Here is a 72089-nt window from a genome sequence, read left to right as displayed (position 1 = left end):
ATAGGTTTACTAAAAGTCAAAGGGGTTTATTTACTGTGATGGGAGTTCTATTGAAGATGGGATGTTGCTATGGGCAACCAGTCAGAATATACTACTTATTTATTTAGAACCTTATATAAGATAATAGAAAGAATCATAGTATATAAACCCCAAAGTCTTTTGCTCCCATGTCCAGTTAAAAGTTCAGCTGGGCTACAGTATATACCCATTCATCTGACTACTTGGCTTTGAGTCGCAGTTGGAAAACTGTATGTTCCTGGGATGTTGATTTTGCTCTGCTAAGGTCTGAGGTGGGTCTGACGCATAACTGCAGTAGTCTCAGGAACCCCTTCTGCAGTCATATCCCTCAAGGTAGGTAATGGACCAAACTTAAGGTACCCATAGACGGTCCGTTCCCGGACCGTCCGTTTTGTACTATGCGATGCGCGCTCCCGCGTATCACATAGTACGGTACAAAAAGTATGTGCTGCACATACTTTTGTACTAGCTAAACATCGTATCGGATCACATTGCATGCACTAGGCATGCACTAGGCATGCGATCCGATACGATGCATGCTATTTAAGACCCAAACGGATCCGTTTAACGGACCGTGTATGGGCACCATTATATTCGTTAATGATTCCTAACCTGGAGAACAGTGGCATCCTGCTTGCCTGTGTGTGTACAGAGTGTTTCAGTCTAATACTGTCAGATTCCTTATAGTCTCAGTGCAGCTTTAGGGCCAGATTCTCTAAGCTTCAAAAGTGATAAAATGAAGAGTGATAAACAGCCAGCCAATCAGCTCCTACCTGCCATGTCACAAACTGTGTTTGAAAAATGTCAGACGGGAGCTGATTGGCTGGCTGTTTATCATTCTCTATTTTATCACTTTTGAAGCTTAGAGAATCTGGCCCTTAATGAGAAGAGAGAAAGAAAAGTATGTCCTTAACAGGTGCACCTGAATGGTTCTTAAATAAATACAATTTAAACTTTATTGTTCAATTTCTAAAACTCAGCGAAATATGACAAACACACATGTAACATTTAGACGTGAGTACAGGGAAGGATAGGTGTGTTTATTTAAAATCGGTGGCCTACTTGTATCGCACTGGTATAATATAGTAATGATAGGTTTATCTCAGAGTCGACATGGGTGTACACAGAATGAATAAATGTGTTGAATTATTACTGTGTCTCTGTATCTTTATTTCTCAAGTGAGATATAATGCCCACAGTGGTACAGCGGGTTAGTTTGTATGTAGATACACTGATCTCCTTCAGGTAATGTAGTCCCAGGGGGATGATGTATAATTCTCCTAGGTGATCTAAACACCTAGAGTTAACTCAAATAGCATCGATCGACATGATGTCGTCTTTTTAATAATTACATAACACTTTGGATTTCTGCGGGTGCAATAATTCTGATACAGTCTATGGAGCAATAGTGTTTCACATGTACTGGTTGTACCAGTTCTTTTTATCTGTGTATAAGCTGAGTGGCTTCTGCAGATAGATTTACTGTCTGAGTAAACCTGTAGGTTATTCGTATTACATGTACAAGAAACAGTTGCTACAAAATCAGACACCTTATTGCAACATAATGTCACCCCTTAGCATTAAATACTGACAGGTTCTTTTGTTTTAACAGAATGTAGAGGCCGTGGGTGATGTGTTGACCGCCGCAGTCGACACAATGTCAACTCATGGAGAAACCCTTATTTCTGCAGCATACAAGGGTGACAAACTCCAAGTATATGTAGTTTAGTGTTTACTGTTTAGGGTGCGGTTAACCCTGGTGTTACCGCTACATGTAAGCTTAATCAGCTGGCCTTTTTGATGACATCACACTTTTGATTTCTGCGCATGCAGTAATTGTGATATAATATTTGGAGCAATAGTGTTTCAAATGTACTGGTAGTAACAGTTCTTTTTATCTGTATGTTAGCCCAATGGCTTTCGCAGATAGACTTGCTGTCTGAGTAAACCTGCAAGTTTATGGTGTTGCGATTACAAGAAACAGTTGTTGCCTATTCCAAGAGATACCTTATTACAACATTGTATCACCCCCTAGCATTTATACTGACAATTTCCTTTATTTTATCAGGGTATGGAAGCCGTGGGTGATGTGTTAATTGCCGTAGTCGATGCAATGTCAACTCACAGAGAAGCCTTTGTTTCTATAACACACAATGGTGACAGGCTCCAAATATATGTAGTGGGTGTTCACTGTTAGGGGTGCGGTTAACGCTGGTGTTGCCGCTGCATGTAGGCTGAGTCAGTAGACATTACAAATGTCTGCTGTTAGTCGACACTGGTTTAGAATTATTCATATGAAACACATAGTGCACTAGTCTCTATAATCCCTAAAGCATATAATACACTGAGTATAGTGACCAGAGTGGTTCCTTTTACAAATATGTCGGCTCTGTGGCCATATGAGGTAACCAACTGCGTCTCAGTGTAATGCAGGGATTAATTGTTAGCTTATGCGTGGCATGCTCTTGTTCGCATGTCATCAGCAAAGCTTTGTGTCTAGTTGCCGCTGCTGCCCTTCTAGGGAGTGCAGGGTCAGCAGTCGGCACAGGACACCTCTGAGTTAATATAACCTGTGGGTAAAAAATACGGTATTTGGGTACTTTCACGGCTCCCATCGCATACCATCGCATGCCATATGTAGTGGCATTCGATGGGATGCGATTTTTGCAGTTTTTAAGCAATTTTTAACAGAAATGCATCCAAATGCATTGAAATTAGTATCAAACATGTTCAATGGCCCCCAAATGTAATTTTTGAGGCTGTACCACCCCCACTATCAACGCGAACCAGAAGCGTGGCGAGCGCAGCGAGCCTGCGAGGGGCGGCAGTACGCGTCCTATGACCTTTTCATACCCCCACTATCCACGTCGGCGTGGAGTTGAGAATAGTGTGGCGAGCGCAGCGAGCCACCGAGCCCGCCAGGGGATGCGTATACCTGTGAAAGTATCCGTGTCCCCTCGAGGGGTTCGATGCGCTCGCCACGCTTCGGGCGCGGTAGCTCGCTGCGCTCGCCACACTTTCTATTCTCAACTCCACGCCGACGTGGATAGTGGGGGTATGAAAAGGTCGTAGGACACGTACCGCCGCCCCTCACAGGCTTGCTGCGCTCGCCACGCTTCGGCTTCGCATTGATAGTGGGGGTGGTACAGCCTCAAAAATGACATTTGGGGGTCATTGAACATGTTTGATACTAATTTCAATGCATTTGGATGCATTTCTGTTAAAAATCGCATGCGATGCGATTTTTTACTATGCGATGGATATCGTGGGAGCCGTGATTGTACACAAGTACCAAAAATACAGAAATCAAAATACAGTGCTAGTATTGGCGAACGAGTAGGCACCACCGCTAGCCAGCGCACGCTTCGCCTCCAGCTTTTTCAAGGCCTTGAAAAAGCGGACCCTAAATAGTAAACACTAAACTACATATACTTGGAGTTTGTCACCATTGTATGCTACAGAAATAAGGGTTTCTCTGTGAGTTGACATCGTGTTGACTGCGGCGGTCAATACATCACCCACGGCCTCTACATTCTGTTAAAACAAAATAACCTGTCAGTATTTAATGCTAAGGGGTGACATTATGTTGCAATAAGGTGTCTGATTTTGTAACAACTGTTTCTTGTACATGTAATACGAATAACCTACAGGTTTACGCAGACAGTAAATCTATCTGCAGAAGCCACTGGGTTTATACACAGATAAAAAGAACTGGTACAACCAGTACATGTGAAACACTATTGCTCCATAGACTATATCAGAATTATTGCACCCGCAGAAATCCAAAGTGTTATGTAATTATTAAAAAGACGACATCATGTCGACCAATGCTACTTGAGTTAACTCTAGGCGTTTAGATCACCTAAGAGAATTATACATCATCCCCCTGGGACTACATTACCTGAAGGAGATCAGTGTATCTACATACAAACTAACCCGCTGTACCACTGTGGGCATTATATCTCACTTGAGAAATAAAGATACAGAGACACGGTAATAATTCAACACAAAAAAAAAAAAATTGTGAAAAAATCATGTCAACTATTTTTCAATGTCGACCATTTGTGCTTGTCAACCTTTACTATTAACTATTGATCTAGACTTTGTTGTATTATAGGCCATTATTCTAATCTATTCGCATCCCCTGCGCATTGGCATGAGGGACCCATGTTGTTTGTATGCACATGCGCAGCCGCATTTCTGCGCATATGCAAACGCCGGTTGCATTGGGCAAATGCGAATAAACTGTTCGCCAGGCGCATGCACCCAAAACAGCAGGCGTGGGAGTGCGGCAGAAATTGGAAACCGGCCAGTGACTTGGGTGCCGGGCAGCTGACATCACTGGATGTCAGCTGCCCGCCCACTTCCTGCCGAATGTCCATGCATATTTATGGTTACGTGAGAGGAACCTTAGATGTGCATGGGCCTTACACATCATTCGATGGTCATCGACCATTGAATGATGTGAGTGCTCCCCACAGCCTGCAAATGGATGTTTATGTTAAACATCCATTCGCAGCCCGTGCGAGTGTATGCTGCGTGCGGGGGGGGGGGGGGGGGGGGCATGCGTACCAGCATTCAGTGGACTCAAAGTTTGCTCATTTGCAGCCTTGCGAATCAACCACAATAACCCCAGTTGTTAGAGCTGGCTGAGTAGTGGAATCATTATTGGGCCCAGTATTCTCTGCACCTAGTAGAATACCTCACACAGCATGTGAGAATTGCAGCAGATCCCTAACCTGCTGTTTAGTGAAATCATCTTGTGCCGGCATCTACAAAAGCTGTTTTATTTCCCTGAAACAATTGATTGTTCTTCCTTTTAATCATTGTGTGTTGGGTGGAAGGTGACATTTCTGTAATGACAGAACTTTCCTGCTGCACACGTTTTTGTTTTGTTTTTTAAATCTTTGCACCTACAGATATTTGATGGGCCGTAAGAATTGAGTACCTGTGCAGAATGAATCTCAGTGGGGTGGTCTGTTTTATATTCTCCTTTGCTCTTCTCAAGCATTGCTTTATAGACATAAAGCATTTCCTACACCTCATTCCTGTAGAGAACATACTAAATCCATTCCCTGTTATTTACTTCTTCCCGGTTTCTATATATCACATCTCTGTATTAATATCTATAGATTATATAACTGCATATTTAGAGATTCTCCCAGTCATGTTTCTTTGCAAATACTGTAGTCAGTACTGAGAGTTGTGCCCACTTTTTGTAATTCTACATTGCAAATTATCAAGGTTCTACTATTATGTGTAGTATAAAGAGTTTTATTTGGAAATTAATTTTAATACAATCTGTCTAAAACACAGAGTCGGCCCTAGGCATAGGCATACTACGGTAGGCAATTGCCTAGGGTGTTGGCCTATCCCTGTCATTACTCTCCCTGTCCCTATGTCTCTGCTTTCAGTCACTCTCCATGTCATCACTCTCCCTTTCCCTGCTGTCACTCTCCCTGTCCCTATGTCCTTGCAGACACTCTCTTGCTCCCTGCTGTCACTCCCTCTCTGTCCCGACCACAGCCTCCTCTGCACAGACAATAAAAGAAAACAAAAATTTGCAGCGCTGGAAAAATTCAAAATTAATAAAAACCAATTGGCAGTTGGATTGACTTCACAAATTTATGTAAAAAAGATCATCACAATTTAATAGGCCACATGGCCACACATATACATAAAATATTAAAATAAAAAAGCATGGATATGGTAGCAGAATTGGGATAAACTGGGGTAACTGTCCGTTCCTATATTGCCTAGAATGGTATTTTTGGGGACCGCCTTTGGTAACCAGAGCAATAATTGCATAGATATATTTACCGTCCACTTTGCTCACTTGAGGGGGGAATGGATCCTGATGGAATGGAATTTCCCTTGATATGTCCAAAGTCCCTTATGAGTTGAGCGTGGAGTGGGGCTTGCCACTTGATGTTTGAATGGTGCTGGTCTTCTGGTCCTTTTTAGGCTGGTTCGGGCAGTTGAATTGGCAAAAAGATGGATAGAGCCAGTGCTCCTGCTTCTGCTTCCAAAGATAGATGTCAACTGACGCGTTTCGCTTGAAACAAGCTTTATCAAAGGTATAATGGATGTGGAGAGGTAGGCAACTGGCCTGGTATTTATACCCCCATGCAAACTAGTTCATACATTGCACCTGGCAACTAATTAGTCAATCCAACATAAAAGATCATCAAAATGACTGTATATGAAGGTGAGGAGGAGACATACACAATAACTTATCAATAAAATAATTAAATATCTAAAACGATTTTCTATTCACAAGAAATAAAGCATTGAAAAACGGAATTTATTTGTTATTATTTCCGGGTATGTTGTGATTGGATAGGACCCGATCATGTGACTATGAAAACGAGTCTTGGCTTTAATTAGACCATTCATATGGTCAAATGCCTTGGAGGCTTGGCTGACAGACGTGACATGTGATATGGTCAAATGCCTTGGAGGCGTGACTGACGCTCCGGCGTCTATTGCGTGGTGGTAACTTCCGTGACAGACGTCACGTGATCGGGGTATAGTAATTTACTATTGGTTACTCGGAAGCAAACCTGCGGTGCATGTGGCAGGTGCTTCCGGGTTTTGACACGCACGCAGCGTTCCAGGCGTACAGGACGGAGCCTCCGCCGTCTTCTGTATGCGTGTGGGGAAGTTCAAATATCAGGTTTTAACCTCCGGCGTCTATTGCGTGGTGGCAACTTCCGGGTATGTTGCTAGGAGACGTATAATGCATTTATGTATCCCGTAGTTTGTATATATGGTTGCTAAGCAACGCTAACCCGGAGATCTGTTATTATGGGTTTAGAACAGCGCTTGGACTGGGATGTTATTTGTAACCTTTCTTACATAGTTCTTTGTTTAGCATAAATACCAATATTCAAGCGCATAAATGTACATATGATCCTTCTGGTTTTTTACCCTCAAAACAGAGTGATTACATGATTTTTTGAAAAATCCCGCAAACAGAATATACATTAACCCCTTGTGGTTTGTACTACTAATCCCGCAGACAGAATTTACATTAACCCCTTAAGGTTTGTATTCAGAAGATAAACTTAATATACCAAGAAGAGAATGGAAACCTTTTTTATATATATACATCCTATAGAAGAAGAGAATCCCTATCCCTTCTCTTCTTCTATAGGATGTATATATATAAAAAAGGTTTCCATTCTCTTCTTGGTATATTAAGTTTATCTTCTGAATACAAACCTTAAGGGGTTAATGTAAATTCTGTCTGCGGGATTAGTAGTACAAGTAGTGCGGGATTTTTTAAAAAATCATGTAATCGCTCTGTTTTGAGGGTAAAAAACCAGAAGGATCATATGTACATTTATGCGCTTGAATATTGGTATTTATGCTAAACAAAGAACTATGTAAGAAAGGTTACAAATAACATCCCAGTCCAAGCGCTGTTCTAAACCCATAATAACAGATCTCCGGGTTAGCGTTGCTTAGCAACCATATATACAAACTACGGGATACATAAATGCATTATACGTCTCCTAGCAACATACCCGGAAGTTGCCACCACGCAATAGACGCCGGAGGTTAAAACCTGATATTTGAACTTCCCCACACGCATACAGAAGACGGCGGAGGCTCCGTCCTGTACGCCTGGAACGCTGCGTGCGTGTCAAAACCCGGAAGCACCTGCCACATGCACCGCAGGTTTGCTTCCGAGTAACCAATAGTAAATTACTATACCCCGATCACGTGACGTCTGTCACGGAAGTTACCACCACGCAAAAGACGCCGGAGCGTCAGTCACGCCTCCAAGGCATTTGACCATATCACATGTCACGTCTGTCAGCCAAGCCTCCAAGGCATTTGACCATATGAATGGTCTAATTAAAGCCAAGACTCGTTTTCATAGTCACATGATCGGGTCCTATCCAATCACAACATACCCGGAAATATTAACAAATAAATTCCGTTTTTCAATGCTTTATTTCTTGTGAATAGAAAATCGTTTTAGATATTTAATTATTTTATTGATAAGTTATTGTGTATGTCTCCTCCTCACCTTCATATACAGTCATTTTGATGATCTTTTATGTTGGATTGACTAATTAGTTGCCAGGTGCAATGTATGAACTAGTTTGCATGGGGGTATAAATACCAGGCCAGTTGCCTACCTCTCCACATCCATTATACCTTTGATAAAGCTTGTTTCAAGCGAAACGCGTCAGTGGACATCTATCTTTGGAAGCAGAAGCAGGAGCACTGGCTCTATCCATCTTTTTGCCAATTCAACTGCCCGAACCAGCCTAAAAAGGACCAGAAGACCAGCACCATTCAAACATCAAGTGGCAAGCCCCACTCCACGCTCAACTCATAAGGGACTTTGGACATATCAAGGGAAATTCCATTCCATCAGGATCCATTCCCCCCTCAAGTGAGCAAAGTGGACGGTAAATATATCTATGCAATTATTGCTCTGGTTACCAAAGGCGGTCCCCAAAAATACCATTCTAGGCAATATAGGAACGGACAGTTACCCCAGTTTATCCCAATTCTGCTACCATATCCATGCTTTTTTATTTTAATATTTTATGTATATGTGTGGCCATGTGGCCTATTAAATTGTGATGATCTTTTTTACATAAATTTGTGAAGTCAATCCAACTGCCAATTGGTTTTTATTAATTTTGAATTTTTCCAGCGCTGCAAATTTTTGTTTTCTTTTATTGTTTGTATCTTCAGGTCTGACACACCTGATCTTATTGCAGCTGCTCTTGAGTGAAGCAGGTCACACCTAGCGCCCCTAGGGTATCCCTCCCTTGCCATCACAGCAGGAAGAGGGACCCAATTCTTTTTCCATACTCCTCTGCACAGACAATGATGACCACAGCCTCCTCTGCACCACCGAAGGTCACAGCCTCTGCTGCCGCCAAAGCCCACAGCCTCCTGTGCCCAACTGCTGCCACTGACCACAGCCTCCTGTGATCAACTGCCACCACTGACCACAACTGCTTCATCTGCACCTCTGCCGAACCCAGCCTCCTATGCACCGCTGTTTCCAAACCCAGCCTCCTCCTCTACACTGTCGATCACAGCGTAAGGTAAGTTAATGCACAACAAACCTACAGTAGTAGATCATTTCATCCTTCATTAAAACTGTACCAGTGTGTACACAGAATCTGGTGTTGGAACGAATGTCCATCGCTCCATTGGGCACCCAGAATGCGATGCACATTAATTCCGCAGCCTCATCTGGGACCAGAAATATTGGGGCAGATGTATTAAGCCTTCACAAGAGATAAATGCAATGGTGATAAGGAGAGATAAATGTCCAGCCAATCAGCTCCTTACTGACTTTTTTCAAACACAGCCTGTAACATGACAGTTAGCAGGTGATTGGCTGGATGTTTATCTCTCCTTACCACCCTTGCATTTATCTCTTGTTAAGGCTTAATACATCTGCCCCATTGAACCTGTTTCATAAGAAGACATACATGTTGTTGCGACTTTTGCCTCGGTGTCTTTATGCTAATTTTGACTCTGCTTTGAAAATACATTAAATGCTAATTTGCAGCTTCTTAAGACAGTGCATTTCCATCAATTGCACCATCAAAACTTGAGCCAGGTGGAGTTTCGTTTTTCAGTATGGCCTTCTGTGTGAGGAGCTGTGCACCTTTGCAAACAGCTAATTTCAGCTCCACCTCGCCCACACCTCCCTGCTGCTTCACCACCCCTCCAGTTACCATCCAGGAATGCCTGGAGTCTCACACCATGTATCCGCTTCTGAGAGGCATGCACTGTGTGATTGTGTATATACTGTATAGTCATCCAGCAATGAGCAGAAGTGCACAATGATGGACCCATAGACAGAGAATAGACACAAGACTTATTATTGCTGCCAGTGTCACTATTCTGTGCTACTATGTATTCTGCTTATTCAGTACTAGTAGTTTAGAACTTGTTTTATGGTGGGTCTGAATCCATCAGCTCCTCTTGATCTGCTTTCCACCAATGTCCTTACCCACAGTCCTCACTCTTATCTTTGCATCTCCCATTCCCTTATCATTATACTTACCCTGTTCCAGGTTCTCCTCTAGTGCTCTGTCATTGAAAAAGTGAGGCACTCATTAAATATAATTTCTCTATGTACAGTATAAGGAAAATATGCCCAATCAATCCCTAAAAAGCAATTACTGTGGTTGCAAAATACTTGCATGGAAAGACTTTCCGGGTGAGTATCCTTAAAGGATATATTTGGGGCAATTGATCTTGTCAACCCGACGATCACTTACAATTACCCTCACTTTGATTTGGGATATAGCTTTGAATGTTAAGCATAGCGCCTGAGGAGTCCCTTATCTTGATATGGAACTCTACTGGCTATAACACCGAATAATACCTAATAATTGCAATTTCTACTCAAATTCTGGGTACACATTCACCAGATCTGCTGTTTTGACCAGAATGCATATTAAAATATTTGTATTTTAATAGATTTGTTTATAAATATATGCTTATATTGTTTGTTTGTTTTTAGGCAGTGTCTCTTTGCGGCTACAGCCTAAGTAAATCTGGCCATACACTTGTGCGATGTCAGAGCTTGCAAAGCAACACATTTCACCTGCAGCCCATGCATCACATCAGCCCATCTGATGTGATGCGCACAGGACCATGCATTGCCTTGGACCTGGAGGGTAATTCAGACCTGATCGCTGGGCTGCCTCTTTTCGAAAACCAATGATCGGTTAGCAGCCAGAATCATTATTCGCCCCTGTACACAGCTGCGAATGGCATTGCAGCTGTCCGAAAATTGGCAAATCCATTCGCATCCAGCCACCATCTAAGTCTCCTCTTACTCAGTCTTTGCAGTCACAGGCCAGCTTGTGAGGAATAAAGGAAACTTTACCTTGCAGCGTAAATATACATTTATAAAAAAGATAACATCAGTTCTAGCCTCCAACCTCCCTAACTAGCCAGCCAATCACTCACGTATGCTGTTATATTTTATATAAATTCAGCTTGGATCACATATGATAAGCTGCTTGCAGCAGCTTATCAATTGGGATCTTCAAGCAGTGCAAATGCATACCAACCCCTGGCTTAATTTGTGATCCTATCAAACTTTAATGTGATCGCAGATTATAGGAACATCGCGACCATTGGTTGCAGTGTCCCTCAGTGACTACAGCCTGAGTAAGTCTCATCTTTCTCAGGCTTGAGTTTGCTGGCCGGCTTACCAGGTAAAGGAAACTTCACCTTGCAGCGCAATCCTTGGCGTAAGTGGAAAACAAAGACAACAAGCCCCCATTTTTAGATATGCTGGCTGCTCTACCATTTAAACTGCATTGCTGTTTGGCGATGTGATGGCAAGCGCAGAAACCAAATGTCGGGCATAATGTGTGTTGGAATGCTTATGCAATCCACCCTTAATTAGCCCCATACTTACCCAATCAGTAAGAGAGTTGATGAAGTCAGCGAGTTGATGTTCCGGTCTCTCGGTCTCCAGTACTTGATGGGCGTTGGAAAACATACTGTAGTTCCTAAATAAGAGGCGATGTTCTGCCACTTTGAGCAATTCGGGCTGAAGGAGAAGCTACAGGTGGGGCTGGCTTCATCTTTGCAGGGCTGGCGTTTAAAACGCCAGCCCCGCCATCACACCAGCCCCGCCAGGGAGCTCGCGCACCCCCCCGGGAATCGGAGCCTTCCTTCGGTCCCCGCCGCCTCCCCACCATCGCCGATCGTTGCCCTCGCCGCCCCGAGGGCCCCCTTAACCTGGCCATCTCCATGGAGCGGAGACGGGCAGGGACCCGCAGCATCCCCGCTGAGAGACTGGGACGCCCGTGCGTGTGAGGCGCACGTGCGTCCCAGTTCAGTGAAGCCCCTGCCGCCGGCGCTCGCCAGCGGGGAGGATCTGGCGAGCCCCGGTAAAGGATGGCAGGGGCTCCATCTGTAGGTGTTCTTCTGGAAGCTGGATGTTGTTCTGTGGCTACTGATGGAGGTATCAGCGGATTCTATGTTATATGTTATTCCTCCAGCACCTGGGGAAGTGATGGTATCTTCACTGTGATGGCTGCAGCAGGAAGCTGGGTGTGAATGGGTCTTGCAAATGTTCTAACGTCTCCCAATCGATACCCGCAAAGAAAGGATGTTCTCTGATCTTGCTTTTCTCATCCAGACGCATCTCGGGGTCGAAACACAGGAGCTGGAAAGAGGAATGTGAGTATAACTAAGCTTCAGTTCAGCTGCAGTCTGATTCCTTATAGCACATACTGTATTTGGAGAAATATTATATATATGATTTTGGCATCAAAGTGACAGGATGCCTCCTCAGATGGTACAGCTTTTGGCTTCGGGTTTGTCTTCCTCCTGCTCCTTTTCCTGGACATCTCCTCCGTCTCCTGATCCAGCTCCTGCATCTTCCGACGGATACACCTGAACCAATAAATCGATTTTCATCTCCTGATCCGGCTCCTGCATCTTCTGATGGGTACACCTGATCCAATAATAAGCTTTCTGTCTCCTGATCTGGCTCCTGCGTCTTCTGACAAATACATCTGATCCAATAATTTGAGTTACGTCTCCTGCTCCGAATCCTGCATCTTATGACGCGTGCACAAGATCAAATAATTTGCTTTCTGGCTCCTGATCCAGCATCTATGTCTTCTGATGGATATACCTGATCCAGTAATTAGGTTTCTGTCTTCTCAAATCGCTTTGTGCTCCTCTTCTTAAACTCAGGTGCCTGCTTTGCTCCTCTGATGCCAACTTCTGCAGAGATGACAGATGGAAAATAACTGCTTTGAAAGTGAATTGCTTGGGATCATGTGACCAGCTTGCTGCTCTCCCATATACACTATATAGTGTCTATGCTGATGGGTATAATTTTATTTTTTGGATTTATAAGTTTATATAACTTATACTGTTTATGTTATTTATGCCTTATTTCAGTGAGATCCTATGTATACATTCCTAATGTATAATCTATCTCTAACTGGAGAAAAGGAAGATTAAACATTAAAGTACATAAATGGGGTGGGGATCATTTGGTCGACCATAAGATGGGCAACAGTCATTAGGTCGACACCGTTGGGTCGACATACTGGAAGGTCGACAGGGGTCTAGGTTGACATGGGTCAAGGTCAACAGGTGTCTAGGTCAACATGGGACAAGGTCGACAGGTGTCTAGGTCCAGGGCCGGTGCTAGGGTGTTCGGCGCCCTTCTACAAACTATAAATTTACGCCCTCCCATATTTTACAAAGTTACAGCACACACTGAAAGAAGGAAGGGGCATGGCCACACAATAGTACTTCCATTTCAAATTACACCACATAGTAGTACAATCTTATTCACATTACACAGCATCAGTGCCTTAACTAGACATTTTGCTGACCTGTGCCAGAAAGGGAATTGGTGACTGCCCTACCACCACAGGCAAAATAGGGAGAGTGCGCGCCAAATAAAAAAAATATAGGAGCATGGCTTCAAGGGGAAGGGTCGTGGCCATTATGCTACACACTGTAATGATCATTACACATACCACACACAGTAATGCCAATTATACATTATTCCACACATCATGATGCCCCTTACACAATATGCAGCACACTGTAATGCACATTACACATTATGCCAGACACCATAATTATGCCACACACCATAATGTCCATATGATATAATGACACAGATTATGCTACACGTAATGCCCCAAGTACATATGCCCATTACAGTTGCCAGCGGTAGTAGTGCTGCCTGTACATATACCCATACCAGTTGCTAACAGTATTTATTTATTTAGTTTATTTTATAGCGCAGCATATTCTATTTGCACTTGACAGTAGTAGCACTGCCTGTACATATGCCCACACCAGTTGCCAATGGCAGTAGCACTGCCTGTACATATGCCCACACCAGTTGCCGACACTAGAAGTGCTGCCCATACATATGCCCACACCAGTTGCCGACAGTAGTAGTGCTGCCCATACATATACCGACACCAGTTCCAAAGGTAGTAGCGCTGCCTATACATATGCCCACACCAGTTGCCGATGCAAGTAGCGCTGCCTGTACATATGCCCACACTAGTTGCTGGCGCAAGTAGTGCTGCCTATACATAATGCCTACACCAGTTGGCAACAGTAGTAGCGCTGCCTATACATATGCCAACACCAGTTGCCGAAGCAAGCAGCGCTGCCTATACATATGCCTACACCAGTTGCCAACACTAGTAGTTCTGCCCATACATATGCCCACACCAGTTGCTGACGGTAGTAGCGCTGCCTATACATATGCCCACACCAGTTGCCGACGCAAGTAGTGCTGCCTATACATAATGCCCACACCAGTTGGCAACAGTAGTAGCGCTGCCTATACATATGCCAACACCAGTTGCCGAAGCAAGCAGCGCTGCCTATACATATACCTTCACCAGTTGCCAACACTAGTAGTTCTGCCCATACATATGCCAGCACCAGTTGCTGACAGTAGTAGCGCTGCCTATACATATGCCCACACCAGTTGCCGATGCAAATAGTGCTGCCTGTACATATTCCCACACCAGTTGCCGACACAAGTAGCGCTGCCTATACATAATGGCCACACCAGTTGCTGAGAGTAGTAGCGTTGCCTGTACATATGCCGACACCAGTTGCTGACAGTAGTATCACTGCCAATACACATGCTCACACCAGTTGCGGACAGCAGTAGCACTGCCTATACATATGCCCACACTAGTTCCCAGCAGTAGTATGCCTATAAGTTACTCACCTAGTTCAGGCTGGCAGCTCATCCTCTCCAAGCTCCCCCTGTCACTCCGTCCCTGCTGGCCTATGCGGCCCTGCCCCCTTGCTGTCTCTGCCAATGACCAGGTGATTAGGAGCCTGGAGGGAGCTCTGTGTGCTGTTGGTGCCGCTGTCTGTCATGTATGTAATGTATGACAGGCACAGCAGCAGCCAGCCTGGCAGCCACAGAGGACAGCAGGGGATGCAGGGCTGGGAGAGCACCTCTCGTGTCCTGCGCCTCCTTGCCTAGGTCGACACATACGTTAGGTCAAAATGAGTTAGGTCAACAGTCAAAAGGTCGACATGGGTTTTTTGACTGTTTGTGACACTGACGGGGAAATTTACTAAAGGAAATTTGTAAAAAATAGGTGTATTTGTATCCAGAAATACACTTATTTTTGACATTTACTATCCCAAAAATATGGCAATTCGTAGTCGTATTGATGTGCTATCAATACGACTACGAATTGCCGTATTTTGGGATAGTAAATGTCAAAAATAAGTGTATTTCTGGATACAAATACACCTATTTTTTACAAATTTCCTTTAGTGAATTTCCCCCTGAATGTCGACACAGTTCACATTGACACAGTTTTAAGTGCACCGCATCCCCTCGCATGGTTCGCTGCAATCGCCATGCTTCGGACACTGTTTTATTCTCCCAGCATGTCCTAGTGGATGGTAGGGCAGGAAATACCACCTGTCGGCCCATGCCGGCTAAAAAAAACCATGTCGACCTAATTCATGAGTCAGCCTAGACACCTGTCAACCTTGTTCCATGTTGACCTAGACCCCTGTCAACCTTGACTCATGTTGACCTAGACCCTTGCCGACCTTCCAGTATGTCAACCCAACGGTGTCGACCTAATGACTGTCGACCATTTTATGGTTGACCCATCGACCGTATCCCCATAAATGTATGTTACCCGCATGGCTGTAACTATTTCACTAAAATAATACAATAGAATACAGGCCTCCAAGGTATATAGAGGTAGGGAAAAGGGGAATTGGGAGGTGTACCCGCGCACAAGTTGCACTCAATAAATGTGAAAATTTATAACAGGCAATAACTGAGTATTAATGATTCATTCCAAAGTAAACAAGAGTTTTTCGGTATCAATACAAGAACAATTCTTAGGTGTGGAGGTGCACCCCTGAGAGTATAAAACATTTAGATTTGAAAAAGAACAAGAAAAAGAAAAAGTACTCTCCTTTGTTTGGGGGCATGCTTAGGTAAAGAAAATAACAAATAAAAAATGGCTAGTAATGTTATGATAGGTAATTTTAAGACGTAACTTTTATTATATACTTTTTTTTAAATACTTTTGTTGACAGACTGACAGACAACACAGAACATGTAAAGCAGTGGTGAACTACTGTGCACTGCTCAAACAATTAAAATGATTGCAATGGCTAGATAAGGCACTGTTGACTTAATTCACAAGGCTAGTGAAATTGTATTGGTATGTACCGGTCAATTCCACATGTACTTCTTATGGTTGCCAAATTCCCTTATGATAATTCATATGTGTATGAGTACTATTATATTAGCGAGCGGTTGGTATCACCCTTGCTAAGGGAATTGTATAAATACTAATAGATTGGCAAGCGGTTGGTATCACCCTCGTTAGGGGAATTGGAGATCAGCGCTGGTCCCCCTGTACAGGTTGGATAGGCTGTAATGGATGCGAGTTATTCCAAATAGGAGGTTTTTTAGAAAGTTTGAGAAAATATGAGATTTGATCAGATTGTAATTAGCCGCACAGAAGTTAATTGGTAAATAATTCTAAAACACAGTATGTGTCTATGTGCAAAAAGTTGGTCTGTGAGGATAATAATTGAAGAGTATAGTTAGAGTATATGCTGTCTCCTCCTTTTTTGAATAAGGTGCCCTGTTGACACTGGGTCAGTGCAGGGTCTAGCCGAATTCTTAAATGGGGGGATGAGAGTACTGTTGAGAAAAATTAGAGGTGTGGGTAAAGAGACGACTCACGTTTATCGGGTTAGTAGGCTACTGCTTCCCATTGTATACACATTGATGGGTAGTGAGCGGTACTCACCGAAAACTGCGTTATGTATATAGGTGGAGTATCTGCTGTCCACTTATTCCGGTATAAGGTGCCCTGTTGACATTGATTCAGTGCAGGGTCCAGCCGAATCCCTTTTCGGGGGATGAGAGTACTCCTAAGTTACAGTGGGTGCCAGTATAGGAGTAAGAAAAAATAGATCTAACTGGGCAATATGCTGCTGTGTCCTATTGCAAGATGCATTGATAGGAGATGAGCATTATTACCAGAGAGATTGTGCATTTAGAGATATGCCACATAAAGGTACAAACAGGATAATTTATCCGATGGATCAAATATTAGGGATACATACAGTATGTCCCAGGTTGTTGTAACAGTATGACCATGCGTTTTTATACTCTGGTGTTAAAGTATACAAATAGGATAATGACACCAGGTCACACCTGTATGCGCTATGTAAACAGTCTAAGTTGCAAAGAGTAAGTACACCCCTGGTGTTAAAGTATACAAGTAGGATAGTGACACCAGGTTACACCTGTAAACGATATACAGACAGTCAGGTTGTAAAAAATCAATAAGTACACCCCTGGTTCTTTCCTGGTAAAGTTCCCAGCACAGGTAGTGTAAGAGATTATGGGTGAGATTTAATAGGATGAGAGATTCAGAAAGTGAGAGATTTGGTGAGAAATCTCCAGTTTTTTTAAAACGGCAATCATTTACACTGCAAAACCAGTTTGATTGTTGAAGTGTAAATGTTTGCTGCTTTAAAAAAACCTGGAGATTTCTTACCAAATCTCTCACTTTCTGAATCTCTCATCTTATTAAATCTCACCCGTTGTGTCTGGTACACAATGGACTCAAATCCGGCCCTGATGACAGGTACACCTGATCCAATAATTCAATGTATGTCTCCTGATCCGGCTCCTGTGTCTTCCGACCGGTACACCCGATCCAATAATTAGATATCTGTCTCCTGATCCAGATCCTGCATCTTACGATGGGTACACTTGATCCAATAATTAAATTTATGTCTCTTGATCCAGCGCTTGCGTCTTCTGACAGGTACACCTGATTCAATAAATACATTTTTGTCTACTGATCCGGCTCCTGCGTCTTCCGACCGTTACACCCAGTGGCGTAACAAAAACTTTTGCGCCCCCCAGTTAAAAGACAAGACCCCCCGTGAAGCTGGCAGGGGGGTCCGTGTGGCGCAGGGAGAGCCTGGAGGTCCCTGCGGCGCTGAGTATGATGTTGCCAGTGTCCCTGCAGTGAAGTTGAAATAACGTGATATCTCCGCCGCCGGCAATGCGGGAAGCGCTTCTAACTTTGAAAACGCTGGCCTCACACTGATTGGCTGAGATTCAGCCAATCAGCATGTGTCCAGTGTTTTCAAAGTCCGAAGCACTTCCCGCGCCTTCGCATGGCGGTAGCGCATTATTTCCACTTCAGTGCAGGGACCCGGGCAACGTCATACTGTAGGGACCTCCAGAGTCCAGCCTCTTCCTGACCGCAGGTAGTGGTACCCCTGTGCTGCACGGACCCCCCTGCCAGCTCCCAGCTGCCCCCACAAGGAGGGGGGAGCTGGGGGAGAAAAAATAGAGCCTGCATACCCCACGGCGCCTCCCCTGCACCACGGGGGCGCGGCCCTATAGTTACGCCACTGGTTACACCTGATCCAATATTTAGATTTCTGTCTCCTTAACTGGCTCCTCCTTCTTACGACGGGTACACCTGATCCAATAATTCAATCAACGTCTCCTGATCCGGCTCCTGCATCTTCTGATGGGTACACCTGATCCAATAATAAGCTTTCTGGCTCTTGCGTGTTCTGATGGATATACCTGATCCAATATTAGTTTTCTGGCTCCTACATCTTCCGAAGTGTACACCTGGTTCAATAATTCACTGCGTCTTCTATTGGGTACACCTGATCCAATCATTCGCTTTCTGGCTCCTGATCTGGCTCCTGCATCTAATACAGATACATATGATCCAGTAATTAGTTTTCTCTCTCCTCAAATCGCTTTGTGCTCCTCTTTTCAATCCTCTGCTCGGGTGCCTGCTTGCTCCTCTGATGCCATATTCTGCAGAGATGATAGATGAAAAATAACTGCCACTCACAGCTTTGAAAGAGAATTGCTTGGGGTCACGTGACCAGCTTGCTGCTCTCCCATATACACTATACACAGTAGTATCCATTCTGATGGTATCATTTTATATTTAGGATTTCTAAGTTGGTATAACTTACTCTGTTTATGTTATTTATGCTTTATTTCAGTGCTTTATCTCAGATGGTACAGCTTTCGGCTTCGGGTTTTTCTTCCTCCTGCTCCTCTTCCCGTCCATCTTCTTCATCTCCTGATCCGACTCCCGCATCTTCTGATGGGTACACCTGATCCAATTATTCGCTTTCTGTCTCCTGATCTGGCTCCTGTGTCTTCCGACGGGTACACCTGATCCATTCATTTGAATTATGTCTTCTGAGTTTGCTCCTGCATCTTCCGACTGGTACACCTGATTCAATAATTCGAATTTTGTCTCTTGATCTGGCTCCTGCATCTTACAACTGGAAAATCTGATCCAATAATTAGATTTCTGTCTCCTGATCCAGTTCCTGCATCTTACAATGGGTACACCTGATCCAATAATTCGATTTACGTCTGTTATTTTTAAAACTCTGGAGTATACTGGAATATGGAATGTGAGGCTTGGGCCTAATTCAGACCTGATTGCAGGACAAATTTGTTCTCAAAATGGGTACAATAGTGTGCACCACAGGTGGTGCAGATGTAACATGTACATGTAGCACCCCAGTGGGTTGCTAATCACTATCAACTGACATTGTGAGTATCTGCCTAAGGTATGGAGCACTGAGGGTAAATTGAGTGCAGGCCCCTTTAATGCTACCAGCAGGGGCGGGATCAACCCAGCAGGATGATTGACAGCTTTGAAGAAAAGGTAGCTGTATTGGCTAACAGAGTGTGGGGTCAAGAGGTGAAGCAGGAAGAAGCATGTGGAAGAGAGAGAGAAAGAGAAGCAGCAGCAGCAGCAGCATGGTGTCTGAGCTGAATGGAACTGAGGTGTGAAGAGAGTTCTTAATCTACCCAGCTAATCTGCCAGCCGTCCCTGCTAGCAATAAAAGTTCAGGCTACTGAGTGGGACACAGTGGAAATAACTGCTAACAGCAGCAGCAAGGAGCAAAGACACACAGAGCCCCATGTGCTCAGAGGAGACCCTGCAGAGCAGGACAGCATGCAGAGTGGAGGACACTGTAACAGCCTGTACCAGCAACATCCAATAAAGCGTGAGTCTGACTATAACACCCCTGTGTAAAAGTGTGCTCCCCACTAGATCCAAGTTTGCACCAATCACCCCAACTCCAGTATTAACAGAGGAAAGAATCCACAGAGAACTCAGGCAAAAGATAGCTCCTGGCTATAGAAGTGGGTCTCTGTCAGCAGAGTATAACAGGACTGCCCTAAAAAGACTGTAACCTTTATAAAAGGATCTCTCAGTAGACTGTGAATGCAGAGACTTTATCTAACCCCTTCATGCTGGAAGCTGCTTTGAATGTGGGATTCAGCATTAACCAAGCCCTGTCTAAGGATTTGAGAACACCTAAATGAGTTGGACTGTTTTCAGTTAGCAAACCTATTGCAAGACTCTCAGCCACTGACCCCCAAATAAAGACTGTGCTTTACTGCTGACTGAGCCAACCTGAAGAGACTGTTACACATCATTTGATCTGCAGGATCATTACAAGGAATAGTGACTATTGAGTTGTATCTGGGTACCCAGTAGTAGGATGATATAGCAGAGTCTAGTTAATGTATGCAGCTATTGCACATAATAGTAAGTGTATTGTGAAGAGAAGTTTGCACATATTGCAGGTAAACAGATTGTGTTACAAGAATTGAATTGTTCATCGGATTGGATATATTGTACTCTTCCGCTAAAGATGTGTACAGAAGTGTGCAGTGCTTTGTTTGTTTGATACCATAATTGCCGTTATTACTGAAGGTGATCATTTATACCCTCAATCAAGAGTCACAAAATAAAGGCCCTTATTCTGATCGGTGCGGATATTCCCGCATTCTTACGGAGCGGTCCGCACGCCACGGTGTTTTGCCGCATGCGGCCATCGTCCGTAGAAACGCCCACGTGTCCTCCGCATTCGGACGGACTCACTCTTCAAGAACAGGGCGTGTTTACGGACGACATACAAACCATGCGTGTGCGGGAGAAACACTCCGATTCTGCACGGTATTACAGAGTATTACAGAGTATGCTCGGAAATACCGCATCCGACCGGGAGCCAAGCGGTGCTACCGCCCGTAAGCGGAGTATTTACGCCAAACAACCCACTATTATGTATCTTCTGCAATACATCACATGACCCACTTATTCAATTACCTATCCTCATAAAAAACTGCTTATTTGGAATTGGAATCAATTAGATGCCAATATATCCTTACAAGCATGCCTAACACATGCATTGCACACATTAACCCTTACAGCAATTTAAGTGCAATGGTTTGTATTAGACCCTGTGTAAAAGATTATAAACAATCTACACATATACTGTTTAATGTGCAAAGAAAACCAACAACTGTGAACTTGCATAAAGAATTTATTAGAAAAAACAATTAACATATAAATAAAAAAATATCAAAACATAAATTAAATCAGGAGATCTCTGAGGTCCTGCAGGTCGGCTAGCAGGAGCCTCAAATGGTGCTCCGCCCGCAGGAGGGCCCCACGCACCCCCTCATCTGCCGGTGTGGTGTCATCTGTGGGCATGTCAAAGGGGCAAAAATTAGTCATGTTATTCATGCATACATTTCACATACTGCGACATAAATTGCACAAATGCTAGTTGACATGTGTGTGTGTATATATATATATATATATATATATATATCTATCTATGTAGAGAGATAGAGACACACATAGATAAATAGATATGACACATACATATATACATACATGCAAACTTATTTACTACATACTGTCTTTTTTTGCCTCTACCCTTTACTCTGCAGAAGACATAACAGTCATAGTGTTTCTTCTCAGTCACAACCCACCCATGACTAACCAATGACAAGCATGTCATGGCCTCCGTCAATAAGAACTTGTCACAATCTGCTCAGTCTAAGTTCAGTGATGGTTCGTGGCATGGGAGTTATGCAAATGTCAGGAATGCACAGTACACATCCTCAAAATCATAATTCTGTCTAAACCAACCTACAATTCTGTGACGGCAAAAAAACAATCTGAACTACAGGGGGTGTTTAGGTAGAGGAGGCTCCTGGGACACTGGCAACTTCTGACTCCATTCCAAGGTAGGCCGGCCCATACTCCATTTATAGCATACATCCTAGAGTTTATAAATAACATTCACCAACAATATAGATTCCACTATTTGATGGGTCATAATCTACGATTGCAGCAGGTGAATTTAATCCACAAATGATCCACTCATCCCTTTACTCCAGGATCCTGTTTAACTACAACGGTTATGTGGCAGTCAAAATGGAGCTCCAACCCATCCCACAAACCTGTGTAATTGAGAGGTGTCCTGGATGAAAGGGATGCCTTGGACACCCCATCTAACCCGTACCTGTATCTGTAGCTACCCACTTTGGGGTCTATATGAATAGTATTGGAACAAAATTTTTAATCACCAGTGCTACATAACAAATACCAGTACAACTACTTCATGAATGATGCATTATGTAAACATACCGATCTGCTGGGACTCCGGGGCTTGGCACGCCTCCTCCCCCTCGGAATCTGAATCCTCTGGGGCAACCGTGGCCTCCTCAGCCCCCTCCTCCGCCAGCTCCTCTGCCACCATGACCACGTCCACCTCCTCCGCCACAAGCACCTCCTCCTCCACCTCCTCCTCCTCCTCCACCTCCTCCTCCTCCACCTCCTCCTCCACCACCACCACCTCCTCCTCCACCTCCTCCTCCGCCACCAACACCTCCTCCTCTTCCACCTCCTCCACCACCACCTCCTCAGGCACCTCCTCCTCCTCCACCACCTCCTCCACCATCTCCTCCACCATCTCCTCCTCCTCCACTTCCTCCTCCTCCACCCTTGCCGCCACCTCCTCCTCTGGGTGTTGGGCCTCCTCCTGGGCCAGGGCTGCCTCGGCCTCTTCACGGGCCTGTCGGCCTCGGGCTCGTGCTGTGTGGTAGAAAAAAAAATCATGGTCAATGTCGGGTCATTGGGGCACATGTATTAATCCATAACAAGACATACATGGAAGGGTGATAATGATGGCAAACGATGCAGGCAAGTAGCTCCTTACTGTTAATGGACTCAAAAATGTGACATTTAAATTATTATGTGATTGTTAGTAATTTGTTCAAACATTACAACCCTGGCATTTATCAATGTGTAACACATATTAGATCTGGCACATTGTATGCATCAGAATCCTCAATGCTATGTCATTACATATAAAAGCCACATGACTGCATGTTAACCAGGAAGAAGCACACATAACAGTCTATGGACTTTTAAACCCATGGACACCCACTTATCATGAGACACATGTTATTGTTTATATATGCTATGTTGTAAGTGCGAAATTTCATAGCTAAAATACTCACATTCAGCAATTTCGCCCCTGATTTGCTGCAATAGCTGGGGCTGGCGCCTGCGGAGGTCCGACCACCGCCTCTCGAGCTGCCCGAGGGACCTCCGCACCCGAGTGCGGGCGTAAATACGGCGCCCTGCCGCAGCATAGGCCCTCCGCTTATGGCGGTTAGTTATAAAGGGCCCCGCACGGCCCAGCCTTGTCTCCATGACGGAGACCAGAACCCTCAGCTCCGCATGTGTAAAGGGGTCTGCCCTTCGTGTCTCCGCCATGTTAACAATGGCATCTATCAACCAATCAGGTGGTGGCATTGGTTGATCACAGTTATTTGTGTTAATAACTTTATTGTTCATCTTTACATGAACAGCGTCTCTGCGCCAACACAAATGGTGACAAATTCGCATGCCTTAAAAACAGTAGTGCTGATGTATGGCAATGAACAAATCTGATATATATAAAACACAGTGTGTATGCACTTAGCAAATCCAATGACGCCTCGCTCCGCCAAGCAACGCGTGCTATAGCTTAGCAACGCATAGCTGTAGTTAGCATTACTTACTCTATGCATCTATGTGTATGCGTACATTTATGTGTAAAAGACACATACACATACTTGCAGGTATCCTGAGACCAGCATTATACACCAGCCCTGCCTGCCTGCCTGCCTGCCTGCCTGCTCCTTGAAATGTTGAAACATGTGAATAAATTCAAATATCATATATATATATATATATATATATATATATATATATATATATATATATATATCTGCAAACAAATCATACATCAACACAGGAAAAAATGCCCAACACATTAGAGAATAAATCAATGTACTCACCAGTCATCAGGGATAGTATCAACTACAATAATGAAGATATAACAAACACATAAGATCCCTTGTACAAGGTATAATAATTAGCACCTATATTGAACTTCCCCCAAAACTAAGCACATATGATAAATATCTCCTATTTCTTTGCCATTAGGAGGGCAGGCTGGCTAATTTTAGTTTTGTAACACTGACAACTAACACACTGTACTTATTTGAAGGGCTGATTTTGACTAAAATTGGTGTGTTCTGTCAACTCGATAACATGTACCTGAAGTATCTTTGCGCCACAGAGTCCCGCAGCTGGTATCCCCTCCGGCATTCAGGGGCGCGGGATGGGCGCATGGGCGGATCTTGCGGCTCAGATGGTACCTCCCACTCATCAAAGGGTATCTCACGCCGCACAGCAATGTTGTGGAAAAATATACACAGGCCCACGATCCTCGACACCATTTGAGGCGCATATTGTAAGTCACCACCAGTGCGGTGGAGCACTCTAAATCGACCTTTTAAAAGGCCAATTGAGCGCTCCACCACTTGCCTGGTGGCAACATGCGCCCGATTGAATGCCTCCTGTGGGCCCGGTGCTGGGTAGCTGTACGGCGTAAGTAGCCAGGGCGTACATGGGTAACCGGAGTCACCCAGAACCCACGCATCACGGCCTTCCAGCTCTTGGAGTCTTTGCCATATCCCGGTTTGTCGGATGACATGAGAGTCATGGGCACTTCCGGGAAACTTCGAGTTGAAGGCGAGAATTTCCATGGATGGGCCACATACCACCATCACGTTCAGTGAGTGGAACAATTTGCGGTTCCTATATATCTTCTCACTTCGAGATGGAGGCACAAATGGTACATGGGTGCCATCCACAGCCCCTATCACATTAGGGAAGCCAGCAATTTGATGGAAGGCCTGCTGGCTTCTGCGCAGGGTCTCGGTGGCAAATGTCATGGCCATGAAGTGCCCCTTGCGCCTGAACATGGCCGACGTCACACGCCTCAGGATTCGGCAGAAGGCCGGCTGAGATATTCCAGCAAGTACTGCCACTACTTGTTGGAATGATCCTGAGGCGCAGAAATGCAACACCGCCAGCAGCTGTGTGTGAGGCGGAATTGCTGTCGTGATCCCGTGTAGAGGTTCCAGATCGCTCTGAATTAAGGTGAGCAGATCCAGAATGACATGTGGCGGTAACCGGTACCTAGTAAGTACCTCATCATCGGGCATAGCAAACAGAGTCACCCGTGTGCGATAGATTCTAGCACGTCCTGGCCTCCTTGGCCGACGAGTGGGGAGAGCCGCAAGTGCCCTTAGCCTCCTCTCCATGTAGCGCATCATTGCTTCAGCAACCTATAAAGAAATGAACATAAATACTGATGCACCTATGCACATAATGGCCATATCCCACTACAAATAGATTTGTAGCCTTCAATACGTACAATAGATGGCCGCCCCGTGAAATCCCTCAGATCCATTTGACTCTATAATGATGACACAATAATATGAACTCAATACACACCGTCCCAAACACTCAGATAAAGGTGTCAGCATTTTTTGCCGACATCATGTACTATGAGACATTTCATCTATTGCTGGGACATGTTGTCCTGCAATAGATGAACCCACACAGGTTTAAGACCTGTGAGTGAAATAGTGAACATGTGACATGTTGCAATAATGCTACACGCACTTTGCTGACCCAACAATCTGTAGTCAGTGAGGCAATGGTGCATACATTCATACACTTACATTGTTAATGGATATCATATCTACAAGGAGCATGGAAGAGCTTACCTTAGACCCTGACAAGTCCAGATCTGGAGACAAATGATTCTAGCAGCAAGTCACTATTTATAGGCCTCTCACATGTGTGGTCTATAATAGTAGAGATGAGTATTGCATGACTTGTGGCCTGGATTATCTAAGGGATTGGGCTACTTTTAGCTTGCAATCAAACGCCACAATACCACAGTAGTCATGAATCAAATGTCATGTCATGCTAGCAAATAGCATGTGTATTGTGCAATAGTCACAGGTGTATCAGAAGATTCTATGCAATGTTAGCATTGGTGCCCAGTATTTCATGTAGAACTTTCGCCAGGTTTTACACAATGGAATTTCCGCCACCGTATGCGGCGCGAAAAAACAGCGACGTACGCTCACGCACGGAACGCAGCTGCCGCTGATGTCCGCCAAACAGGATACACAAACAGTATATAAAGGTGTATTAGAAGGTGACCATGTTGTTGCTAACATGTCTGGATCACAACCAGAGGTGGACCCAGATCTGCAGCAACTATTTGACCAGATGGACTCCAGCACCACCTATGTGCCACTGCACATGCGGGCAGTGGGTAATGAGGAGGCTGCTGGCCCTTCTACAGCAGGGCAACCTGCACCTGACCATTCTACAGCAGGGCAACCTACACCTGGCCCTTCTGCAGCAGGCCAACCTGCAGCTGGCTCATATGCACCATCAGCAGAATTGATTGGAACACAACCGGGGACTTCACAAGGTAGTACCATGGCCAGCACTTCAAGTGCAGCGACACGTGACAGGGGGCGTGGCCAAGGACGTGGCAAGGGGAGAGCCAGGGCAACAGAGGAACCACCCAAAAAAAATAAGGCATATGAAGCACAGGAGCTTGCCATCCTGGTTCCCCGAGCACGTGATTGGATTGAGTGTCCATCGGAGAAGCTGACACACACACGCAGATGGAAGATTTGGGAACAGATAACGGCAGAGATTAATGAAGTAGCGCCACAAGTTCGTGAGACGGACCATGTGAAGAAGAGGCAAGTTGTTTTGTGATACATGTGCCCAGTAATAGCCAAGTAATGATTGAATTGATGCTTAGATGGATTTTGCAAATGGCCCGTGAGGTTGTTACGATACACATACATTATTGCCATGTTATTTCGGTGAGAGTTAGAGTAGGGTGATTGTGAATGTGTATTGTAACGGTGGATATCATAGTTGCATCTAATATTATCTTTCGGACATTAATCACATGTGGTAATATGTAGCACAGAGCAATGGCTGCAACAGCTAACATCTGGAGTGACATGTATTAATATGTCAACTTACATTGCAGGTGGCAGGACTTCAAAACCAACCTGAAGAGGAAGATGACCAAGCGGTGGGAACACAGCCAGACATCTGGGGCCGGGCCCATGCCATCAGGGCTAGAGCTCACCCCCCTGGAGTTGATGGCCGAGAGCTGTATATCAGTTGAGGAGATCAGGGGGGTGAGCACGATGGATAGCGAGGCCCCAGCTGAAGTGTTTGCGTCTTTTCTGGAAGGTAAATATTGGTCATGCCATAAACTTGTGCAAGTAATTATCTTAGAATGTCTCCTAATTGTGTTTATCTTTTTCCACAGACACCCCACCGCTTGGTGACGACTCTGCTCAGGAGGTGGAGGAGTCCGTGCCACCTGGCCCCAGTGGTAGGCCTGTGCAGCAGCAGCCATCGGCCCAAGCCGATTTGGCCGCCTTGGCCCAGATGCTTGGGGACATCAACCAGCAGGGAGACTTGGCATCAGAACGGATGCATAGGACCGAGGAGATCCTGGCGAGCTTGGTCAGCACCCAGCAGGCCATCGCTGCGAGCATGCAGGCCATGGCTGAGTCACATCAGGCCATGGCTGCAAGTGCTCAGGTGCTGGCCGAGCAAGCCACCCGCCAAAATGATCTCCTCCTCCACCATAATGAGCTTATGGTGGAGCTGGTTACCAGCAACAGGGTCCTAATGTCATCCGTTTCTGGTGCATTACCACCGGCAACACTCCCTGCTGGCAGGAGGGGTAGACCAGCCAACCCCTCAACATCATCTGCTCCACCTGCCCCAGCATCTGGCCGTCCCCGAAGAGCTGCTGCACAGGCCAAGGAGCCTACCAAGGCCAAACGTGGTCGCAAATGAACTTGTGGCTGCATTAATCTCCACCGTTATGTGGTCCCAAATCTTCCATTGTGCTGTGTGTGTCAGCTTCTTGTGTCCAATCACGTGCTGAGGGTAACCAGATGAGCCCTTGCTTCATATGTCCTTTTTGGTTCCCCTGTTGCCCTCTTTTGCCTGCCATTAGTGTCAGCTGTACTTGAAGTGATGGCCATGGTACTATCTTGTGAAGTCCCCGGTTGTGTTCCAATCAATTCTGCTGATGGTGCATATGAGCCAGCTGCAGGTTGGCCTGCTGCAGAAGGGCCAGGTGTAGGTTGCCCTGCTGTAGAATGGTCAGGTGCAGGTTGCCCTGCTGTAGAAGGGCCAGCAGCATCCTCATTTCCCACTGGCTGCATGTGCAGTGGCACATAGGAGGTGCTGGAGTCCATCTGTGTGCAATTATATTTGTTTTGTATTATTATTTATTTTGCTACATTCCTGCCATGTTGTTTCTTTTTTGTATTTTGTATTTTTTGGTCATTGCATCACAGTGGCATTGACTGTGACATGTATAGAAATAAATTTGTTTACTTTACCCAAAAATGTGTGGTTTCATGAGTACATGTCGAATACACATGTGTATTGATAGTATTAAGATTCAGTCATGTCCATTGTTAGCAGTTTTTAAGTGTGGGACAAGTACAGCATATGTGGGGGATTACTAAGGTTTCCTTGAAGCAGCAATGGTTTCAATTAAAGCACTGAGAAGCGGCCTATTAGTGAGTAATGAGTAAAGGAGTCGATTCTATTGGGTTCAGGTGTTAATGCTTGTAGTCATTAGGCGTACGTTCGCCTACCGCATGAACGAGTGGTGTCCGCAAAGCAATAGTACACTTGTGGACACCGCACATTTCTGCCCTTTTTGATCGCGTGCATTCGGAGTGCTATCCGAATGTACGCCCCCCAACATAAGTGTACTCCCCCGTATCCGCCCATGTTTCCGCCCCGTTTTGCCCACTTTGAAACTACGCCCATGTGTCATTCCGCATGACGCCCATAATACGCCCATATTTCCCGACTGATTGCGGGGAACAGTTTTGGACGGGATTTGGCCGAACTGGTACGGAGTCAAGGCGTGGCACATGCGCGTGGCGTTCTCCACGCATGCGCAGACGCCGAAAAGACGCGATCCGAAAGTATGCGGTAAAGTCCGCGTCAATCAGAATAAGGGCCCAACTGTTATAAATGTACCAACTTGTCCATTCATTGGCCCTTATTCAGATTCGGACGGTACGGCCCGCGTGCGGCCGTACCGCCGATGTTTTTACTCTGCACATGCGCAGAGGTCAATCTGCGCATGTGCAGCCCCCTTCGCCGCAGACGTATTTCGTCCGCCGCAAAGGGGGCGTATAGGGGCGTGAGGGGCTTCATACCCTCATTTCCCTATGTGTACGCCCCGCGTTTCATGGGCGTTCCCATGCAAACGCAGGGCGTATGCATGGTAATGAGGGCATGACGCAACTCATGGGGGCGGAAAGCTGACGTCGCCGGATGTCAGCTCTCAGCCCCCATACAAGCTACCACACGGACGATTGTCCGTGTGGTCTCAGCTTGCGGGAGCTGCTGGGGCGTGCGGACCTGCCTTCGATGGTCGACGACCATCGAATGCAGGGGGCAGCTCCCACCATGGTGGAGGCGTACGCCTCCACCATTTTTATGCGGATCGCCAGCCGTCCGTGTACGGACGGCCGTGGCGATCCGTCTCGTGGGCGGGGCTTGGTTTGTGCGGCCGGAGCACCGTGTGCGGCTCCGGCCGCACCAACCAGAATAAGGGCCATTGTGAGCAATTGGAAAAGAAGAACTGAAGTAACCTCACAGTGTGAACTCCACCCAGTTTAGGTAAACCGGGCCACCACTGGCCTTGGGGGTGTCACATATGGCGTCATACCGAACAGGATCGGACATGGAAGTGCATAAAGGCAACCCCACTGCAGATGACAAAGCCTTTAGGGAATTGTCTGTAGCATTGGATGGACTCCTTAAAATGACTGCAGAGATGAGAAAGACCCTAGCCAACCAGAGAATAGAACAGACTGTATACAGAAACGGGGAATTGCGTTCAGAACGCAGAGTGAAGCACCAATCCAGATGGGACGTTACCCAGGAGACAGGAAGATGGGTGACTAATCAGTTTCATGCTCGAGGGAGACCAATATGTTGGCGATGTAGACAAAGTGGTCATATTGAGAGGCATTGTCAACAGTCCTCAGGAAGACCATCACGAGGAGGACCACCCTGGGAAGGACGACCCAGAAATGCAGGCCCACCTGCAGTATTCCAGAGCCAAATGAGAGTGTCTGGGGTACATAATGCTATGGCTGGTGAGCAAACCAACCCAAGAAGGATCTCTGGTCGTGTCATGTGGTTCAGTGTACCACGTGGGTACGGGTTCATCAAAAGAACAGACACCAGACAAAGCTTGTATGTACATTTTACTGCCATTCAGAAAACCAACCGAAACTGGTTTCGGAGCCTGAGAAGTGGCGAAATGGTGGAATTTGAGTTGGCAAATGGAAAGAAAGGTATCAAGGCTGTACACGTGATCAGTCTAAATGGGGCTCAGGTGCAAGGCAACAGGCATGCTGCAGAGGGCAGCCAGCATTGGCGCTGTCCACCTTTCAGAGAGCGTTCACGCTACTGCCAGCAAGATTACCATTACAGTAAAAGTAGAGAGGAACCAAGTGAAGTTCTGCTGGTTGAGGAAAGACCCCGGGGAGGTAACAAGATGCAACCGAAGCTGCAGGATGTAGTCAGATGGCAATTTCCCCCAGAACCAAAAGAATGGGAGGGCAGAAAAGGGATAGAGCACACTGGTTCCAGCACAGCCAACCCCAGACCAACAGATTCCAGTGCAACTCACCGAGAAAGAGCCATTGAAGCTGTGGGGCAACTAGCTGTGGCAGAGAGATCTAGAGCCTTGGAAACCAATAGCAAAGAGTCAGATGTATCAAAGTCTGAGTGTAAGGCCCCGGAACAAACCCCTAGTGCAGCTAAGGAGAAGGTGACATGGCTCTTCCCAGAATTGCATGGGCCCGACGTTGAGTACCACACGATAAGCAAGGAGGAGGTCACCTTGTGGTTACAGCAGGCATCAAGAAAGAAAGAAAAAAGATCCAAAAGGAATTTCTACCAGCAAGAAGCACAAGGAATATCTTGCCCGCCAGTTATGGGGATTGATGGTTCCCGTTGCCATTAGCTGTTGATGCGTGAGGACACGCACATGAAAAAGCGTGGGCGAATATAGCACCCCAGTGGGTTGCTAATCACTATCAACTGACATTGTGAGTATCTGCCTAAGGTATGGAGCACTGAGGGTAAATTGAGTGCAGGCCCCTTTAATGCTACCAGCAGGGGCGGGATCAACCCAGCAGGATGATTGACAGCTTTGAAGAAAAGGTAGCTGTATTGGCTAACAGAGTGTGGGGTCAAGAGGTGAAGCAGGAAGAAGCATGTGGAAGAGAGAGAGAGAGAGAGAGAGAAGCAGCAGCAGCAGCAGCATGGTGTCTGAGCTGAATGGAACTGAAGTGTGAAGAGAGTTCTTAATCTCCCCAGCTAATCTGCCAGCCGTCCCTGCTAGCAATAAAAGTTCAGGCTACTGAGTGGGACACACAGAGCCCCATGTGCTCAGAGGAGACCCTGCAGAGCAGGACAGCATGCAGAGTGGAGGACACTGTAACAGCCTGTACCAGCAACATCCAATAAAGCGTGAGTCTGACTATAACACCCCTGTGTAAAAGTGTGCTCCCCACTAGATCCAAGTTTGCACCACTCACCCCAACTTCAGTATTAACAGAGGAAAGAATCCACAGAGAACTCAGGCAAAAGATAGCTCCTGGCTATAGAAGTGGGTCTCTGTCAGACCCCCCAGCAGAGTATAACAGGACTGCCCTAAAAAGACTGTAACCTTTATAAAAGGATCTCTCAGTAGACTGTGAATGCAGAGACTTTATCTAACCCCTTCATGCTGGAAGCTGCTTTGAATGTGGGATTCAGCATTAACCAAGCCCTGTCTAAGGATTTGAGAACACCTAAATGAGTTGGCCTTGGACTGTTTTCAGTTAGCAAGCCTATTGCAAGACTCTCAGCCACTGACCCCCAAATAAAGACTGTGCTTTACTGCTGACTGAGCCAACCTGAAGAGACTGTTACACAGCATTTGATCTGCAGGATCATTACAAGGAATAGTGACTGTTGAGTTGTATCTGGGTACCCAGTAGTAGGATGATATAGCAGAGTCTAGTTAATGTATGCAGCTATTGCACATAATAGTAAGTGTATTGTGAAGAGAAGTTTGCATATATTGCAGGTAAACAGATTGTGTTACAAGAATTGAATTGTTCATCGGATTGGATATATTGTACTCTTCCGCTAAAGATGTGTACAGAAGTGTGCAGTGCTTTGTTTGTTTGATACCATAATTGCCGTTATTACTGAAGGTGATCATTTATACCCTCACCCAAGAGTCACAAAATAAACTGTTATAAATGTACCAACTTGTCCATTCATTGTGAGCAATTGGAAAAGAAGAACTGAAGTAACCTCACAGTGTGAACTCCACCCAGTTTAGGTAAACCGGGCCACCACTGGCCTTGGGGGTGTCACATACAGAGATTTAGATTTGGGGTAGTTATTTTGTTTCTGTGCATACTGGCTGCTCTATTTTTACACTGCTATTTACATGTCAATTTAAACACACCCCACCTGAATCTAATGCTCTCTGCAAATGTTACATCTGCCCCACCTGCAGTGCACATGATTTTGCCCATTTTCAGAACAAATTTGTCCTGTGATCAGGTCCAAATTAGGCCGCATGTCACTGATTTCTACAGCATTCTGGAGGCTGTAAAACTGAGATTTCTCATCCTGTCCAATCATAATGAACAAATTATTTTTCCCATCTGTAATACTCATCTTAATTCTCAAGTGTGCAGAAGTTTTTTTGTGTTTTTGCATAAGAACTGGACTTGTCTAGCAGAGGATGTGATTTATTTTTCTTTATTTTATTTGAGAAAATGTGATCAAGGAAATAACAGTGGAAACTGTACAGTTTGACTTGATAATTTGCAATGAGGCAGATTAAAATAAAATTTAATGTCACATAAAGTGAGAACAGGAGGCATAGAAAAAAAATTTATTGACTTGTCTCTTGATGTACAATGCATTTAAATAAAACGCCATTTGCAATGAGGGTAATGAAAAATATTTACTGCCGTGGCAGGAAACAGGTTAATAGTATGTCCAAGACTAGGCCTATATATTTAGCACCTTCAGATGGCAGCTAACATAATTCCATTATCATTTCTTATGCAGCCTATTTAATCTTGTATGCTAGTATATTATAAACAATATGTGGCAAATAATGTCACTTAACTCAGTGTTAGATCCATCATCAAAGAAGAAACAATAATTCACAATGGCAGCAGAAAAATGTACACTCATAAGCATGCTTCTCCATAATATACTGCTCCACAAACAGCAAACAGTAGTGTTGAGACATCTGCACCATTACTCTGCAGAATCTGCACCAGATTCTCCAACACGATCCACTATATATATATATATATATATATATATATATATATATATATACATATACAGATAGAGATAGTATTAATAGAAAGAAGAGGTGTTTAGGAATAACAGCAAACCAGCCACGAAGTGGAAGACCACTTAAAATCACAGAGCGGGATCGTGATGCTAAGGTGCATGGTGCATAAAAGTTGCCAACACTCTGCTGATGCTAAATCTGAGGAGTTCCTAAGTTCCACTTGTGTCAGTACAAAAACAGTGCGGTGGGAGATTAATGGAATGCGTTTCCATGGCTGAGCAGCTGCATGCAAGCTTCACATCACCAAGTGTAATGCCAAGTGTCAAATGGAGTGGTGTAAAGCACACTGACACTGGACTTAGCAGTGGAAATGTATTCTGTTGAGTGATGAATCAAGCTTCTCTATTTGGCAGATGCTGGAAGAACATTATGCCAACTATGAAGTTTGGTGAAGGAGGAATAATGGTATAGGGATGTTTTTTAGGGTTTAGGCTAGGCCCCTTATCTCCAGTGAAGGGTAATCTTAATGCTTTAGTGTGCTAAGACATTTTGAAAAATGCTATGCTTCCAACTTTGTTGCAACCTTTTGGGGAAGTCACTTTTCTATTTCAGCATGACCAGTGCACAAAGACACGGTTTGAAGAGTTCAGTGTAAGAACCTGAATGGTGGTCGCTGACCTCCGAATGATTTCTCCCCCGCATCCAAACGCGGTGTCTGGAGGACTCACAAGGCCTGCGAAATTCACAGACTTGCGAGTCATCCAGATTTAAATCCAAAATTTCAGTTCATTGCTTTGTTTAAAAGGAAGAATGCAACCATCTGTTGACATAGGAATTATCTTTATTATAACACTCTTTGCTTCAATAAAAAACTTTTTGAAAAAGAATATTGTTAACTGGTACTTGCTGTTTTCCAATTGTGTAAGCTCAAGAACACAGAAACATATTTTAAGGAAACAGGATACATCAGGTACTACTAAGCCGCATTTATACGCCTATCTGGTAAAAGACCCCATCCTATTTTTATTGAAGCGGTTTTCTTATGTTTTATGGGTAATTGGATTTTTAGTATTATTTGTAACTTTTTGCATGATTTACTACTTTATTAACCGTCTGTGCACAGTCTTTATTCTCACCTTTTCCTTACACTATAGCTATTTTGGCTATTAGAAAGTGGTATAGCCCTTAATAAGGAAGCGCAGCATTTGGGGTTTCTTTAACATTGGTGCCATATAGGAGAACACTCCCTTTTATATACCTAAAGCACACAAGGACTGGTCCTCTGAGCAATGGGAGAAGGATCTTTTCAGGGTCAACTTGAACTTTGATCTGTCTGGGTCAAAGAAGTGCAAGTTCATCCGTTGTGTACCAGGCGAGCTCATGTTCTCAACATGCATTGAGCTTACAGTGAAGCATGGGGGAGGTTCTATCATGGTCTGTGGCTGTTTTAGGAATGGATGTGTTGTTAAAAAAATAGAAGGATCATGGACTCAATACTATCACAGCATCTTACAGCATCACACCATTCGCTCTGGCACACACCTAATCGGCCGTTGGTTCACCCAACAGCATGATTATGTCCCCAAACATACCTCACATCTTTTCAAAAATTATATACAGTCCAAAGAATGCCAAAATGTGATTAAAAACATGGTAACCCAACTAAACTCATGTGGGATCACTTTGACATATGCGTTCGAGAAGAGCGAATTAGAATTATGAGTTTAATTTAGAAATTGGTATCTAGAATGTCCCAAATGTTTGCCAGTGTGTGCGCTGCTAAGGGCAGATTTTTTAAAGGAAGCAAACGTTAAGTAAATCATCTTTCCAGTTGTTTACAAACCCTGTCAATGAATTCAAATGTGATGACTCAACTTCAATAAATATGGTGGTGTATTGAAATTAATGACCAGTAGTGTGTACTTTAATGTGGCCATAGGAAAGGCTTTGATATGTAGCCATAGGGATCATTGTGCTTTAAAACCATTGCAGGGAAATAAACCAATTTAAATGTTTTTATCTATGATACCTCCAAAATGTGTGTGTAACCATTTCCCTGATTGCACTGGGAAACAGCCTCTAATATATTATTATAGTATAATAGAGATGTAGACATACTGCATCTAGATAAAGACTTTAGAAAATAGTTGCTGAATTTGCTAGAATCTAATCATCTGCCATCATCAGCAATTTGCTAGTGGGGAGTCCGCTCCAGATAATCCCATTGTACAAATCTCCTGGAAATGCCTTTTTTTTCAAGCATGGCAACATGGAGCAAATTACTTTCAAGGTGCTATGCCTTTATACCAGTGTACATGCCACCCATGGTTTCCTAATGGTGTATGAAACTAGTTTGTTCTTTTGATAGTGAAGTATGAGTACCTGGCTGCTGGTGCAATGTAAAACCAAACTATTCCCATTGTAAAACTTCACACACAGGTCTTTTTTTCTTTAACCTTTTCAGCTGATACATTTTCTTTTACTGATTGCCTGCTTTGAAATGTCTTTTTCCTGCCCAGTACATTTTCCAACCCCAGGATCCCTGTTTTTTTTATTGAGCTTTTACCTGAAGCTTATTTTATGCTCCAATTCCTCTTTTTGTCTACATAAATACAATGCTCTTTTTATTTATCTTTACTGTATATATTACCATTTTTGGCCCTCAGCCTGTCTCTTTTCATTTTTTTACCCTGTATACATCTAATTCTGCTTTCTATCTTTTGTTCTTTCGTTCTCTCTCTTTAGCTGACGCATTCCCTTTCTCTTTTTCTTTACTCCCTTATTCAGCTTGTAATCTCCCCAGGGCAGACACTGGCAGTGCAAATCTGTATCTTAAACTCTCTGCAGCGGCTGTGCTCAGTGTTCTACCGTAGAACACTTATTATTTCATGTTCTATGGATGTGAAGTGAATACCAAAACAGGCGTAGCATTGGAATTGGCAAGAGGTAAAAGGCACAACCGGACGGCCCTGCTCTTCAGCATGAATCCAGAGCAGTCTTACAGCAGTTTTGCTCTAATTAAAACACGGTTTTCTATTGTAGTGAGATACAGAAGGAGTTTGATAAATTATGTACGTATGCATATGTGATGATTTGTGTGCATGCACTTGTATCATGGATTTTGCCAAAGCACATATTTTATTTAGAGTAAAAGACTGCATGTCTGGAATTGTGCAAATTTATAATCGTTTGTGTGTTGTCAGGTGTCTGAAATTTGGGGGGCCTTTGTTTCAATTCAAGTTGTACAGCAAGTTAACTACAAATTACATGTCATAAGAGGTTTGCATGGATTTTTAGAATGCTACATATTTTGATGAAGTGCTCAGTGTGTAGGTTTTGAACCTTTGTTTGTATAGGACCAAAATAGGTTTTGTTGATGTTCAGTAAAACTGACAAATAAAACAACTGCTCCATCCAAAATTTGAAACTTACATATACACAACCTAAATTGTAAAACACATTGTTCAGCTTAGCTGTGCATCATCTTTATGCCATGTCACCTTGCCATCTCATTACAGAGAGTTTAAAGCCCCATACAGACTAGGCGATACAGTAAAATATATCATTCTCAGGGGCCCTTCTGAGCAATATCTCTTACTATCTTGTCTAGTGTGTGCATGCTCCTGTGCATCATAAATGACCCTATTATCTGCATCCTGCATGTAAAGACGAGGCAGTTACTTGTTAATGATGGCAATGCTGCAGCATGTCCCCGGCTCCCCCTACACCCCCCCCCCTCCCATCGTAGTTCCCTTCCTTGCTGGCACCCCACTGGTTCCATGCGTATGGGGCTTAAGTCCCATCCCACATCTATGCAGTCTATCAATACATACAGTACTGCAAGCACTTGTCCATCACACACTTCTAGCTCCGATAATGGGAATCCAGATGATTGACAAATGTATATCAATGTATTTCGACCTTATGACTGTCGACCTATGCATTGACTATCTATTTATCCACACCCCTCTGGTAACATGGCATACTATCAGGATGGAATTTGACACTTAGTCGCTGTACCACGCACTGACCTCAGTGCCCCATGTGCAGAGTTAGGGGTGAGAGTTGGGTGGAGCCAGTGATCACTACTGCTTTGCAAAATACCCAGTGATCACAGAATAGATGTATCTGTCAGTGCAGGGAGGGGAGTGCTGGATACGCTACTGAAGTGAAAACGGTGATCGTGCCGCTAGATCATGTCCTCTCAAACTGAGGCCCTACACCTTAAACAGAGTATCCACCCATGCTTAGCGTCCCACCTGTCGATTGCAAAACTTGGGAGGTATGAAATGGCAACATAATTCAGAGGTGTGAAAGGAGAGCATTGTCAGTAGAACATCAATGACAACTATTATTTAAGTTGTATTATTCAACTCCATAAGGAAAATATATTTTTTACTGTATATTATTTGAAATAATAGCATAATGCTGTTCTATAAAACATGTCATTTTAACATTTAGTCAAAACTCTGCTTGCAGCTGAATAGGCAAAACTGGATTGTAACCAAGGGTTTCCACAAAGGCTAGGTTGACTGCATGTAAGGGTAAGTACTATTGGTGGAATGCAAGAAAAGCTGCAAGGATTCTGTGAATAGGTCAACCACTATTGGTGGACAGGCAGTGGGTCTACACATGAAAAAGGTTGACATACATTAGGTCGACATGGTCAAAAGGTCAACACAAGCAAAATGTCGACATTAAAAAGGTAGACATGAGTTTTTCAAGATTTTAGTAGGCATAGAAGGAGAATATAATAGTTTGCTGAGCACAGCAAGGCTCTTGATCGAAGCATGGTGGGTGCAGCGAGGCCTGCGAGGGGACACCGTACACTAATGCAGTGTCACTGTCGACATAGACACAATTTAAAAAAAAAACATGTTGACTTGCGTGTCTACCTATTTTAATGTGGATATTTTGCTTGTCGACCTTTGTCATGTGTCGACCAACTGCCTGTCAACCAATAGTGGTTGACCTATTGACTATTAACCTAAATCTTGATGACCCAAAAATCACACCCAAGCTGCATACTCGGTGGTCTGTTTCCAGGTGTATCTTTTACTCTTAGTAAAGGGCTGATGCAAGTGCACCCTAATGATAATGAAAGCTATTTCCAGGACTTAGGCCCTTATTCTGGTCGGTGCGGATATATCCGCGTGCGTTCGGCCCGCCAATGTTTTGTGTCTGCGCATGTGCAGAGGCGTCTCTGCGCATGTGCGAGCGGGGCGTACGGCCAAATCCTGCATGATATGTGAACACTCCGAACAGGGGGTGGAGAGGGGCGTGAAGGGCTATTTGGGCTCATTACCATATGCATACGCCCCGCGTTTCATGGACGTTCCCATGCAAACGCTGGGCGTACGTATGGTAATGCGGCCGTGACGCACGTGTTGGGGGCGGACATATGACATTGCCAGATGTCAGCTGCCCGCCCAGATCCCTGCTTTTGCACGGAAAAATGTCTGTGTGGTCTGAGGTTGCTGGTGGAGCACTCGGTCCTGCATTCGATGGTCTGCGACCATCGAATGATGGGGGAGGTTCCCTTAGATGGAGGAGGCGTATTCCGTGAAAAATACACGTGCGGTCCGTTCGGCCAGCTTCTTACCGCATACGGACGGAGGTTCGCACGCACGGTCCTGGCCGGATAATCGGATACGGCCGCACCGATCAGAATAAGGGCCTTAGTATGGTCCTGGAGAGGTGGCCAAACTCACCTACTCACCTTGAGTGTATGTAATTGGAGGACCAGTCTTTTTGGGGTCTGTATTTGTTTGGGTGAACCTCACGAATCCTAAATCCCAATATTACTTCAATTAATGCTGGGTGGAGTGACAGATAGTACAAAGCCAATAAATGTAAAGTGGATATCAAATAACACTATATAAGGCCTTAGACAGCAGTGTGTATTGAATGCAACACATATCAGAGAATAAGATGGATGACAGGAGGTAACAGAGGGGTGATTTAATTTAAATATTTTAATTTTAAGAACATGTTGTTTAATAAGGGCATTTTCTCTTTATACAAAGCTCTGCTTGTGTCACTAGAGCAGCTCACTGCTTGTGTTGCTCCAACAGCTCCCTTCCCTGATGTGTCTCTCCAGCATTTCCATGCCCTGCTGTGTCTCTCCAGCATTTCCATGCCCTGCTGTGTCTCTCCAGCATTTCCATGCCCTGCTGTGTCTCTCCAGCATTTTCATGCCCTGCTGTGTCTATCCAGCATTTCCATGCTCTGCTGTGTCTCTCCAGCATTTTCATGCCCTGCTGTGTCTCTCCAGCATTTCCATGCCCTGCTGTGTCTCTCCAGCATTTACATGCCCTGCTGTGTCTCTCCAGCATTTCCATGCCCTGCTGTGTCCCTCAAACAATTCCATGCTCTGTTGTGTCCCTCCAGCAATTCCATGCCTTGCTGTTTCCCCTCCTTGATTTCTATGCCTGCTTTGTCCCTCCAGCAATTCCATGACTTGCTGTCTCTCCTCCATCATCTCTATGCCCTGTTGTCTGTGTCCCTCCAGCAATTCCATACCCTGCTGTTTACCCCCAGTCCCCCCTGACTTCTTCTTGCCTTCAGCATGCACAAAGCCTGGTCCTCTTTGTGGCTCTTCTTTACTTCAGCTGCAGGTAAAAGGTAGCTGCTAGGACCACTGAAGTGTAGGAATGCTGGACTATACATTATAAAGCAAGTGTTTAAGGAGAGGAAGATCATGGAGCTGCCAAAACCCAAGGAAAAGGGAGGTAGCTGCAGCTCTACAGAGACAAACTGTTATCAAGAGTGTAAGACAGGTTTTTTTGTCCTGGGCCCTGACAAACTGGGGGTCCAGGTTGCCTCTGCAGCTGCGGAAGAGAGTATAACTGTATTAAATGTCCCCAAAAAAGTGACCACCACCCTGGAGGAGACAAAATAACCAGCAATATGGTCTATAAAATACATATAAGAGGAACACAATGAAGCATTAGATTTCACAGCAGTCAAACTTTATGTCTGCAGTATCATGGGAGACCAACTATATCACTAAGAAACTGCAGCTGCCTGATTGCACAGATGCAAGATGGAGGTGGATGCGACAGGGCTGGGCTGCCTATTTTGTCAGTCCCAGATGCTGCAATACTGTATCCACATTATGACAACTCTAGTCATAATGGTAATGACACTATCATCTATTGCTATGGGAGGCAGGGTGGGCTTCTCTGTTGAAAATATTGAGCAGGGGTTTTACAGAGATGAAACTAACTCCACCTACCAATACAGGTGATGGAATGCAGTTCCATCCATTCAGGCCCACTTTATCTAATTTAACAAAACAAGTGGCTTCTTAGGGACCATTGTATAGATGCATTTCTGCATAAGGATGAATATCCACATTTAGGCCTGTATTTGTAAGCAAAGCAAAACAAGCAATTGACATTGTGTCCGGAACTAACCTAATTGCCATGCAAGGAGAGCAAATATATTTAGATTTTTTTCTGTACACAGTATATGCTGACAGCTTTGGCATATACAGTAGCAATTTAGATAAAACACTTCACCCAAGTCGAACGGGTATATTTACTGAGGGGAGTTCTATTGAAGATGTTTGCTATGGCCAAAATCCCAATCTACTTATTTATTTAGCACCTTCTAAAAGATAATAAATAGTCTGAATCATTGATATAGACAACATCCCATCTTCAATAGAACCCCTACCGATCTGCTGCCCCACCTGCTGTGCATCATGGTTTTGACCAGTTGCTTGCTTTTTGCTTTACTTACAAATATGAATGCGACACTTTGGACCTTATTCTGAAAGCAATGTTTGGTTTGTGCGCATGTGCAGATGCCGGGTACAAGTTTGCCAACCCATTCGCACCCAACAGTGATGGCGTGGGGTGGTGGCGGATGGACGTTCCCATGGGAATACCCAGTGTTTCATGGGTGTTCCCATGAAAACGATGGGTGTTCCCATGGAAATGAGACAGAGACATGGGTACCAGGGGCAGGCAGCTGACATCACCGGATGTCAGCTGCACACCCTGTCTTCGCACAGGGCACACACAAAGCTAAGACACCTGAGCGTGGTCAGCGACCATCAAATAATGTGGTCCTCGTTCACAAGGCTGCAAATTAATGTTTCTGCAAAACATTAATTTGCAGACGTGTAGGCGAATTCAGTGAGCGAAAGGGGTGGTGGGGCATTGCAGGTGGCGCTAAAATCACACGCAGCTCTGCGAACTTTGCAGCACTGCGTGTGAACCAGAATAACCTCCTTAGTTCTGTATCCACAATGCAAATAGAATTGCAGCCACACTGCAATGTATGCAACTCTGAGTCTATCTGAAAAATAGTTACCGCTCTAATTTGGTTATTAAATTGAAACTTGCTGTCTACAGTATGGTATAACGTCTTGAACCTGTTTTATATTTCACTTTATACACAGAGCAAATAAACAAAGAATGAAAGCATTGCCAAGTATTCCCCGAGGCTACCGCATGCAGCTTCGTTTACCAGCACCAGATAAAAGGTGGAAGGAAAATAATAGCAGTGTTCAGTCCCATTAGCTGAGACGGCAATCTGACTCTATTCCCCTTTGGTTTAATTCGCTTACAAACCAGACTTGATGCCTGAGTGATGTCTCTCTAATGCTATTGTATATCTGAGCACTATGTGTTTTTCATTCTTAAATCTGGTGTCTAACTCTCTGTGATCGTTACATCTCTGTCAATACTTGTCTCAAGTTGTGCATGTGCTAGTAGTCTTGCTTCACATTCTGCCTTCTCGGGTGTCATTCATTACCCCAACTTACACTCAACTAATGCTTCCTTTCTGTAGATACACGTGCGGCAGCCAAGATATTTTTCTGACAATAAGTTGCAATCAAATTCGCTATACAAAATGCACCCATTTTTAACAAACAAAATATTCATTTTTTGTAAAATAGGTAAAAAGAAAAAAAATCACACTTCATTTTAGAGTTCATAAAATGGTTTTAGCTGACATAAGTAACAATATATTTACTAGTATTATATTATTATATATGAGATATCAGATATGTAGTGCCAGAGTAATAATGGGGTGCTTTGAGTTAATAAAAACAGGCCCATCATTATGGCTGCATGATGATCATTAGCTACCTAGCTGGCCACACAGCTGGCCAGAAGTATTAAAAGTATAGATTCTATTTATTTATTACACATTTTTGCAATTTTGTGTATTAGGGAGACAGTTGGGCACGTACCCAAATGGCCTCGGCCACAACAACACTGCACTGGTCACAGCTGCTTTTTTTAGTCCCAGGTGAGTGAAGCCCTTTTTCCGACCTGGAAGATATGTGTTGTTCGCATTATTGTATTCCTTCCATTATTTCAGTCTGACATTGACTGGTGAAGCAGTAGATGAACCGACACTGGATTCTGTATGGAATACAGTAATAACACTATAAATGGTCTACTATCGGCTGTATCAATTATTTAAATTATATAAATAAGTGGTCAAGAAAAGGTTAAGCATAAGATAATACATACACAAACATAATATAAACAGTACTGCACTTTTTCTCCCACCTCATGGTAAGGGTCCTGTCTCTTCTTACTAGCATCTACTGTCTGGTCCAGTGCACTGATTGACTCCTCAGATCCACAAACACAGCAAACTTGGTAGAAAAAGCTGCTACCACCGGTCATGTGTAGCTGCTCTGCTCTGTCCCTTACACTGCATGATGTGGCAGCAGCTCTACTAGTCATATTATATAACATTACTATTGTCATCATTTGAGACACTTGACAGGTGGAGGGGTATCCGGTAAACCGGAACCCCCCTCCACCCCCCCTCCTTCCTTGTGTTTGCCTATGCAATACCACATAATGGTTCTCTCAATTCTATTTTGGCAGAAGCATATTTGCCCTTTTCCTGTTATTATATGTCATTTATTTCATGATCACTCCATTGTATGATATTATGTAATATGTTGGCTAATATTAAGTATATATAATTGGTAATCTACTCTTATGACAAATTGTTTGGAGAATTGGACCGGGGGCGATGAAAGGTCTGTATACACAATTATCCGATGTTCCTCAGGAAGACGGAATATGTAAAATAAATAAAAGCGTGTGTGAAAAAAACATCTATTCAGCCCACATGGTATGAATAGGAATCTGGGATTGGGTCACTAGAAGCGTACCCTCACTCACACTAGAACAAAGAAGATGGTGCACATAAAGGTTTCTTTACATAGGTTCACCACGGGTGTGTTTTCAAAAGGTGAAGGCTGCGTACCGTACTCACAAGTAAGAATACCGCTATAAGCACATCTGGGTATCTTTATGGAAGGGGACTCCTGTCATGGAGGACAATGGCTCCCGTGTACGGATGCAAGCAGACAAAGAAAACCACTTTCAGTGTCTATACATTTATTTAAACAAGTGGATACATAAAACTGGGATCTGCAAAGATGTTAAAAGAAGTCCGGTACCTTGTGGCTGGGGTATTGGCTTTATACCCCAGACCGTCACTGCCAGCAAGCAGTATCCCAGTGCAAGAAACAGCAAGTGCGCTCCTCTCCTGCCAACGCATTTCAACAGGATAACCTGTCTTTTTCAAGGCTTGGAGAGGAGTGCTAGGGAGTCCATATTTATACCCATGCACATTAAGCCTGATTGGACTCCTTCCGCCGGAAGTTCAATGCTGGGCGGAAGTGCCATAGATTTTAATAGTTTGGACTAAACAATGGGGGTAAAGTCATGTTTAATAATAATTTAGAACCATGCTCCTACTTAAACGGGTGGCCATGTTAAAGATTATGCCCCAATTCATAGTGCAGGCGTCCAGCGCCGTTCTCCGGGTCCTGTGGAACGCATCGGAGCCGGCCGCTGGAACGCATTTGTCACTTCCGGTATGTCACTTCCGGAAGAGATTCTGTTATGTTTAACTTGACAGCGCCGTCCTCCGAATGCTGTGGAACGCATCGGGCACGGACGCTGACACGCATAATAACTTCCGGTTTTGGTATCCGGAAAAGGCCTCCTATAGGAAGAAGCTCTGCTTGGGTTAACTAGACAGCGCCGCCCTCCGAATGCCGTGGAACGCATCGGAGGCGGCCGCTGACACGCATGCTAACTTCCAGTTTTAATATTACTGGAAGAGGACTCCTATTGTTGGCGCTGTAAATCACAGTGTATTCCAGACTGACAATCACAGTGCATTCTAGACCATGGTGCAGCATAATAAAAATTGTATTAAAAATACAGAGATGCCTAGGAGACTTAATGCGATAATTTGGAGGCATTTAAAGGCCTTCTTCCTATAGGAGCTTCTTCCTATAGGAGGCCTCTTCCGGAAATAACAAAACCGAAAGTTATTATGCGTGTCAGCGTCCGTCCCCGATGCATTCCACAGCATTCGGAGGACGGCGCTGTCAAGTTAAACATAACAGAGTCTCTTCCGGAAGTGACATACCGGAAGTGACATATGCGTTCCAGCAGCCGGCTCTGATGCGTTCCACAGGACCCGGATAACGGCGCTGGACGCCTGCACTATGAATTGGGGCATAATCTTTAACATGGCCACCCGTTTAAGTAGGGGCATGGTTCTTAATTATTATTAAACATGACTTTACCCCCATTGTTAAGTCCAAACTATTAAAAGCTATGGCACTTCCGCCCAGCATTGAACTTCCGGCGGACGGAGTCCAATCAGGCTTAATGTGCATGGGTATATATATGGACTCCCTAGCACTCCTCTCCAAGCCTTGAAAAAGACAGGTTATCCTGTTGAAACGCGTTGGAAGGAGAGGAGCGCACTTGCTGTTTCTTGCACTGGGATACTGCTTGCTGGCGGTGACGGTCTGGGGTATAAGGCCAATACCCCAGCCACAAGGTACCGGACTTCTTTTAACATCTTTGCAAATCCCAGTTTTATGTATCCACTTGTTTAAATAAATGTATAGACACTGAAAGTGGTTTTCTTTGTCTGCTTGCATCCGTACACGGGAGCCATTGTCCTCCATGACAGGAGTCCCCTTCCATAAAGATACCCAGATGTGCTTATAGCGGTATTCTTACTTGTGAGTACGGTATGCAGCCTTCACCTTTTGAAAACACACCCGTGGTGAACCTATGTAAAGAAACCTTTATGTGCACCATCTTCTTTGTTCTAGTGTGAGTGAGGGTACGCTTCTAGTGACCCAATCCCAGATTCCTATTCATACCATGTGGGCTGAATAAATGTTTTTCTCACACACGCTTTTATTTATTTTACATATTCCGTCTTCTTGAGGAACATAGGATAATTGTGTATACAGACCTTTCATCGCCCCCGGTCCAATTCTCCAAACAAGCTTTCCGAATTTAGGGGTTGAGTGGTGACCCTGTATTTGTGGATCCAGCTGAACAAAGTTGTTTGCGCCTTGGGACTTATTCTCTTTTTTGTTTGTCTTATGACAAATGTTTATCCATTTCCAATGTTAAATATAACATCCCCCAAAACATATTTCTGGTCTGCGTGTGTTAACGTTGGAGCGCAGCAAACAAACCTGAATCGGGCCCAAAGTGCATGGCTCTGTGGGCAACACAATTTTTGCCCCATGGACCCTGCATCTGGCTAGCATATTGCATGTAATGGCACTCCCCCCTCCCCCACATGTATCTCTCTCCCTTATACCCCTTTCACATCGCAGACACGTTTTAAAAACCGGTATTTTAAAACGGTAATTAAAACGGGTCAGAGCCTTAACAGTGACCCAGATTACCGTTTTAAATACCGGTTAAGTGTCATTCACATAGCACTTGAAACGTTTCATCCAGAACACGTTTCAAGGCAGTGTGTGACGATTGCCTGTCATATGCGCCGCCCCCCCCCCCCCCGCCCCCCGGAGAATGTACTAGGCGAACGGGGATGGCAGTTCGCAGGTGAGCTGAGACAGTTTTCTGCCTGCCTCGCCGCTCCTGGCCACAGTGATCAGATAGGCTGTCTGATCACTGTGGCCAGGAACAGCGCGGCTGGTGGAAAACTGAGCTGTCAGCACGGACGCAGTAAGCAGGGAGACGGGGGAGAGGAGAAGAGTGGAGGAGAGAGATCTCCAAGCCCCAGCGCTCACCTCCGCTGGCTATTTGCGTCCAGCCTACCCCGCTCGATCCCCGGTGCCTGCTGACATATAGGAGGGGAGGGGGCGCCACAAATTGTGCTTGTGCTTGTGTTGTTTGCCTGAAATACCGTTTCAGACAAACTGTACACATTCACATTGCACAAAAAACGGCAAGGAACCGTGTAGGACTCTGCTTTTTACACGGTTCGAAATGCCAGTTAACTTGAAACGGTAAATTGCCTGTGGTGCATTCACAGTGCAGGCTTAAACGTTTTAAAAAGGGAAAAAAACGGCAATATACCGTTTTAAAAGTGCGATGTGAAAGGGGTATTATCTCACCCTCTGTGGATCTCATTCACTTCTCTCAGCCCCACTCCACTTAAGTTCTCTCTTCACTGGGACAGAGATGGGAGCATCGGGACAGGGTGCAGCTGCCAATCAAAGGAAGTGGCCGATTGTGCACCAATCACCAATTGCAAACCCTTTTAATGGCTCATGCCAAATTTTAATTTTGGACACATCTCCACACAATGCTGCTGCTGTTCCAGCATGAGATTCCATACAGTGCTGGTACATTCTCTACTGCAGCAAAAATTAAGTGCCCAGTATGTCATATCACTGTACACCACCCCACTTCGAGCACTAGGTGCATTATAGCCACCAGCCAATCAGAGCTCATGTTACAGGTATATATATACATATGCAAATACACAAAGACCCAAATCGCGCACAAAGAATCAGTGGCAGCACCTTTGAGGATCCCCTGCTAGATGGGAACCAAAGGAGTTTTAGAGATAGAAGTAAAGAGGTTCAGAGTGCGCTATGAATGATTACACACAATTAAAAATAAAGACAATATTTAATAAAAGAATGCCCAGTGGGCAACATAATATGTACACTAAAACATTCAATACAGTAAAGAATGAGTAATCTTTCAAAGATTTGGTCTTTCCGATGATGTAACAGCATTTATCGGTAAACTGTGTAATGTTGTATGCAATCAATGTTGTATGCAGTCAGCAACAAAAATATAGTGTTATGGATTGTTGGAGGGAGATTGCTATAATTTCAGGGACTATCCCTGACAATGAGAGAGATGGTAACTAATGTATGCCAAAAATAATACTGTCAATTGATTCACACATGACTTCTAGTTGTGGTTTGGAGACCTGGGGTGTGCTTTTAAATAAAGCCGGCAAATTTACATTTCAAATGTCGCACCAGCCACCAGCCAATCAGAGCTCATGTTACAGATGACATTATATGTAGATGGCAATAATGGGGGCAATATGTGTGTAAGCAGCACTAGTGGAGGTATTTTGTGTGGTAGAAGAACTACATATAGCATTTTGTGTGTAAGTTGCACTACAGGGGGCATTAGGTGTGTAAGTAGCACCTGCGGGGGCATTATGTGTATAAGCGGCACTAGTGTCTCCCTTATTTATGCAAGCGGCACTAATGGGTAGTGAATCTAGTGGGTAATCTATGTGTGTAAGCGGTACTAGTGGGTGCATTTTGTGCAAGTGGCACTAAAATGCCATGGGGGGCGCAACATTTATAAAAATGTAGTGTTACCCAGAAATACAGTGAAATAATAATAATAATAATAATAATAATAATAATAATAATAATAATAATAATAATAATAATTTTAATGATATTTATATAGCACTTTTCTCCCAATAGGACTCAAAGTGCTTTACCATTGTCTTTACAGCTCAAACACAAAACAAGCATAACAGTAATATCAGTAAAATGCTTTAGTAAATATGTATATCTTTAGTCTATTTTTAAAGGATTCTACAGTGGGGGCTTCTTGCACTGTGCGAAGAAGAGAGTTCCATAGAGTTGGAGCAACAAATTTGAAAGCTCGACCCCCAGATGAATTCAGAGAGATTCTACATACTGTTAGTAGTCCTTCTTCAACAGATCGTAGTAATCGAGTAGGATAGTAAGGAATCAGCAGCTGCTGCAGGTACATTGGGCCTTGGTCATGTAGGGCCTTAAAAGTGAGTAAGCCAATCTTGAAAACGATTTGCCATTTTACAGGTAGCCAGTGAAGAGCGTAGAGAATGGGAGTTATGTGGCAGGAGCGGCGCTGGTTTGTTAATAGTCTGGCGGCTGCATTTTGTACCAGCTGCAAGCGGTGCAATTCTTTTGATGGGAGACCCAGGTAGAAAGTATTTCAGTAGTCTAGGCATGATGATATAAATGCATGTATGACTTTAGGCATGTCTTCTGAGGGAATTAAGTGCTTGATTCTGGCTATATTCCTTAGATCTGGGGTAGCCAACTCCAGTCCTGGAGAGCTACCAACAGTTAATGTTTTCCAGATCTCCTCACAGAATCACAAGTGAAGTAATTTGCTCCACCTTTGGATCTTTGAAAATGTTTCAGCTAGTAATGAGTGCACCTGTGCAGCAGCTAGGTTGTCTGGAAAATGTGAACTGTTCATAGCTCTCGAGGACCGTAGTTGGCTACCACTGCCTTAGATGATAGAATGAGGATTTGATTGTGGCTGACACCTGATTTTTAAGTGTCAGGCCACTATTCAGGACAACACCAAGATTCCGCACATGATCAGAGATTTTTAATGCTATGGCCCCCAGCGTAAGACCTGTCAGTTGGATATGCTGTCGTCTTGTCCTGTGAATTATCATCAGGACTTCTGTTTTATCTGGGTTCCACTCCTGGAGCTCAGTAAGACAGCCATTTAAGTTAGTTATTGTGTTATCAGTGCCTGGAGTAAAGGACAGGTACAGTTGTGTATCATCTGCATAGCAGTGGTAGACCAGGCCATGATGTCTGAATCTTCCTAGCACATTTCTGGCACTTCAGACCCAAAATACAGCCATCCGTTGCTGAGATATCAGCTTTGTTGCCGTACAGTCCCTGAGTGGAGCCCGCTCACTGGTGCCATCTTGCTGCTGCCACCTCCCAAAGACACTGAGCTGCGGAGCCCCGAGAGCCGCATTCCTGACCTGCCCTGACAGTCTCATTGGGAATCTCCTGCTCTGCCGCTCTCCTCCTGCCGATCTCCTACAGTGCCTGCCGCCTCCTGCCACCCGGAGATGAACACAGTCCAGCTGTCTATTGCTGGAATATGGTAGAGGTGGTAGCCATCTTGACTTGTGGGTATCAGTGTATCAGGTGCAATCTCCCATCTCCTCCTGGTACGGGCTTGGGTGTGCCAATCTTCACTACTATATATGGGGACACTGTGCGTGAGGTACTCCCTATTTTGCCTGTACTATTGGAGACATGCTAGCCTTCCCCAACTTCCTTTGTAGTTGTGAATCTACCTCTACACTTTTAACTCATTTACATACTAAGTGCAAAATGGAGAGCCCACTGCACCAGATCCTGCACACCATTAATGCCTCTGCAAATACAATTTCGGAAATTTGTAAGGACACTACTTTTCTCTCCTGTACCCGTGGTACATGTGCTACAGTGTCTGAGGCCATCCTCCCTGTGCACTGTGTCGCTGCAACCTTCTTGGCTCCTGTGTCTCTATGTGGTTGGGACATGTGCCCTCAGGAAATTGCATCTGCCGTTAAGATCTCTTGGAATACTTTGCCTCGATGTTCTAAATTTGCTGATGAGCTCCCAGCACTGCCCTGCTTACATTTAATGGTCTTTATACCAATTTGAATCTGTCACTCTGCTTGTTATGGAAATTATCGTGCTGGAGAGAATCCCGGTGTCATATCCCCTTCATCTACTGGAATTGAGGACTGACTGGACTAATACTTTATACTGCACCAAAACTTCTGATATCCCTTAAGCCAACGCCTTGCATTTCTCCTGGTATAATGCTTTTTTGTACAGCACAACAGGATTTATCTACCCCACCTAGTCCATATTGGTGATATCCTTTATTGTAACATTTTGCTCCCATATACTGTAGACGAGCTGATTCTGTCCTTGTCAAGGCCATTAGTCTAGCCCCTGTTTGGTTTGTTTTGGGGTCCTTTTTTCTGGGTTTTTGTTTTGTTAGTATTAGTAGGTTTAATTTGGGCACGGTTTTCTTTTTTTCTAATATTCTGATTTAGATGCGTCAATGTCTTTATTTATGCATTGTCATATTTTGTTAGGGTACACTCATTACGATTTCTAATGATCTGACATTATACACTCTAACTCCTACAATGTTTGCCCGAATGGCACCTTTGGGTATATGTTTTCTATCTTTTTTCCTATGTATGGAGTGTTATGATTTGATATACTGCTTTCAATGTTTGTGTACATCTTTTGTAAGTACCCTCATGGGGAACCCTCTGATATTGTAATTTATATACCCTTTGTTTCTATATCGCCATAACAAATGTGCCTGCATATATAGGTTATGTAATTGTTAAAACCTCAATAAAAATTACTCAATTTAAAAAAAAAAAAATGTAGCTGATTGTCTAAAAGCCTTTCTCTGCCACCTACTGTAGGATTTTGATTTATTAATATACAGTTCGTAAAACTGTGCCCTTTTTTCCCACATCTGTTTTGTCCTTGTGTTTATTTAGTGGAAAGTAAAAGGCATATGTTGTTTGAGCCTATCATCCAATAGGACAATTAATAATCAATATCTTGTTGTAATTATCAGTTCTTGTTTAGTTTCACGGTGGCAGCGTCTCAGTTGCAGCAGCGTCTGTGTCCCCTTGCGGGGCTCGCTTCACTTACCCACGCTACGGGCTCAGTGGCTCGCTACGCTCGCCACGCTATCTAAGATCAACTCCATGCCAACGTGGATAGAGGGGGTATGAACTATTCACTTGGCATGGACTTTATTTTAGAAATTTTACTGAGCGCCGAACCCGAAAGTAGCGGCCGGCCATGCTGCTGCCGTGAAACTAAACAAGTACCTAATTATCAATGTTTTATTTCATAACTCCAGTGGAGAATCTCTTACAAGTTAACATTTCATAATTGAGATGAGAAAAAATGGTTGTTCGCACCTCTTGCAAAAAAACAAAAAATCTAGGAAAAGTAGGATGTAGTTAGCCATTCAAAATTGCTACATTTTCAGTTTCAACTTATGTGTAATGGTGCCCATACACGCTGCAACAGCAGTGTGCATTCCGCTGCAGTTTGTGATGCGCACTCCCACTGGCATCCCATCGCACAGTACAAAAAGTATGTACTGCACATACTTTTTGTACTGCTTTAGGAATGAATTGCATCGCAAGTATATTGCATTCAAAACGCATGCCGTGCGATGTGATGCGATCTAGCCCATAATGCATGCAATTGGCATCATGGCAAACTGGAGACATTCCAAGTAAACTCTGGATGTTTGAAACTTTTTACACTACATTTAAGTAGAATATAAGAGTGCCTTCTTGTTCTACATAATCCAAGGAGCAATGTTTGTCAATAAAGTCATCACCTTCTGGAATGCTGGATTGGCTGGTAGATGAGAACTTATTGTACTGTTATTTTATTCACTCTCATCCTACACATTCCTTGCTCATTATAACCCTTGTGCCTCACATGTATTTCTGGCTGATTTCTGACAGCCTTGTCCGTGCTTCAGTACAGTAGTAAGCGATATCTGAGTTTCACGGACTTCTGCCTTTGATCTCTTTATCACAAAGCCCACAGTGAATGAACATCTATAGAATTTGAAGTTGTGAACTTTTTCAATCATCTTGGCTGACTTGCAAGTTCCTATTTTGTTTGTTTTTTTCTCTGTCAATAGCTGCGCTAGTCCAAATATTCAATTCATTGTGTTATCTGTGAAAGCCCAGCTGTCTTGCGTCTGTGCTAAATCTGATGTTATTTCTAAGTTACCGATACCTTTATTAGTGTAGTAATATGATATTTCCATACTCCCTTCATCTTTATATCATGAATGGTTTTTAATTAATTGGCCTGTTCCCAGAACTGAATCTGAGGCAGACTATTTCAGTGTTGCCCTTCTTCTCTCATTGCTACCACACACCAAGTGCTTTTGAATTTGTAACATTGCTGGTTTAGTAATATAAATTCAATACTTGTGTTGTAATACTGATACAAATAAACATATTGTAGTAAAACATAAATGGAAGGTTATGTGATCTGACATTACAGTTTCCAAACTAGCTTTAACTGCTGCTATTGTAAAACCTTCAATACTGTACACATATACAGTACATGTTCCTTCTATAGTAATTATTATTATTATAATTTATTTATATGGCACCACAAGGGTTCTGCAGCACCTGACAATACAGAGATAAGCAAAATGAACAAAAAATAACGAATTACAGTACAATGCAAGGACAAGTACATGGTAAATAGACAGTTCTATCAGGGGACAGGACACTGATGCAATTATCAGGGTGGCAGAAATATATTTTAAGAAAAGACCATGAGGAGAGAGGGCCCTGCTCATGAGAGCTTACATTCTAAAGGGGAGGGGCAGACAGACTGGAGGAGGGGACACAGAAGGGATAGAAGTGAACATAAACAGAAGGTTAGTGATATATAATATAATAATATAAAGTAATATATAATATAACTAAGAAACTTCTTTATAATAGGTAGAAAAACAATTGGGGTGTATTTTTGTTTCCCAAATCTATATTAATCAATGCACTTTTTTTTCTTTCCGAAATTAAATGTCATCATTAAACTTGATTTAAAACAATACTGAGTTTCAGGGGGTATAGCATGTACTAACAGATATTATTTGTAGTTAATTTTTCAATGTCAGTGCATTTATATTTTAGTCCCAGAAATACAACATGGATTTAGTTGCATTTATTAAGTAAATATAACCCTAAACGTAAATAAAACCTTGTGTTGAAAATGTTTTTACTGGAAATTGAGCTTATTATTTAAGGAATAAGTACAGCGGTTAATGGGTATCACCATCGTTAGCCTTTCTCTGCTGGTAGGGGGACAAATGTTTTCATAAATAAAGCAGTTCTTACTTTTAAAAGTATATTACCCTATGAGTGTCAACATCTCTGTGAGAGATAAGCAAAATATCAGCTAAAAATGCCGCTCACATTTGTTATATGAATTCAAATAAAAATTGTTGTGTAAAAATAGATTATATTTCCTATACAAGGCGACCATTACAGGTCATTATGATGACTAAAGCTGTTTGGCAATTTTACCACCAATTTTGACAAATTCATTTGGCACTCAGAGGTTTAAAATATATATATATTTTTATATACAGCATAAACAACTTTTCTATCATTGTTTGTATACAGTAGGTTCTGGAAGCCCTGGCTTCCAGTATAGGGCACATGTGTCCCAGCAATTCCTAGTAGATGAAGCATGGTAAGAACAGGACCGAAACTAGGAGTTTTGTCACACACACACATACCTCCCAACTGTCCCGCTAAACTGGTCTTTGGGGACGTTCAAGCATCCCTGCCGAAGCCGGCAGTGTCCTGCTGTGGGGGGGGGGGGGGGCAGCTGGGAGTCCCCCCCAATCTGACAGAATAGACGCTGTGCACATGCGCACAGCGTCTATTCGTGGCTGAAAATGGGGCGTGGCCTAATTTGCATAAGCCACGCCCTCATTTACATTTGCCGAGCAAGTGTCCCTATTCTAATATTGACAAAGTTAGGAGGTATGCACACACATTCCCCTTCCCCAGGGTCTATGCAGCAGCCTGTGTCCTCCCACCCCTAAAGTCTCATATGTCTTTGCCACAGCAGCCTGTGTTTGTGTTACTGTATCTTCTTCTTACTACTCCTGAAGGCAGCCGAGGCAACAGGCTCCTCACACACTTTTATAAAGTACACATGATGTCATGATGTCACACATATTGTGCAGATAGCGCAAGGTAATTATAGTCCCTCTATATCTGTGCCCTGATGATTAGCGAGGCAGCTTCAGAACTCTGGTCATTTCACCCCCCTCCCTTTAAATCCAGTGCACAGGAATCTTACCCCTCACTCCAGTTGGCGTACTCCTGTACTGATAAAAGTACCACTGCCAGACTACATACAGTCTGTGGAGCTGAGGATGACTCAGCTGATACTTATTGTTGTTAAATGCAGCTATAGAAGATTTTCTGTCGCTGCAATTAGCCCTGATAGAAATTCCATTGTAAAACTACATAATGATAAGTAGACTACTTAATAAAGAAGAGTGGTGCTTGAAATATGGTGATTAATCAGTGTGGTGTGCATTATGCACAGAATAAGGATTAAATTAGCATGAAACACTGCAGCAAAAATATGATTATTTGCTTAGTTAGCAGAAGAGTGATAAAATATATACTTCAGATTAATGGCACAGCAAAAAAGTATATATTTATGCAGCATAGAAGTTCATATTTAACATATTTCCGATAATAAATAGGATGTACATTAAGGTTATCTAATGTGTCTGGTGAATAAATAAGAATATTTCCCAAAACACACACACTCCTGTTCAAAGCCAAATGCAATAGAATGGAAACAAAATATTATTCCAGTTGACTAGGTGACTCAGCAGCATCACATTATATTCTAAGGGTAATCATGGGCACGATGGGCTGGGGGTTCTTTGGAATGTTGCAATGCTTGCTTTCAATTTTATATATTGCAATTTACAGCCCTACCAATATGCATAAATATCTTCAACCAAGGAAGGAAGAATATTTTTTATTTCAATATTTTTACACTAGGTGCATATTGGGGAGGTCAAATCATGTGTTTCAATTATCAAATTACAAAGTGAATGAACAGAAGAGGGATCTAAATCAAATCAATATTTGGTATGACCAACCTTTCCTTAAAACTGCATCAGTTATTCTAGGTAGACTTGCACATACTGTAGTTATGATTTTGTAGCTTATAGTCAGATGTATAATTATCCAAACATACCAAAACAGGGGATAATGATCATTATTTTCATATGCAGGTTGAAGCACAGTCATTAACAGAAACAGCTGTGTAGGAAGCTTAAAACTGGATGAGGAACAACCACACTATGCTACAAAGGGGATGTTGTGGAAGATATTTAATATCCCATACACCATGGGAAGATTGAGCACAGCAACAAGGCACAGAGTAGTTCTAATATAATGCATTGGCAAGGTCCTATCCCAGGCAAAGATTTCAAAATAGACTGGGGTTTCAAGATGTGCTACTCAAGCTCTATAAAAAAAAGGCAACATTAACGAATGTAGAAGCAGTGGTTGCACGATGAAACAGTGCACCAGATGAACGACACATCATGCTTTCTTCCCATCGAAGCTGTCCGGCAGTTCCATCAGCTCATAACTGTAAGAAACCAAAGGCAACCAGGTAGACCAATCTACAGAGAAGTCAGGCCAGAAGTGGTCTTCATGGAAGAATTGCAGCAACAAAGCCATACCTTCGCCATGGAAAGGCCAAGCGACTGAACTATGCAGGAAAACATAGGAACTGGGTGCAGAAAAGTGGCAGCAGGTCTTCTGGACTGAAGAGGAAACATTTTAAATATTTGACTGTATCAGAAGGCAGTTTGTTCCTGAAGGGCTGGAGAGTGGTACAATAATGAGCATCTGCTGGCAACAGTGAAACATGGCGGAGGTTCCTTTGAAGTTTAATGCTGCATTTCAGCAAATGGAGTTAGGGATTTGGTCAGGGTTAATGGTGTCCTCAATGCTGACAAATACAGGTAGATATTTAACCATCATGTATTCTGCAGCAGGACAATGACCCCAAACATACAGCCAATGTCATTAAGAATTATGTTTAGCATAAAGAAAAACAAGGAGTCCTGGAAGTGATGATATGGGCCCCTTGGAGCCCTGATATCAACATCATTGAGTTACTGTACATAAAAAGACAGAAGGAATTGAGCAAGCCTACATCCACAGGGGATCTGTGGTTAATTCTCCAAGATGTTTGGAACAACACCCTGGCAAGTTCATTTAAAAACTGTTTGCAAGTGTACCTAGAAGAACAGATGCTGTTTTGAAAGCAAAGTGTTTTCACACCAAATATTGATTTCTATTTTATTCTTTTACTTATTCTTACTTTGCAGCATTTTTTCAACACCTGCCTAAAAGTTTTTTCAAAGTACTGTATATACATGTACAGATATATGAATAATATTTTTTTTTAAAATCTCTCACAGTGAATAATGAATGTTCCAGCAGAAGAGGAGTAGGAACTGTAACTATATATGTTCTATGGCACGTCTATTAGTAGTCGTGTCCTAGACGATTTGGTAAAAAAATTTAAATACATTTTGGTATAGATTTTTATTTCTTCAAAAAAAGTCATATCCCCAAGAGAAAATGTGTTTTCATCTTGACAAACATTAGATTTATGCAACTAACAGTATTTACAGTAGCATCTGGTAATCGCAGTAAAAAATAAATATTGCTTCAATCCTCTTACCACGGGTCCCCAGGGATACAACAAAAAGATTTTGCATTACTGGAGTTGCTCTTAATAATTTTTATTATTATTCTTTTTTCAAGAGGTAAAATCAATAAGAGAGCAACATGAAAATGATTCATTATGGAATTTTGGAGACTTCTTCCCGTGGAAATGTTGGGAGGTATGTGCATGGCCATTGTTGCTTCTTAAAAGCATATTAGGATTTCACTTTCCTAAATAGAAGGGTCTGTATAGGGTATGTTTACATATATTTGAATGAGTTAAACCTATAGTATACACATATGGAGATACAGGATATTAGGAAGCATCTCTTGTGTGGGGTTGGGTTAAAAATTGCAGCATTTGGGTTACCAAGGTCAAAATACAGACAGCAGCATCCCCATGGTCAGAATCTTGAACGATCATGATAAGTATTTTAACAATACCCCCTAATCCTGACCCTAACTCATCCTTCCCGCATCCTAACTTTGACCCACCCTACTCACAGCCTAACCATAACCATCTCCTCCTGCAGCCCGACCCAAACAGTACTGACAAATCTCACCTCCTGTACTTACCATTGGGATTGTTCCTGTTGTCGGTTTCCTACCTGACTACATCCTATTGTAGGTGCTGGCTGGTTGCAGCAATGAGATGTGATGATGATGATCAGCACTAGTTAGGTGCTGCTGATAAGCTGGTTGCATCTCGACCCATCCAACTGAGGGGCTAATTCAGCATGGATGTGAGAATTCCCAGGGGACTGCATGGAGTAAACCACCACATAGACCAGTGGTCAGGGAACTCGGTCCTCATTACCCCACACAGTGCATGTTTTGCTGGTAACCCAGCAGGTGCACAGGTGTACTAATTACTCACAGACACATATTATAAGGTCCACAGATGGAGTTAATTATTTCACTTGTGATTCTGTGAGGAGAACTGCAAAACATGCACTGCGTGGGGTAATGAGTACCAAGTTCCCTGACCACTGACATAGACAGAAAGACAAAGCGCCCCTTGTAAAATCGCAAGATAATTGCAAATTGATCGCTAATTGGTATCCACTTGCAAATCCATATGTAGTTCCCTAACATAAAAAGGATTTTTTGGTCTGTGCAAATCTGAGAAATTCCAATAATCTGTGACTAAGACAGGGTGGAAGTGGTAATCACTGATGTCACAGACCTTCCTCAAAAAGTTGGGGCATACCTGTGTTTTTTCTGACAGCAGGTTAGCACCACAAAACTCCAGCTTCCTGTCAGCCATACTGCAAGGGAATTACGTTTCTGATCCATACGCATTTTCTGTTGCGAATTCCCCTCGCACATGCGTAATGCACATGGTACACATGCACAGTCTTTGCATAATCACTTGATTAGCAAATTCTCTTTTTAGCTATCCATGCCGAATTAGACCCTAAATTCATTAATGTGGCTGCTATAATACAAACTCACTGCTTTTTATTTTTAATCACATTACTTTATATTGATACAGGTTGGGTATCCCTTATCCAAAATGCTCGGGACCAGGAGAATTTTGGATAACGGTTTATTCCGTATTTCAGAATATTTTAATATTTCAATGATATATTTTGAAGTATCTTGCATTTATGCTGTATAAAAACACCAAACACATAAAATATCCACATATATATTTTATTTGTGCACAAAACAAGGTTTTAACACATGAAACAAAGTTTGTGTACTATCTCAGGTACTGAATTTAAATGCCAAGCAATCATTTTCTTGCACATATTTAGTGCCAGTTACATATCATGTCCCCAGCAGTGCTGTCACAGATGTCCCCAGTAAGTTTTTAGCAAAAAAAAAATTTTTTTTTTACTTTCCAGAATGTATGGTTTTGGAATAATTTGGATAACGGATATTCGGATAAGGGATACTCATTCCCAGGCAATTTTATGACCAAACATACTGTAACTAGAAAATGAAACTGAAAAGTGTGGACATCTGAGTAGAGCGTGTTTTGATTTTTGCTCTACAGTAATACATCATTGTGTTTTAACTTTGCCAAAAATAACCATCAAGTGTTGTGGGTCAGATTTGTTTTTTGGCTTGCTCAAAAATTATAAAAGAATGATTACTATTGATAGAATAAATGGACAAAAAATTTTCAACCGCTAAAATCATGTAATTTTTGCAATTCAAAACAGAAAATTAGGATTTCAATTCCGAATTTTAAACTGCCGGATATGTACATAGAAATGTGGTTATGACCGTAAAGAACAGCCTTCTGGATAAGATTTGTGCTTTGTGATCACTGGACTTCTGGAACACTGTATGACACATGTGCATAGTGATGCGGCAGCCGCAGAAGATGCGAGAGACTGGATTCTTCTCTGGAGAAATAGTGAAGGAAAGTGCATAGGATTCAGTGGCAGATTTATTAAACTCGGTGAAGTGATAAACTGTCTGGTTTTTATCACCGGCCAATCAGCTCTTACCTGTGAAGTTACAGGCTTGGTTTGAAAAATGAGAGGTAGGAGCTTATTGGCCGGTGATAAAAACCAGACAGTTTCTCACTTCACCGAGCTTAATAAATCTACCCCCACGTTTGTTAGTGTCATCTGCAGAAATGTGCAACACCTGAACTTACCTGATCTGAGGTGGGTTCGCAAATGGCTCGATCCTTCACATCATTTTTCAGATCCAGAATTAGGCCAAACGCCATAATTTTGCTGTCAGATTTTTGTGAGACTCAAACTCTATATTAGGCCTGGTGATCGGCGCCATCTACATTCCGGCTGTGGACTTTAGACTTTAGACAGCATGGAAGTGTCTGTACTGTCTCTGCTGTGACAAGGGGCTGCTGTGACGAGGGGCAGTCTGACAAGGGGCAGTCTCACAAGGAGCAGCTAAAACATCAAAGGGCTGCTTTATTTAAAAAAAAAAAATATATATATATATATATATATATATTTATATATATATTTTCCACAAAAGGTAAACCATGCGCCACATAAAGGTATATGAGTCCAGTATAAAAGGAACCTCCAGGCAATTCACTTGGGTTTTTTTCAGACACAATAAGGACCAATACGTCCCTGCAGCAACCTTTTTCCAACAAGGAGCCTCTGGGATCCACAGAGGAGTTTTCTAGGCAGCAAAAGAGAAGAAAAAGGTGCGCTCCTTAGTGCATTAAAAGAGACCATTTATTAGGGAAATAAAACAATTCCCGGGAACTTAAAATTCACATCTAACTGTGCCGTATAATTCCATACATTGATAGCGGTAAGGAATCTTGCCTATGTAGAGCCAGTTTGCATTGCATTCCAGAGCTTGGTACATATGGGAATTAGAGATGTGCAGACTCGGATTCCAGAGATCCGACCCCCCATGGACGTCATCATTCCGAGCCCGATTCCGAGCAGTGCTCGGAGATTCCTGCCTGACTCCGCGTGATTAGAACGTCATCTCCCGGCGCCAGATTTCGCGAGGCTTTATAAGCGGCTGCCGCACCTGCCATCTTCACTCCAGTCAAGTAGTGGGTTGGGAGAGGGTGTGATGGTGCTGCTGCTGGGGCTTAAACTTGAGCTTGACCTTGAGTGCAATATTTTGCAATCGCTGGTGCTGTCTGCACTGCTGTGTAGTGTGCCTTTTTGGGCGCACTCTTTATTATAAAGATTTTTTGATATGATTAATACATTAAAACATAACTTTTAATTGGCTTCTTGCACTAAAATACTATGAGCATTCTACCATTTCCGATCAATCGCTTGGTGAATATTCATTTTTATTTATTTAACCGTCAAAAGACAAAAGTCACATATAACATAGAAATAAGATATGAACCGACAGACAGTAACAAACATGCTATGTCACTCGCTTATCACAATGTGCAACCCAATATCTGGTCACACTAGGGATCTATAGGGACAGTAGGGACAGAATTGCAACAGAACTATTTCGTAAAACAACATCCACGAATAGTCTTCTCCACAGAACAAGTGGACACTTCCCTCCAACAATGGCCAATATCCCAAAAGGGGAATTCTTGCGGCTGAGACGGAATTGTTCGGAGGATGCCACCTACAAGTCTAACTGTGAGGATCTAACGCTGAGATTAAAAGAGAGAGGTTACTCTATGAGATCAATTAAAAAAGCTAAACAAATAGTCTCAGTCACAAATAGAGAACAAATTCTCTATAAATCAAAAGATCCTTCCAGCAGTAAAGAACAGAATTCCATTAGGTTTGTAGGTAACTTTTGTTCGGAGTGGAAGGAAATTAAACAGATAGTGCAAAAACACTGGCCAATTCTGTTGAACGATGAGGACCTTGCGGAGAAACTGGGACCCAAGGTCAGCATGAGTTGGAGGAGGGCCCCCAGTCTGAAGGACCAGTTGGTTCATAGTCATTATACAAGTACACAGACTACTGTAACATCACAGAAGACTATCGGCAGCTATCCATGTGGAGGATGCAAGGTGTGTCCATACATAAGTAAAACAACTGAAATGGTGGACAAATATGGTAATAACATGCCTATCACAGATTACTTTAATTGCAAAAGTAAGAATGTGATCTATTGCATAACATGCAGCTGCCACCTGAGGTATGTGGGGATGACGTCACGTATGTTAAAACAAAGAGCCTTAGAACATCTTGGCAATATTAGGAACGCCACCACAGATCAGGCCAAAATGAGGAAGATTACAACAGTGGCACGACATTTCCTGCATAAACATTCAGGCAAACCGACTGGTTTTCAGATATGGGGCCTGGAACAGGTTAAATTGGGTCTAAGAGGAGGAGATCTGATGCAAGCACTCCTAAAAAGAGAAAGCAAGTGGATTTTTCTTTTAGGGTCCTTGACACCGGGAGGCCTGAATGATAATATCAACTATGCAGCCTTTCTGAAATAAAGATCCCAAATCCACCTGTGATTTAAATTGAACTATTCACCCCTTTTTATCCACAACTTTATAATTGATACAATTATAGGTCTACATCTCTTATAGATGCCATCATTCAATACTCTTTCTTTATTCTTTTTCCCTTGTGGCTGAATGTTTGACTATTTAGCCACTATTTAGTGCACGGTTTGCTGTGTTTGTTTCTATTTGTTTTTTTTGTTTGTTCTCATTTTTATTTATTTATTTATTTTAATAGTCACTTCATAATATATATGAACGGTCAGCTAGTGTCCTATTACACCAACACCAATAGTCAGTCACATAACCACCACATATAAGTCACGACCACCATTAATTTTTATCAATACAGGTCTACGGAATGAAACCGTGACCTGGCCCTTCACTACTGATAACAATATATTGTTATCAAGACCATATAGACACTTAGGGGGAAATTTACCAATATGAAAAACCTAGTTTTTCGTATTGGTAGTTTCCCTACGACTGCATACGACTGTTTAAGTCGTATGCAAAGTCGTGTTCCGGAGGATCAGTTACAAAGCAGTCATATACGACTGCTTTGTAACCCTCCGATGGTGTAATGATTCGTATTAGCGGCCGTATATACGGCCGCTAATACGAATTATTTCTAGCAGTCTGCACGGATCAGTCAGATCCGTGCAGGCTGCAAGGTGTAAAAAAAAAATAGAAAAAATAAATAAATAAAAAAAAAAACGGCGTGGGGTCCCCCCCACAGCCGAAACCAGCACCAGGCTGAAGGAGCCGGGGCCGGTAATTAAAAATCAGGGAACCCGACAAATAGGGGTTCCCCGATTTTTAACAACCAGCCCCAGGCTCCAGGTCCGGGGCTGGTTCCCAAAATACGGGGGACAAAATGAGTAGGGGTCCCCCGTATTTTAAGAACCAGCCCCAGGCACAACCAGCCGGCAGGGTAATGTCACAGCCGGGGGACACTTATAATATAAGGTCCCGCGGCCAAAACATTCTCCCTACCGACCAGTCAGCCTGGCCAGGGGCCCTGGGGGAGTGGGGACCCCCCAATGAAGGGGTCCCCCCCCTCCAGGACTTACCTGACCAGGCTGAAGCCTGGTGCTGTCCTCGATGCCCCTGGGCGGTGGGCATCGAGCTGATAAATGTAGTAAAAAAAAGATGAACCTATTGTTTTTTACTGTGGCACTACAAGTGCCAGCAAGCCTCCCCAGCAAGCTGGGACTTGGAGAACCACAAGTCCCAGCCTGCTGGGCATTAAAGGGCCCGCTGGCACTTGTAGTTCTACAGTTAAAAAAATAGTGCACAAAACACACTGACACACTTTTAAAATAAAACTTTATTACACACAAAGCCCACACATACTAATACTTACCTATCTTCTTCCCATAGGTCGCCCTGGTCCTGTGTCGGCGTCTTCTGGTCCTGTGTCGTCTTCTTCCTCCATGTCGACGTCGCTGTCGGCGATGGTGTCCCCGTCCGGATCCGACGAAATCCATTTGGGAAGCTGTGGAAGGAAACCATACTCACCTGTCCCAGCGCGACGTAGTCCAGGTAAGGGTCTTTGCAAAAAAACAAACCGACACCCCGAAACCAGACCGGACTGACGGAGACGCACGTGTGTTTGTTTACATCGTGCGGCTCCGCCTCCCGAATGCCGCTATTGGCCGCCTTGCGGCCTAGCGGCTCCTGATTGGCCGCTGTTTTTTTGCAAAGACCCTTACCTGGACTACGTCGCGCTGGGACAGGTGAGTATGGTTTCCTTCCACAGCTTCCCAAATGGATTTTGTCGGATCCGGACGGGGACACTATCGCCGACAGCGACGTCGACATGGAGGAAGAAGACGACACAGGACCAGAAGACGCCGACACAGGACCAGGGCGACCTATGGGAAGAAGATAGGTAAGTATTAGTATGTGTGGGCTTTGTGTGTAATAAAGTTTTATTTTAAAAGTGTGTCAGTGTGTTTTGTGCACTATTTTTTTAACTGTAGAACTACAAGTGCCAGCGGGCCCTTTAATGCCCAGCAGGCTGGGACTTGTGGTTCTCCAAGTCCCAGCTTGCTGGGGAGGCTTGCTGGCACTTGTAGTGCCACAGTAAAAAACAATAGGTTCATCTTTTTTTGACTACATTTATCAGCTCGATGCCCACCGCCCAGGGGCATCGAGGACAGCACCAGGCTTCAGCCTGGTCAGGTAAGTCCTGGAGGGGGGGGACCCCTTTATTGGGGGGGTCCCCACTCCCCCAGGGCCCCTGGCCAGGCTGACTGGTCGGTAGGGAGAATGTTTTGGCCGCGGGACCTTATATTATAAGTGTCCCCCGGCTGTGACATTACCCTGCCGGCTGGTTGTGCCTGGGGCTGGTTCTTAAAATACGGGGGACCCCTACTCATTTTGTCCCCCGTATTTTGGGAACCAGCCCCGGACCTGGAGCCTGGGGCTGGTTGTTAAAAATCGGGGAACCCCTATTTGTCGGGTTCCCTGATTTTTAATTACCGGCCCCGTCTCCTTCAGCCTGGTGCTGGTTTCGGCTGTGGGGGGGACCCCACGCCGTTTTTTTTTTAAATTTATTTATTTTTCTATTTTTTTACACTGTAGCCTGCACGGATCTGACTGATCCGTGCAGGCTAAAACGCAAATAGAACAGGAAAATGGTGTTTTATTTTCCTGTCGTATTTGCGTGGGTGTTTCACACCACTAAGCAGCCGTATTGTCAGTACGGCTGCTTAGTAAATCAGAAACCACCATTCTTTTGAATGGTGATTTCTGTCGTATCCTATCGATGGTGTAGGGCATTCGTATTTGTAACTACAAATACGAATGTTCCATCTTTAGGACTACGAATTGTTGTATTTTTGGGATTGTAAATCCCGAAAATACAAATTCGTAAAAAAAAGGTGTATTTCTCCCTACGAATACACCTTTTTTCTACGAATCCATTTTGGTAAATGTCCCCCTTAAGAACCACAAGGGACGGTTTATTCACACCATCCATGGATGGCATCTGTAAGATTCCATCCTCATGTATTTCTCACTTTTTGCACTGCCCTATTATCCTGACATCTAGAAGCTAGTTTTATAGCAACTCTCTCTTCTTATATTTCGCTCAGTCCTAGCGATTGAACGTACCACCATTTTTCTTCACGCATCGTTAATATAATTAATTTGTCTCTTCCCTATATAATATCCAGGCATTTATAAGCCAATATGTCAGTATATTGGTTGAATCTTATTAGTGACCTAATCAGCACCGCTCACTTATGTATTGTCACAAATATTTTCTAATTTAGTAAGAATACCCCAGGTCACTGAAATAATTATCCATATTCTAATCTTATAAATATGTTTGTACATATTTCCTTAAAGATATTTCTATTTGCTATATCTCAACATATTTTTCCATATATATTTTTTACTGATTATATTTTATTATTTAATTTTATTCTTATTAATTTCTCCGTATTTTTGCTTCATTAATAATATGATTCATATGACCCGACCAATTTGATCATTCCTAAATCTAAACCCTTCTTTACGACTATGAATTGGTTGCTTATTCTCCCCATGTTCCATCACGTACTGTAGTAATGCCGACATAAAGAATGTCATCAGCCAATATGTCGACTTAAACCATCATATAGGCTACAGCCATGTAAGGGTAATGATATATCCCTAATAAAATGTCAAAATAACATCACCTACCGCCATGTTAGAACGAGGTATTGTGATCATACACATAAAGGCTACAATTGCAAGTACCCTGAGCCCGAGTGTAACGTGAATAGCTACAAACATGCAGCTACTATAATAATATAAACAGTGTCACTGCACTAAATGAGAGCACTCATCAACCGATATGACAGGCCAACAGGCAATAGAGCTGCTAATACATAGGCTCAAACATGTGTCAATCATAGGCTTTAACCAATGGATTATCCAGAGGTTAGGGATAAGAAGAGGGCAACAGCCCACAAGCAAGATGGCGGACTGAGGAAGCCACAGGCGAAACGCGTCCCCGCCACCGCCAGCCGCTCATGCTCTGACCGTCTCCTGCTCTCCATACATCGTCAGGAGGAAAAGACCAATTACCGCCAGCAGCGGTACCCAGGAAACGCTGTCCCCGGCTGGGGAACACCAGCGCTAACAGGAGGTAACTCCCGCCGCAGCTCAGCTGAGCTCGCGAGCGGCAAACACCGCAGGTGTTTATATCCACTGCAGACACGGCTTAACGGAGGCACCATATACCGCATAACGCACCCCATTATAGCAATTCCCATTTAAGCAGTTTTATCTGCCATGTGTATCTACAAGTAATGTACGGGATGTATGAAAATTTGGGTATCTCTTCTTATATTATCCTAAGTCAGTGTGGTTAAAGAATAAGTAATGCGATTGTGTGGGATGTATATATGTAATTTTGGTCTCATTTTTTGCCCTCCAGAGTCAGTCCATTCAACTGATTAAATCTACAGGTGTCATAACCCTTGACTAATTTATATAGCAAATTTATGCGGCAATATACACCCTTAAATACACAAAGTTGAATGGCTATACCTGGAGAGCGAATCCTGACAGGTATAAATCATCATTCCATATGAGACTGAATCTTGCAGGTTCATACAGGTATTCTTTGCAGCTCCTGGGATTTTGCCAGCAGCATTACCCCCCATTAAGAGAGACGACAAGGTCAGAAATTTCACTTCCATGCTTGGCTAAATAGTCACTTATCTCTTGGCTTGTTGATTTGTTCATTTTATAGCAATTCACGTTATTCCTTTTTATGTTTAAATTTGTGTGGTTACAGTTGAATTCATTAATGTTAGACATATGTATGCAACACTGTTAGTGTCTGTGTTGGTGAGTCTGAATTGGCCTCTTATTAAACAGCCAGCTTACTAAATTATATAGAGTGTTAACTAACCAGTGCACAAGTGTAACAATGTTTAATGCTAATGTTACCACTGTTTGAACACATGTGTTCAGCTCATACTGTATCCATTTTAGATAAAAGCCATTGAGTAAATTATAATAGTGACATAATACCCAGGCAATTGACTATCTTGTAGATTGATTGATAATTAAATCTGTTGCACCCTCTCAGGTGACAACTCATTTCTTTACCACCAAGAAATTGTTTGAGACTTTGGTACACACTGGGACATTTAGAGCTTTGCCTGCTTGCAGTCACCCAGCGCAACCCAGTATATAATACCCAGAGATGATTTAGAGTGCTCTATAAAATCTGTATCTTTCTATCTATTTTTTCAGTTTATTACAATCCTACTTGCTACTCAATTATAAACCTCCATCATATGTCGGTTAGGTATCCATTCATCTGGGGCTCTCTCATCAGTGATTCGATGCTTGCAGATCTCTGAAAGCAGAAGTCCCATTTATTGGTTAACCGACAATCTATCACTGGGAATCACTTTTTTCAAAACACTCTCTCATCCATTCAGTCCGCAGTGTCTCCTTGCAATACTGCAAAGCATCAAGGTGACTCATGTGGCTGAATCGGACAGCAGAAGTGTACTGTACCTTAACTCCCATGTAACAACCAACCTGTTACTCTTTATCAACACTCAGTCCAACAGGTTACCGTCATACACCCCCTGGAGGCCGTAATCCAGCAGTGTCTGGATGGGGCCAGTTCACTAACCAGAGAGGAGACTCCTGGCGACCTGACTGGTTGGTAACTTAGACGGGTGATTGAACAATAGATACTCAGGAGCCACCGGTTGTAGGAGTACTGCTCACTGGGGTGACTCTTCCCAATTTTTTGATAAGGATTTCCTTTTCCCCATCTTTTGTCTCTTTTTCAACCTTACCATAAGGGGCAACAATTGACCTGATATTTCCATCTATGAGCATGAGAGAGGGTCAGAGCTGAAGCGGCTGAGCTGTTAGCTAATATTTTGCTGAGGCATCATATATATCTTTTAAAAAATCAGTAGACAAATACTATACATGAAATTGTTATTTTGCTGAGGCAATTAAATTCCCTAGTGTGACCAGATATTGGGTTGCACATTGTGATAAGCGAGTGACATAGCATGTTTGTTACTGTCTGTCGGTTCATATCTTATTTCTATGTTATATGTGACTTTTGTCTTTTGACGGTTAAATAAATAAAAATGAATATTCACCAAGCGATTGATCGGAAATGGTAGAATGCTCATAGTATTTTAGTGCAAGAAGCCAATTAAAAGTTATGTTTTAATGTATTAATCATATCAAAAAATCTTTATAATAAAGAGTGCGCCCAAAAAGGCACATTTGTCTTTTGGTTTGCTCCTTGCAAACACCCCTCTCTACTCAGTTACAAATACTGAATGTGTTGGGCGCACCACCAATTCATGACTACTCCAATTTAATAACAGTAGTCCAACATATTGGTCAAACTCATGTTTTTCAAATATTAAACCTATGCATCAGTCTGTGCGGATCCATACCCCCCTCTTTTTGCATTTGCTGCACTGCTGTGTAGTCTAACTGTGTACTTGTAGTACTACTGTCTCCTCTGTGCGGTCTACCTCTGGTGTGCTGTGCTGTAATTAATTATTTTATTCGCTGGGGCTGTCTCCCTCAGTGCTGCTGTGTACTCTGTTCTCCTCTCTGCTTAGGAGAACAGTCTAACTGTGTACCATTAGTACTACTGTCTCCTCTGTGCTGGGGCCTACCTCTGGTGCTGTGCTGTGCCATTTCATTTATTATATATTAATAATTAATTCATTATATTAAATAAATATATATATATATAGTCCACTGGTGCTGCCTGCACTGAATCTGCTATACACACGAGCCAATTTATTGTGTGGTTTTTCATATTTTTATGCCATTGTTTTTGTATATATACGTACATATGTGTTACATATAAAGGTTGATACCGAATGGGTCTCCACTCTATATCAGATTGTATTGTGTTGGACACGATCTATGAAGTCCTGTATTTCTAATTGCACTCGCTTTGTATACATGTATATGGAGATTATCCTCCTATTGAGCTTAATATGTTTTTATATATATATGTTGTATTATGTAAATTCTGCTATGCTACACTGTGTATGTATATATTTTTTAATAATATATGTGTGATTTTAAATTGTAAATCCACGGCAAAACAGCTCCGTCCTGTACACTTTGATGTGCGAGATTACAGCCAATGTCTGCTGTGCGGTCGTGCCCCCATTTTTTAGCCAATCAAGGCTTTTGAATTGTACCATATTATGGTTCATTCACTTCCATCCATGTACGTAACAGCATAGACGCGAGCCGTTCTGTGGCCGCGTCAGCCCTCATTCGACCAATCACGGGCTGCGGGTTCCTGGTGACTGCACCATAAAACCCAAGTGAGCGGACGTAATAGCCACGCCCTCTGACGAAGTCTTAGTGACGAAACGCGTCAGGGCGTGGCTTACGTCGCTCACCTATCCCACTACCTCCTGTGTCGTTCTACTCCGGTGGCTTCCTCTGTCCTCTGCACGGCAAACCAGCCTGGCGGCATTCTGAAGGGAGTTCCAGAGGGTTTGGACCTGTGAGCAGCTTTGCCTTGGATCGTATGTACATGTCATGTGGTAGCCAGTCCACAGAGCTTTACAATTTGGCACGAGGCTTTTATCTTGCTGTACCCGGGAATTGTTTTATTTCCTTAATAAATTGTCTCTTTTAATGCACTATGGAGCGCACCTTTTTCTTCTCTTTTGCTGCATATATATTAAATATAAAATATATTTTCTTTTTTACTGAAAGAGTGGCCAGTCTGCCGTATCTGTACAGGGTGCTCATGAGGTGCTGCCAGGTGTGCCATATAATTTATGGGGGTGTGGCCAAGTGTGCATATAATCCATAGGGTGCTGCAAGTAAGCCATGTAATCCATGAGGACCTTCCAAGTGTGATGTAAAATTCATGGGGTGCTGCCAAGTGTGCCGTATAATACATGGGGTGCTTCCAAGTGTACCGTATAATTCATGGGGTGCTGCCAAGTGTGCTGTATAATTAATAGGGTTCTACCAATAGTACTGTATAACTTATGGAGCATTGTCAATTTATATGTATAATTCCAGATGTGCTGCCAAATGTGCCGTATAATTCCATACATTGATAGCGGTAAGGAATCTTGCCTATGTAGAGCCAGTTTGCATTGCATTCCAGAGCTTGGTACATATGGGAATTAGAGATGTGCAGACTCGGATTCCAGAGATCCGAGCCCCCATGGACGTCATCATTCCGAGCCCGATTCCGAGCAGTGCTCGGAGATTCCTGCCTGACTCCGCGTGATTAGAACGTCATCTCCCGGCGCCAGATTTCGCGAGGCTTTATAAGCGGCTGCCGCGCCCGCCATCTTCACTCCAGTCAAGTAGTGGGTTGGGAGAGGGTGTGATGGTGCTGCTGCTGGGGCTTAAACTTGAGCTTGACCTTGAGTGCAATATTTTGCAATCGCTGGTGCTGTCTGCACTGCTGTGTAGTCTAACTGTGTACTTGTAGTACTACTGTCTCCTCTGTGCGGTCTACCTCTGGTGTGCTGTGCTGTAATTAATTATTTTATTCGCTGGGGCTGTCTCCCTCAGTGCTGCTGTGTACTCTGTTCTCCTCTCTGCTTAGGAGAACAGTCTAACTGTGTACCATTAGTACTACTGTCTCCTCTGTGCTGGGGCCTACCTCTGGTGCTGTGCTGTGCCATTTCATTTATTATATATTAATAATTAATTCATTATATTAAATAAATATATATATATATATAGTCCACTGGTGCTGCCTGCACTGAATCTGCCAGTATTATTTAGTTACTCAGTCCACTGTTGCCACTGACAGTGCTACTGCCTACCTAGTGTACCTACCTAGTACATATTAGGCTGCTACAGGTATATCTAATTTAATTCAAAAATAATACTTGTGCTGTGTGGGACTGTAAAAAATAATTACATGCTGCTGGTGCACTGACGTGTGCCACTGCCAAGCAGTACCTAATAATTAATTATTATAAATTCTGCTGGTGCACAATAGTAGTATTGCTGACGTATCTACCTGTCTTGTGCCTAGTAGTACTGTCTTATCTACCTGTCTGGTGCCTAGTGCTGCCATATCAAAACCCAAAAAATCCAAACACAAAACACTTAGGAGGTGTTTTGCCAAAACCCATTAGAAACCAAAACCTCAAGGTAATCAGAACCCAAAACCCAAAACCCGAAAAGTGGCCGGTGCACATCCCTAATGGGAATGTGGTAAAAACGCCAAACACAGGGTACTTTCATAGAATATACTACAACTTTAGCTTTAGTACATCCCACCCTGTGTTCTGCCCAGATGGGTCTGATCCATATATGCTGATTGAAGTTAGTATTCCTGTACCCCCAAAAGTAAATGTAAACAGCAAGCTTGGATTGCAGAATACTATTTGCCTGAAGTTATCTGTCAGATAGCAGTACTAAGGAGCTGAAAGTACGGCACCAGGACTCTTAGTTTTTATAAAACAAATAACCAACATCTCCTAAGGATTTCAAGTGATCTGCATTGTGAGGTCTGGCAGCTGCTATGAATTATGGTCTCAGACAGTATATTAATTAAATTATTTATTCATTAACAAACAGTTTCTTATATTTCTTAATGCTAATTTATTGCTGCAGACTACAGTATCTATAATTAACAGCAATCAGTAGACATGTCATGTCTACTGTAGCAGACTCCTACACATTTTGACCAAAGATGCTGACGTACTGTACTATAAACTACAAACTTTGTGGATTTTAATCATGCATCTAATCCATTCTGACATTCTGTGGTAAGCGATATCCAACTCACTTATTGCTGTGCACACATTGCCTAAAATATGTATTTATTTTATAGACATATTTTACTTGACCTTACTAGCTCTGTTCTAACTTCACTAAAGATCACTCCAGAAAAACTGCAGTATTTAAATTGGGACTTCTGCTTGCCCAAAAAGGGGTGTGATCTGTGTACAAGGGGGCATGGAAATGACAAAACCACAAGCCTCACCTCTCACAAAGCTTTGACAGTTTTTACCAACACAGAGCTAGTCATCGAATACGTGTTGATAAATGGCAAGAGATCCAGTTGCTTTGTTTTCTCCTTGCTGATCAGAGTATCAGCCCTGTCGATGAAAAGTGCCTTGTC

This window comes from Crinia signifera, chromosome 2 (genome assembly GCF_055691185.1).
Source record: "Crinia signifera chromosome 2, ASM5569118v1, whole genome shotgun sequence".
Taxonomy (NCBI): Eukaryota; Metazoa; Chordata; class Amphibia; order Anura; family Myobatrachidae; genus Crinia; species Crinia signifera.
Note: the sequence above shows the minus strand (reverse complement) of the source record.